This window comes from Dama dama, chromosome X (genome assembly GCF_033118175.1).
Source record: "Dama dama isolate Ldn47 chromosome X, ASM3311817v1, whole genome shotgun sequence".
Taxonomy (NCBI): domain Eukaryota; kingdom Metazoa; phylum Chordata; class Mammalia; order Artiodactyla; family Cervidae; genus Dama; species Dama dama.
The window spans coordinates 32411695-32483783 of record NC_083714.1 but is presented as its reverse complement, the minus strand read 5'-3'; the positions used below and the strand labels follow the sequence as shown (position 1 = coordinate 32483783).

Below are 72089 nucleotides of genomic sequence, written 5' to 3'. Positions count from 1 at the left end.
CTGCCCAGGCCACCCTATTTAAAAGGGCACCTATCTCCAGCTCTCCTTTTCTTTTCTTTACTTTTCTCCAATAGCATTTATCATCAAATGATATGTTATACTTATTCATTTTCTTTATTTTTCTGTTTATCTCTCTAGCACACTGTATGGATCATGAAGGCAGGGAGTTTTAGGCTGTTTTGTTCACTCCTGTAGCCCCAGTACCAAGAACAGTGCCTTGCATAGAGTTGGTGCTCAAGAAGAATGTTGATTGAATGAACTCACTGATTTCTACTATTTTTGAGCATAATGCAAAATATGATGGTGTTTATAGTTTCAAGCATTCTCAGCCATTCCAGAGGGGCAGGCTTGGTATTTGGGAATACAGCCAGTAAAATGGTCAAGGTGAGATCCTAATTTAAAACCAAAAAAAATCTTATAAACATGATTTCCCTGCCAAGATCGGTTACTGCAATCGTCACTCTGAAGGAAGGGCCTCACTGAGGTTTAAAGTTCTTCAATCACATACAAAAGCCATGAGAAAATCCAGGAGTGCTCCGGGCACACACAGGTCTCCTCCAGCAATGTTGTTTATCACGACTACCAGCAGATAGGATCTAAACTGCAGTAGGAGCTGACAGAGAACTTCCTAAGCAACCTAGGTCAACAATGTCCACAACAGAAACAGGGGAACTCCCCGGCTAGTGACTAATAATACCTCATTCATTCTTACTGGCTGGGCCACCTCAGGCAACTTACTTGACCTCTCTGAGCCTCAGTATCTTTGTTTGTAAAAATGGGAATGATAATAGTGCCTCCCTCATAGGGCTGCTGTAGGGCTTAAAATGAATGAATAGATATGAGGTGCTTGGAACATGGTAGGTAATAAACATTATACAAATGTCACTTATTATTTGTATAGTTCTTTCTAGACAATGAATGTATGAGGAGAGAATCTTTGTCTTCTGCCCCACTGCGTTGAGAATGACACATATGAGCAGAATATGTTAGCTATTGATACTGTTATCAATATAACAGTCATGAGGAAGAGAACAAGGAGCAGGAGGGGTACATGTAATGTCACTACTGAAGTGATGGGCCTTCTGTAGGAACTGCAAGCTCCATGAAGGCAGGCAGGGGCCAGGATTGCCTAGATCCCTAGAACACGGTGGGCACTAAGCTTATACACAGCAGGTGCTCAATTGAATCTCACGTGTGACTTTCACCCAGGGCTTTGGGAACTCTCCTGCCATGTTAGGACTCAAATATTCTTATACGTGAGTCAGCCTTGGCCCTTCCTCCCACAGGGGACACAAAGGATAGAGACATCATAGTCTCTTCTACTTTCCCTGGAGAAACTCAGTTCAATAGGTCCAGACCTGAGAAATCTCTTGCAAGCCATTCAGAAGGAAGTAACCAAACAGGTAGGCACAGTGGACTTACCTGGTGGTCCAGTGGTTAAGAATCTACCTGCCAATGCAGGGGACATGGGTTTGATCCCTGGTCCAGGAAGATCCCACATGCCATGGGGCAACTAAGCCTGTGCACCACAACTACTGAGCCCGAGGCTCTGGAGCCTGTGCACCTCAACTAGAGAGAAACCCACATGCCACAAGTGGAGAAGCCCAAGTACCACAACAAAGAGCCTGCACATCCAAATAAGACCTGACACAGCCAAATAAATAAATGGACTAAAATATTTTAAAAACCCAAGTAGGTGGAGAATGTGATCATTGATATAATACCAAAGAAATAAACCTACTGATGATAAAGAGTGTCTATGTGGTGGCTAGGGGACGGTAGGAGACTTTATGGCTTTTTATGGGTAGTCAGACCTCTGTGAGGTGGTCTGAACTTAGACTTGAAAGATGAAAAGGAAGCACACTGCAAAGATCTTGGAGAAGAACATTCCAGGCAGAGGGAACAGTAAACACAGAGGCCCCAGAGCAGCCAAGGGTTTGAAGTCTCTGGAAATAGAATGGAGGCCAGCGAACCTGGGTCTCTAGGCAGAGGGGTGAGGTTGGAGAGGCAGGCATGGGCCTTGTGAGCCTCCAGGAGCGAAACCGTGATCCATACTCTCCTCAAACAACCTGTCAGAACACATTGCTCAAGTATCTAGTCGTTAAGGCAGCTTCCTGAAGACTTGTCCTTGGCAGCGTTTGTTAACTCCCTTGAATGTATATGTGTAGTGGAACATGAGGGCTTCCCAGGTGGCGCTAGGGGTAAAGAACCACCTGCTTACCAATTCAGGAGACACAGGAGGCTCGGGTTTGATCCCTGGGTCAGGAAGATCCCCTGGAAGAGGGCATGGCAACTCACTCCAGTATTCTTGCCTGGAGAATCCCCATGGATAGAGGAGCCTGGCAGTCTACAGTCCATGGGGTCACAGAGAGTCAGACACAACTGAAGTGACTTAGCACGCATGCACGCAGTAGAACATGAATTTATAAAAAATAAGAAACGGAGCTTTGGGAAGGGAAATATGCAATATGTCAGTTTAAAAAAATGGAATCCAAAGCCTATCTCTGCCCAATTCATCTGAATTTCCTGAGTCCCTATTGATATAACTGTGAGGAAACGTTTGTGTCCACATCCTGGGCAGGAGACAGAGTAAAACCTCAAAATATCCCAACCACAGAGACAAGTTTCCTACCTTCCCACCCCCACCCCCAAGAATCCTATTCAGAATTGGGTTCCATGTCTTGGCTCCTCAAACCTGCCTGGAAGGCCATGTCAGGAGTTTGTTTTTTCCCTTATATCTCAGTGCTGCTGCTCTGACTCTCAAAATGTTTCTTTTTCACCTGACCTTATCCAGCAGACCATGTGTGACAAGCATCGTGCTCGCAGATATCCGCTTGCTCCCCTATGCTTCCCAGCCTCCCTTGGAGTTAAGTTTGGTTCACTTGATGAATTCTGACCAAGGGAGAGTCGTTGGAAGCCATGTACATCACTTTGGGAGCTGAGGGGCTTAAGACTTGTTATGAGCTATGACTGAGTTGTGTCTCTGCTTCATATGTTGAGGGCCTCTCAGAGCGGCTATATTTGGGTTCAGGAAGGAATTACGGTTAAATGAGGTCATGAGCAGGGGACCTTAATCTGATGGGACTGTTGCTCTGATAAGAGGAGACACTAGGAAGCTCGCAGTGAGAAGGTGGCCGTCTGCAAGCCAGGAAGAGAGCTTGTTGTTGTTGTTCAGTTGCCAAGTCATGTCCAACTGTGCGTGACCCCATGAACTGCAGCACACCAGGCATCCATGTCCTTCACTGTCTCCCGAAGTCTGCTGAAACTCGTGTCCGTTGAGAGTTTTTACCAGGAATCAAATCAGCCAGCACCTTGATTTTGGCCTTCCCAGCCTCCAGAGCTGTGGGGAGTAGATTTCTGTTGTGTCAGCCACCCAGTCTGTGGTAGTTTGTCGTGGCTGCCCCAGATGACTAAGATTCGAGCTTCCCTGTTGTGGCGCTCTCAGAGGACACATGTTCCAGACAGCCCAGCTACCTGTCACTCAACCTGCATCACACTCTGCGTGAACAAGAAACAAGCCTTTCCTGTGGTAAACCACTGAGATTTCAGGGCTTCTGTGTTACTGCCGCAAATCTGGCCTACCTCAAGCAACGCACAGCGGCAGAGAAAGGACGCGGAGTAGACCATGTTTATCCAAACAAGAGCAGAGGCGGAGGAGCGCCACCAGCGCTTCTCCCTCTGGCCCAGCCTGCCCCTTACGACTGTGTGTGGATCCAGTGAGCCCAGGGTATTCAAACAGACGCAAATCAAATCATGCTTTCTGGGTCCCAGGATTCAGCCAACAATGAAGATGTAAACTGCTCCAGGAATTCATGGAGCTCTCAAGTGAGAAAACAAGAGTTCTTGCTGCTAAAAAGTTGGGAAACCCTGGGAGATAAGGCATTGTCTCCAGACAGCCCCCATTGAAATGCAGACCAGTTCCCTGGAAGGGGTCACTCATTTATCCATTAATGACCAGGAGGCACTTTCTTAGGGATCCATTTCTCAGGGAGGGCTGGAGGGACAGGCAGACCACACAGCTTGGCCCAGGATTACCCCTCCTCTACCCATGGGGAGGTTTGAATTTCATCAGGAGTAGGAAGGTCATTTCAAGACTTCAGTTTCCCTGTGACTTCTCAGTGGTATACCCTTCTTGGGTCAGGCCACCTGTGTGACCATGTCTTCAGGCCATCCATGAGAGAGGATGGAAGTGAAATTTGAGGCCTTGCTTTTACTCATTCATTCATTCATTCAAATGCTTGGCAAGACTTACAAGAATCTTCTTCTATCTTACCTTCCAAATTCATTTCCCCATTTAAAGCCAAGCTTAACCCTAACCTTCCCTAGCAAGCCTTTCCTTACTCCCCCTTCCCTTCTAATTCCTGCTAATCTAAGACCAGTAGCTCTAACCAACATTTACCTCATACCACTACACACCAAGCCCTTCACTAGTTCATACAACCTGAATGCCATCTCATCTGATCCTCTGGATCCTGAGGGGGGAGGGTGTTATCAACCCTACTTTAAATCTGAGGTAATAAGTTCAGAGAGGGCAAGTGACTTATCCAGAGTCACCCAGTAGGGAATTCCCTGGCAGTCCAGTGGTTAGGACTCTGAGCTTTCACTGCCGAGGGCTCAGGATTGATCTCTCTTTGAGGAACTAAGATCCTGCAAGAGTGGCATGGCCATAAAAACAAAACAAATCAAAAAAGCTCAAACAAATAAAGTCACACAGCAGAACCTGCAAGATTCCAGGTGTATCCAATTCTAAGACCCCCCTATTATAACCACTACACTATCTTGCCCTTCAACTTCTGTTATCATCTGTTTTTTTTTTTTTTTTTTTTTTTACAGTTGCAGATTTTATTTTCTTGGGCTCCAAAATCACTGCACACAGGGACTGCAGAAATGAAATTAAAACGTGCCTGCTTCTTGAAAGAAAAACCATGACAAACCTAGACATTGTATTAAAATGCAGAGATGTCACTCTGCCAACAAAAGTCTGTATAGTCAAAGCTATGGTCTTTCTTTTTTTTCCCAATTATTTGTATTAGTTGGAGGCTAATTAGTTTACAATATTGTAGTGGTTTTGCCATACATTGACATGAATCAGCCATGGATTTACATGTGTTCCCCATCCTGATCCCCGCTCCCACCTCCCTCCCCATCCCATCCCTCTGGGTCATCCCAGTGCACCAGCCCCGAGCACTTGTCTCATGCATCCAACCTGGACTGGCAATCTGTTTCACACTTGATAATATACATGTTTCAATGCTGTTCTCTCAGATCATCCCACCCTCGCCTTCTCCCATAGAGTCAAAAAGTCTGTTCTATACATCTGTGTCTCTTTTTCTGTTTTGCATATAGGGTTATCGTTACCATCTTTCTAAATTCCATATATATGTGTTAGTATGCTGTAATGTTCTTTATCTTTCTGGCTTACTTCACTCTGTATAAGGGGCTCCAGCTTCATCCATCTCATTAGGACTGGTTCAAATGAATTCTTTTTAACGGCTGAGTAATATTCCATGGTGTATATGTACCACAGCTTCCTTATCCATTCATCTGCTGATGGGCATCTAGGTTGCTTCCATGTCCTGGCTATTATAAACAGTGCTGCGATGAACATTGGGGTACACGTATCATCTGTTTTGAATTGCGCTCCCCCTACCCAATCCCTGTAAGCTCTTTGAGGAAATGAACAGTTTCCTTTGGGCTTCCGTGGTGGCTCAGTTGGTAAAGAATACGCCTACAATGCAGGAGACCCAGGTTCGATCCCTGGGTGAGGAAGACCCCCTGGAGAAGGGCATGGCAACCCACTCCAGTATTCTTGCTGGAGAATCCTGTGGACAGAGGAGCCCAGTGAGCTATAGTCCATGGGGTCTCAAAAGAATCAGACATGACTGAGCGACTAACACACACATACACACAGCTTCTTCTAATTGGTTAATAATTAGCACTTCTCCTTGGACCAGCACTTCACAGTTCCTATAGGGCTTCTACATACTTGATGTCATTTGTATGGCTGAAGAGCTTCTTCCACTTGGGAATTCTGACATGGGGAGGCCCCCAGACAGTTCCCAGGTTGGGGGTAGTGACTGAAGAAAAAGAAAAGCTTTGTGTGTCTGTACCCCACTGAGTCAAGACTCCACAACAAACCAGTTACATGGTGTGAGGCTCCATCCCCGAAAACCTTCCATCCCTCTGAGCTTTTTTCACAGAGCTCTCGTTTCCCTGTGGCTATGGTTTCCTTGTGGCCCCTCTGGGGTGAGGCTGAGCCAGCAGCTGGAGGAACAGAGGACAGGGTCTGGGGCTGGCATGGCAACCGACCTTGCCTTATGTGGGCAGGCCCAGAATATAGACTTTCCTTCAGGGGGAGCCCGGATGAAGCCTGCAAGGAAGTTGCTGGAGAATAGCGCCCCTTACCTCTAACCCTCGCACCCTCAAAAAAAGTCAAGCAAAGTTTTGTGACTATGAGGGAGGTAAGAGCAGTGGAAAGGAAGGTTGAGACCTGTGTCTGAGGCCCAGCTCTCCCACTGACTAAAGTCGGCTAAAGAAAGACTTCTCTGTGAGTGTCCTCAGGCGGAAGCTGACGGTGGTGCCTTCAGAGGGCTGCAGGAGAAGCCAAGGAGATGCCATTGGCTAAACTGTGGGCCACAGGCCTTCCTCTTTCAGCTCTTGCTGCATAATTTGGAGTAGGTCTCCTAAGCTCCCTGTGATAATCTGTAAGAAACCAAAGAATGTTTTAAACTATCTGAAGTGAAAGTCGCTCAGTCGTGTCCGACTCTTTGCCAGCCCCATGGACTATACAGTCCATGGAATTCTCCAGCGCAGAATACTGGAGGGTGTAGCTGCTCCTTCTCCAGGGGATCTTCCCAACCCAGGGACTGAACCCAGGTCTCCCTCATTGCAGGTGGGTTCTTTACCAGCTGAGCCACCAGGGAAGACCAACTGTCTGAAAGCAGCTATTAAATGGAAATACAATTTTTTTTAAACTATTTGAAAGCAGAGGGCTGGTCTGTATAGTCTCACAAGGTCCCTTCCTGTTCTGTGTTTCCATGATTTCAAAACAAAACAAAACTAAACATAAACAAAAACTTGGAACTGGGAAAGGGAGCTGAATGCCAGGGAGGCAGCTTTCTGTACCACTCCTTCAAGCCAAGCAAAACTGAGGTTATTCTGTCCTCTGGTGGACTGTCCTGCTACTGCAGCCACTGCCGGGGCCTGCTAGGTTTCAGATCTAGAATCGCTTACTGCCATTCACCCATTCATTTAGGCCTCACAGGAATCGAGAGCCCCACTCTGGGTCAAGCTCTGCTGTACACTGTGGGAACAAAGATGAATCATGTTAGGACTCCTCCTTGAAGGGGCCTTGTTATGATATGATTTCCTTTGTGTTGTAATTCCTATTCATATTCTGTGAAACACAGGATTTAAGATATGTTTGTTCAGCCATCCTTATAGCAGAAAGTGAAGAACTAAAGAGCCTCTTGATGAAAGTGAAAGAAGAGAGTGAAAAAGTTGGCTTAAAACTCAAAATTCAGAAAACTAAGATCATGGCATATGGTCCCATCACTTCATGGCAAATAGATGGGGAAATAGTGGAAACAGTGACTGACTTTATTTTTCTGGGCTTCAAAATCACTGTGGATGGTGATCGCAGCCATGAAATTAAAAGACGCTTACTCCTTGGAAGGAAAGTTATGACCAACCTAGACAGCATATTAAAAAGCAGAGACATTACTTTGCCACCAAAGTCCATCTCATAAAAACTATGGTTTTTCCAGTAGTCATGTATGGATGTGAGAGTTGGACTATAAAGAGGGCTGAGCACCGAATAATTGATGCTTTTGAACTGTGGTGTTGGAGAAGACTCTTAAGAGTCTCTTGGACTGCAAGGAGATCCAACCAGTCCATCCTAAAGGAGATCAGTCCTGGGTGTTCATTGGAAGGACTGATGTCGAAGCTGAAACTCCAATACTTTGGCCACCTGATGCGGAGAACTGACTCATTTGAAAAGACTTTGATGCTGGGAAAGATTGAGGGCAGGAAGAGAAGGGGACAACAGAGGATGAGACGGTTGGATGGCATCACCAACACAATGGACATGGATTTGGGTGGACTCCGAGAGTTGGGGATGGACAGGGAAGCCTGGCGTGCTGCTGTTCATAGGGTTGCAAAGAGTCAGACACGACTGAGCGACTGAACTGAACTGAACTGTTCAGCTATCTTAAGCAGTTTAAATGGAGTCACAGTGGCCAATGTGAGCTTCCGTATTAGTGGTTTTAAAGCATGTGGTATAGGACTGCGAGTGTCTTAGAGTGTCTTAAATCAAAGAGTGTTACTTACATAAGAAATTTGTTTGGCAACGTCCACAAAAAGACTTCACTGGAACAAGAGCAACTGATAGAGACAAGACACCCTGGGGCATGACTGTGACACCCTACTGATGGGCTTCTTAAAAAGGGGCCACTGAGCTGAGTGACTTGAAGTTTCCTCATTGGAAGACCGGTCTCTGTGTTGCTGAGAGCTGTTCACAGGGTCGCTGCTGGAGGTACTATGAGAGCAGAGGGTGATCCCTGCTCACGCATGTGAGACCCATGGCCAGACCTATTGCTGAACCTGAGACAGTGGCTCCTGTGGTGATGCCTCATCCCCGGCTCCTCCTTGAAGTGGTTCCTTACTCCCCTTTCTATTTTCCCCACTCTGACCAACCTGTGCAATAAACTGGGTGAGTCGTGAACTGAATATTGGCTACATCGCCTTTTTATCTACAATTCCGTACATCTTCCTTGACTTCATTGCTGGTCCTTGATTAGGGGGCTGCAGTCTTGAGGGACAGACAGACACACAGAGAGATCATTTTGATACAATGAAATAAAGGCTGTTAAAGGTCATTATGTTTGGCTTGTGGGAGGGACAGGGGACATGTCAGGAAGAGCTTGGCAAGAAGAGGTGGTAGTTGAGTTTGATGACTGGCTTTAGGTTCTTAAGGGCCTTCTGGACAGAGATGGGTGTGGGTGTGAAGGCATGGGACATATGTAAGTGATAACAGAATGTTTCATATGCTGGTGCCATAGTGTGGGTTAGGGGGGACAGTGGGAGATGACGTTGAGAGCTGGCTGGTGTTCAAGGGTGGAGGGTCTCGTGTGCCATTTGGATGGCTTAGACTCTATCCCAGGGCAGCTAAAGTCCTTGAAGGGCTCCAAGCAGGGTACTGACAGGTGAATTTCCATGAGTTCATTCTGGCTGCTTTGTAGAGAATGGGCTGTAGGAGTGTAAGACTGGTGAAGCTCTTGGGAGGGTGGCCAGATTAAAAAAAAAAAAAAACAGAAGGAAAAAAAACAAGATGTCCACTAAAATTGACATTTCAGACAGAGAACAATTTTTAGTGTAAGTCTATCTTAAATGTTGTATCTGATATACAAAGAATCATTGTGTATCTGAAATTCAAATTTAGCTGAGCATCTTATATTTTATCTGGAAATCCTATCCTAGAGTCATCAAGGCGAGATGATGGAGGCTTGGACTAGCGTGGAGGCAGTAGAGTTGGGACTGAAGTGGAAAAATTCAAGAAGTGTTCTGGAGACAGAAATGGAAGAACTTGGAGATGCTGTGGATGAGGGAAAATGAGAAGGAAGCATCAGACATCATATCCACTCTCAGTCTGAGCTGCTTGCTCTGTGTCTGGTCCTCTAATTGCACCCCATCCCAAACACCACACACACCGAGGCCAAGGGTTCTTCCTAAAACCTCCTAGAGATCCCTGAACCCAGGAGCCAAGATATCCTGCAGGTCGCCGTACGCCTATGCCCAGCTCCTTGGCTTCCATATCTGCTTGGTTCTGAATTTTGGTCTCACCCTTTGTTTGGTCCAGTTTATCAGCCATGGAGTGTCATCTGGGCCACCTTCAGGCTTCTCTTCTTTGCCTCTCTGTTCCACGCTCCACAACGACTGGCATGGGATGCCCAGCCCAGGCCTCTGTGGTTGATTAGGACACATCTTTCCTGCCAGGGAGGAAAATCCCAAACAATTCCCCAAAGCCACGGGTTTCCTTAGGGCCTTTCTCACCACCAGAAGGCTAGGACTGGAATGGTGGCCGGGCTTCTCAGAGCTTCTTGTGAGCCAACAGCACCTCCCAGTGGTCACACAGCACACTGAAGGCTGAGGTGAGATGACGTGAAATTCGCTCAGTCCTGTCCAACTTTCTGCGACCCCATGGATTGTAGCCCACCAGGCACCTCTGTCCATGGGGATTCTCCAGGCAAGAATACTGGAATGGGTTGCCATGGCCTCCTCCAGGGGATCTTCCCAAACCCAGGGATCAAACCCAGGTCTCCCGCACTGCAGGTGAATTCTTTACCGTCTGAGCCACCAAGGAAGCCTGAGGTGAGATGGGAGACTGGTCTTTGGACTGGTTTACAGGGAGAGGTTAACCATCCTGATCTCTCCCCTGGCAGAGCGCAGAGGTCCTGCCCCTTCCGGTGGCCATCCATCCGGAGTTCTGTTGGCACTCCTTGGCTCTTACGGATCTGAACAACATATCTGTTCAGTGAACCTGCTGGTAGAGAGGTGGCCCAAGGTTACACCTGAAGAATTGAACAACCAGGCCCTGAGGTCTCTGTCCTTGTCAGGACTCAGGGTTGAACTGGTTAGAGTCCCTTAAATTCTCAGTCTTCCATATTTGATAAAAACCAATAAAGGTAGCTGTGTTTGAGGATCCCCTCCCCATACATGCCCGTGGAGGGTTGGCGGCTCTGACAGATGGGTTCCCCACAGTTACCAGCCATGCAGTGGGCCTTGCCACCATCAAGGGCGGCTGTCCAGCTCTCCAGCATGCTGCCACCCTCTCTGGGGTCTCGGCCAGAGAAAGAAAGAAACGAGCAAATGTCCCACCCACTCTCTCTTCCACACCAGAGGCTTTGAGTGTGCAGCCAGAGCCAAGGTTCTGGGCCCCAAGCTGGGGAGCTGAGAGGCCTGGGGCCTCAGATGACCTTGCGGGCAGGAGCAGAAGACTAGTCTGGAGGAATTTAAAAAGGAACTCGGCTCCAGAAATTCAGCTTCCAACCTGACTGCTCTCTGACTCAAGGCACTTGCTGTGGGGGCCTGGGAATACCCCAGGCTGTGGGGGGTGGAGGGTGAGGTGACCACTGACCAAGTGCTATCTGGCTGGAGATGGTGAACTACCCTCCAGGAATAGCACATCCTTTGCTTTCTAGCAGGATTTTGGCCATCAGCATTTGCTATGGCCCCTGGGGGCCCTGGACTCTATTTTCCAGGGCCCAGGACTTTGGACAAATATGCAACTTGTCATGTGCCTCATCTGTAAAATGGGAATAACAATAACATTCACCTCATCACTACATGAGTTAATACCTGCTTTGTTATTGTTGTTAAGGTGAGCACTTCTCAGAGTCTGAGATTGAGTCTCTGCAAGGATTTAGACACCAGCTAGGGTCTAAAGCGCCTCAAGCTCTCTCCCTTTCACTTCATCGCTGGATCTCCAGTTGTCTACTTGAAAAATGAAACAGCCCATCTTTTCTGTGGACTGTGAATCTCTCAGAATAAGGACTTCTTGAGGTTCTGTGTATCTGGGTGGGCTGTGGGTGGAGACCATGGTCATGGTCATTGAGCAGTGCAGCGTCCCAGTTATCTCCCAGTAACTAATGAACAACAGTTTGCCTGACCTCCTGGGCTGAGGGGCTGCAATCTGCTTGTGATGTCAACATATGCTCCAGAATCTTTTACCTTGCATGAGCCACTGGCCTGCTCCATCCTAGATGGTGTTTTAGCCCCACTTCCTGGCCAGTGCTGAGAGATACACAGGTGAAAAGCCCAAGGGGGCCACCTGCTGCAGACCAACTCCATCAACGCAATTGCTTGCCATCACTGGGTTCCACAAGGCATCAGTCATCATTCGTGTCTCCAACCTGACCTCCTCAGGTGGGGAAAGAATTTCTCAGTCTCTGATGAGGGGCATTTATCTTGGTTTATGTGCAAGGTCTGGATCCAGCTCTATGGTGCCCCAACACAGCTTGAAAGTGAGAATGTCAGTCGCTCCGTCGTGTCTGACTCTTTGCGACTTCATGGACTGTAGTCCACCAGGCTCCTCTGTCCATGAGGTTCTCCAGGGAAGAATACTGCAGTGGGTTGCCATGCCCTTCTCCAGGGGATCTTCCTGACCCAGGGAATGATCTCCTGCATTGCCGGTGGATTCTTTACTGTTTGAGCCACCAGGGGGTAGCTTAGCAAAGAGTCAACACTAGAATTGTGCACAGCCCTGGGGGAGTTGCTCATGCAAGGGATGCACATGAGCACTAAGATAGAGGGAACAGCAGAGTCATGATTCCCATGAATCTCATGCTCGGCCGAGCTATCTGCTCGTTGAGTGGTAGAGGGTGAAATTGCTGCCCCAAATAGTGATTTTTATCTCTCTTTCTGTTCTGAGCACTTACATGTGAATTCCTGCAGTTTAAATGCCATGCAATATGTAACTACCACCAGGGCCAACCTCTGGGTTTGCGGGTACCTTGTTAAGGGGACACAGCCTCTAGTGGTGGGCAGCTCAGACCACCCCAGTCTAGAGGAGGGGTCAGCAAAATTTTTTTTTGTGAAGGACCACAGGTACTACATATCTTAGACTTTCTGGGCCATATGGTCTCTCTCGCGACCACTCAGCACTGATTTTGCCACACAGCAGAAGCCATAGACAACACACAAAGAAGTGAGGATGGCTGTGTTCCAATAAAACTTTATTTACAAGAACAGGTGATGGGGCTTCTCTGGCAATCCAGTGGTTAAGAGTCCGCCTTGCATTGCAGGGGACACTGGTTCCGTTCCTGTTCGGGGAAGATCCCACAAGCCTTGGAGCAACTAAGATCCTTGGGGTTAGGACTTAACTCACAAATTTATTGGAAGCGGGGAGACATAAGTCAACCCATAGCCAGCCGTTTGGTCTCCTTTGTTTTCACTTCCTCTCCAATTGGCTGGCCAGAGATCATTCTGTCTCTCCCCATTCACATCTGTGTCTCCCCCACCTCTGACCGCTTCATCACCTCCAGCCCTCTTTCCCAGGTTACCTGTCTCCAGAGAAGATCTAACTCCTCAACTTGCAGTGATAAAGTCACCTCCCCACTGACTGTCCGAGAAAATTTCTAAATAACTTGGAAGAGGGGTGGGGGAGGAGCCAAGGGAGGAAAATGCTATTTAATTCCACCTGGTTTTCAGCAAAAGAGAAGGCTGACACCTCTAGGGACTTTAGATGATTACAATGCAGTCTTGAAAAGATGTTTTTGTGGATTTTTCAGGCCATCAGTAAGAGATTATAAGAATAGTCACACTCCTCCAAATAGAAAGAAATGATCAGAAAATGAGAAGACTCTGCAGCTTTAAATACCAGTTTTACAACTGGGGACAGTCATTCTCTGCCATCTGCTGGCCACAGCTGCAATCGGTAAATGATGTTTGCTCTTTGGAGCCAGGGCCACCATAATTAAAGGTAGTGCAGTGGCCCAAGATCACTGAACGGCCCTTGTAAGTGTCTTTGTCCATGGACACGACTTACAGTGACATGTCCCATGGAGCCCCATGGCCCACAGTCAGGATGGGACCCTGGCCAGCCAGGGAGCCCCGAGGCTGCCTGGTGGTGCTCTGGTCTGAAGTGCCAGAAGCCAGAGGAGAGAAGGCTGCGGATGAGAAGGACAGAGCAGGCCTGGGATGCGAGGAAGCCGCGAGCAGTGCGCCCGGCTTTGTGCCCAGGAGGCCCTCTCCAGCCGCCTACATGCCTGAGCAGGACACTGTGTCTGTTCATTCAACACACAGACATCTCTTTCTTTTATGGAGTAATGTTTTCTTTAATCTTTTCCTGATAAAAAGTAAAGCATGCTCATTGTAAAACATTTAGAAAACCAAACAAATATAAAAGTAGAAAAACATCATTTAGCTTGGCACCAGAGGGTGGCTTGGGGGGCTTTACCACAACCTCCATCAGCACCCCAAAGTCACTCCAAATACACATGCAACTTAAGGGAAACCTCTGCTTGCCTAGCAGAGCAGCTTGCAGTTTGAGGAGAAAGTCTCTAGCCCCTCTTCGAATGGCTTCTAAAGCATCCATTATAGACTTCCTGCAGGGCCCACTGCCCACAGTGCCACCAAACCTGGAGGTGACTACTGTCTGTCATTCTTGTGTCTGTGTGTTATCTTTTCTTAAATTTATTTTTTATTGAGATACAACTAACAGATAACTATATTGGTTTTAGGTGTACAACATAATGATTCAAGGTTTATATATATTATGAAATGATCACAATAAGCCTACTTAGCATCCATTGCTGCACATGGGACTTCCCTGGTAGTCCAGTGGTTAAGACTCTGTGTCTAAGATCATACCTGCCAAGTGGCCAAAAAAAAAAAAAAATTCCACTGCTGCACAGAGTTCCATTTTTTTTCCTGTGATGACAACTTTTAAGACTTAGTCTCTTAGCTACTTTCAAATATACAATACAGTATTGTTCACTATGGTCATCATGCTATACATTATATGTCTTATCTTTATGCACTATCTTTATATCTGATTTTTAAAAATTTAGGACATTAGGTACATACCTGCTTATATTTTATTTTCTACTCAATGGCACATCTTAGCATGTTTCCATGTCACCATTCCTCTGAAACATTATTTGTAAAGGCTACATAGTATTTTATCCATAAAAATCTGCCATCCAAAAAATCTTACAGTTTGGTGGAAAACCTGCTTCCAGGTTTTGCCCTGATGGATAACGCTGGAATGAACTTCCATGAATCTATGTCTGTGTGCTCCTCTAGGATCATTTCTTTTTTAAAATATTTAATTAATTTATGAATTCATTTTTTGAAAAAATTTACTTGGCTTCATTGGGTCTTAGTTGAGGCAGAGGGGGATCTTCATTGCAGTGTACAGACTCTCTAGTTGTGTCTTGCAGGCTTCAGAGCGTGTGGGCTTAGTAGCTGTAGCACACAGGCTTAGTTGCACCTTGGCATGTGGGATCTTCCTGGACCAGGGATCGAACCCATGTCCCCTGCATTGGAAAGTGAATACTTAACCACTGAATCACCAGGATCATTTCTTAAAAGAGGAATTACCATCAATAGTACAGATGCTTCCAGGCTGTTTGATATACACGGCCATATTGCTTCTAGCAAGGTGAGTCTCCTTTACCCTTTGGCAAACAGTAGACGTGTGGATTTTTCTTCGCCTGTGCCTATGCTAGACATACGCTACTGGGTGCCAAACAGTAGGCTATGTGCTGGAGACACCTTAGCAAGAAAATTTAAAAACAAAAAAAAAGAAGGTGGTGTTTGCCTCCCCAGATTTTCTGACTTGGCGGGAGAGAGCAACCCTGATCAATTAATGAATGTAGAATTACAAACTGGGAGGAGTCGTCTGGGAGAGAGGAAAGGGTGTGAGGAGAGTGCAGGGCGTGGTGGGGGTGGGGGAGGCGGGAGCTGGCTTTGGGGTGAGGGAGGCAGAGAGCAGTCAAAGACAGAAGTTCCAAAGTTCCCTGTGGCTGAAGCCCAGAGGATCCGGCTGGCCGAATGTGGGTGGAGGCTGCAGGCGAGCTGCTCAGAACCGCTGGGCCTTTTACTGACAGATCCCAAGAAAAATTCCAGAGAACCACTAAATAGTTTTAAACACCAGGGTGGTGTGGTCAACATTGCCTTTTAAGGATCACTATTTTTAAAACAAAAAATTTAAATAGTGGTTTAAAAAAACAACTAACATAAGATTTACCACTATTGGTTAATTTTATTTTTTTCCCTTTTGAGTGGTTACGGTTCAGTAGTGTGCAACAGATTCCCAAAATTTTTCATCTTGCAAGACTGAAACTCTGTCTCCATTAAATGACAACTTCCCATTTCTCCCTCCCCTCAGTCCCTGGCCACCACCTTTCTACTTTCCATGTCTATAAAGCTGACTAGGCATCTCAGGTAAGTGTGATTATGTAGTGCTTGTCTTTTTGTGGCTGGCTTACTTCACTTGGCACAGTGTCCTCAAGGGTCATTTACATTGTACCATGTGTCAGAAATTCCTTCCTTTTTAAGGCTGAATAATATTCCATTGCATGCATATATCACATTTTGTTTCTCTGTTCATCTGTCAGTGCATACTTGGGTTGCTTCTGTGTGCTGGCTATTGTGAATAATGGGTGTGCAAATATGTGTTTAAGTTCTTATTTTCAATTCTTTTGGATCTATTCCCAGAAGTGGGATTGCTGGATCATATGACTGCCAGGGAAATCCCTCCTATGGTAGCTCTATTTTTAAAATTTTGAGGAACTTTGAGAACTCTTAGGAAGCAAATTCGGCAAGGCTAAATCTCTTGTCTACAAAATAATAGAAAATAGTACTGGATATTGCTGAAAGCTATCATCTTCTTGTATTACATTCCTATACTTTACTAACTACACACACACTTGAGTGTCTCCAAAGTTAAAAGAGCTCAATATGAATAATTAAATGTTTACACATTTCAGGAACACCCATTGTATACAGACTTGTGTCTTTAAGTGCTTTGAGGGACAATAGTTGTTAACCAGATGTTGTTGAGCTCTCGGTCTCTGTGAGGCATCATGGGGAAACCCGAAATATGCCTAGTTTGGGTTTCTGGGAAACCCCCACTCTAACGAAGGTGGCAACACCACCTTTTGTTGTATGGTGTGTTAGAAATAGAGGTACAAAGGGAAGGTTCTAAGAGTTCAAGGGAGGCAGGAGTCATGGGGAAAGGCTTCCAGGAGGAGGTGACAGTGGCTGCGGTGGGGTTTGGGCAGGTGGAGGGGTAGGGGCCAGAAGGTTCTAGGTGGCTGACACAGACATGAGAAGATCAACAGAGGGAGATTCTGTGGGTGAGATGGGCGGAAGAGATCCAGAGCTTTAATGCCAGGCTGAAGAATTGGCACTTCTGTTGCAAGCGGGGGTGAGGGGCCCAGAGGGGTTTAGGGGAATGACATCAAGCTGTGAGGTGATGTGTGCAAAGTAGACTGAAAGGGAGAGGTATGGGCAGCTGAGAAATTAGTTAGAAAGGGATTAGGTAATGAGGGTTTGAGTTTGGTGGTGTGGCACAAGAGGTGGGGAGTGACAAGGAGGGGCCAAATGGAGACTGTGAATGACTTGACCTTAGCTTCTTTTCTGTGGATGTCCCATCCCACCTTTTCTCCCTTCCTCTCTGCTCTCCTCTCCTCCTTCCCTCTTTCCTTTCTCCCTCTCTCCTTTTAAAAAAGTGTTACATATATCTTACCTTATGATAATCAGACTTACTCATCTAGGTTTCCTTCTGAACCATGCGTAGTGGCCTACACTTACCAGAAACCTAATACTTGTTGGATTGCCAGTGGTGACTGATTAGAAGTGGGGCAGGTGCCAAGGCATGGAGTCAAGTCTGAGTGGTGGGAGAGAGCAGGATGCCAAGGAAAGCTGGTCAGGATCAATGTCAGGTTGAATCTGAGCTAATGGCAGGTTATGCAGCTGACTTGAAATCTTGGGATATGCTGGGAAAGATCGAAGACAAAAGGAGAAAAAGGGTAACAGAGGATGAGATGGTTGGATGGCATCACAGACAGGGAAGTCTGGTATGCTGAGTCGGACTGAACAACAACAAGCTAGAAAAGAGAGATTTTAAGGAACATCGCTGCCTTCACTCCCACTCCAGCTGGGGTGATAGTGTCTGTTTCAGAGCACAAATTTTGGTCTGGGGTCATATTCTGGTCTGCCACTATCCAAGTACCAAATTAGGTAGTCTTTCTGAGCCTCTGGTGGCTCAGATGGTAAAGCTTCCGCCTACAATGCGGGAGACCCGGGTTCAATCCCTGGGTCGGGAAGATCTCCTGGAGAAGGAAATGCAACCCACTCCAGTATTCTTGCCTGGAAAATCCCATGGATGGAAGAGCCTGGTAGGCTACAGATCCATGGGGTTGCAGAGTCGGACATGACTGAGCGACTTCACTTTCACTTTTCACTTTCTGAGCCTCAGGTTTTTTTCACCTGTGAAAGTGGGATAAAGTGGCACCCTATAAGGTGGTTGTCAAGGATAAGGTGAGGTTAAATGTATTCATACAGCACTTGGGGCAAAGAATAGCTATAGTTATGAGTTATTACTATTATTAAGGTTTGGAGAGGGAGCATAAATCCCATGACTCCTGAGTAACACCATCACAGCTTCCCGCTGCACGGCGAGTAAGACAGCCTCCTTCCTGGGCTCCGCACTTGGTCAGGTCCCTGCCTGCCTCTTGTCCAACCCCTCAGCTGTGTTCTGCCTGCCTGCCCCCTGAACTCGGCAAGCTCTCTGCTGCCTTAGGACCTTTGCATTTGCTCCTTCCTTTGCTTGGAAGGTTCTTTGTCAGATTTTGTGCAGCTAGCTTTTTTCTGGGACAAGGGAGTGTGTATGCTTTGTAATCCTCATTCAAATCGAGATACGGGATCTTTTGGCTTCCTGAGATTTAGATCTCAGCTCAGACATCATGACTTCAAAGCAAAGGTCCCTGAGCAAGCCCCCTTGCCATGTCCTCTGGCACATCATCCCGCTTTATTCTCTCTAGAGCTCTCATCGTGATCTTGTTACCTTGTGCACGGTTTATTTCTATGTCCACCTACCCTGCTCTGCCTCACCCTCCTGGAGAAAGTACCGCAAGAGCAGCCACTTGACTGTGTTTACTTCTACATCCTCAGCACCTTGAACAGCACCTGGTGCAAGGGAGAGACTCAGCAAACACTTGAATGAATTGCTGGTGTAGAAGATGAGAAAGGAGGGGTGATGGTGACAGGAACAAGGCCAGTGAGGGTGGAGGAGGTGGGGAGGAGGGGTGGCCTGGGCAGGGGAGATCACTTACTTCCAAGACAGGAGGGAAGGGGGAGGGATGAGGGGACCCTGGAGACATTTTGATATGCAGTGCAGGGCTTCAAGTGCGCTGCTTCAGCTGACCGCTTTGACATTTTCACAAAGAAAAGGGTGTAGTCACCTGCTGAGAGCTGAAGGGCAGCAAAAGAGGGGTCTGGGCTCTGAGGCTAGCGGAGGGTTTTGGAATAATTGTACTAGTTGCCATTTATTTAGCACTTATGCACCAGGCACTGTTCCAAGCCTCTCAGACTAGTTGATTTCATCTCATGACAATTCTATGAGGAAAGGGACTATCATTACTTCTATTTTAAGATGTGGAAAGTGAGGTCCAGAAAGGTCAATGCACTTTTTCCCAAGGTCAGACATTTAGGACATGGCAGTCTGGCTGCTGGAGCCTGGTGAAGAACCTCTGCAATTCCCTGCCTCCCTGGTCCCCAAGGCATGGGTACATGAAGGATCAGGAGGAGATGAAGAGGATTGTGGAATAAGTGGCACATGGTAGGTCCAGGGGCAGCCAGCCAGCCAGTATGCTGTGCCAGGAACCTAGGAATGGGAGCACAGAGTGAAGGGGACCATGGGGTGGGGCAGGTGGTGACTCACGGCTAAGCATGGCAAAGATGGAGGCTAGGCTTTCTGAAGTGCATGAGGGAGGGGGTTTCTGGACAGAGAAAACAGCATGTGCAAAGGCCCTGGGGCGGGAAAGAGCTTAGCTCATTGGGAGGAGTGAAAGGACAGTGTCACAGTATAGTGGCAGGGATGGGGGATGGTGACTGGTTGGCATGCAAACAGTCCAAAGTGGAGCCCAGGCATTGGTATTTTTTAAAGTACCCCAGGTTATGCAGTCAGTGTTGAGAACCGCTGATTTAGACTGGTTTCCAGGTATTGGTGGTTGGGGGCCTGCTTGTAGATGGCAGGGATTATATTTATTGAATTCATTTCACAGTGCTCAGCATGGTGGTTTGGGGCCCACTCTTTGAGAAACATGGTCTAGATGATTCTAGAAAGTAGCCAAGATGGGGTCATTGACCAGCACAGAGCCATGGCTTCAAAGTGTGACCTTATTTCCTCCCAGGGAACCAGGACCGAGGTGAGGAAGAAGGCAGCATCAGTTGGGAAAGAATCAACTTAGGTGAGCAGCAAAGGTGGTAACTGGGCAGGGGGGGCACTTTATCCCAGGCACAGGCAGAGGAAGCGGGGCTAGGAACCAGGCACTGAGGGTGGACAGCGCAGGAAGGAGCAAAAGGAAGCCAGCGGGGGGCATGGGCAGAGCCATGGGTAAGGTTCCAAGGTTCAAGGCTCACCGCAATCAGGTGTGACATGCTGGCAATGGCACCTCATTACTCATCCTTTAACTGACACTTCAGCCCCACTCCCAAAAGATGTGTGGTGAAACTGAAATCTGGAAGTATGGAAGAGAACTGGATGGTGTGTCTGTGGTGGGGGGAGGAGGGAAGCAGAGCAGGCTGAGCAGGTGTCAGATTTTAGCGAGCCAAGGTTGTTAACAGCACATGAGTGAGTGCAAAAACCCTGGGTAGGGCAGCAGAGCCAGCATCATACGGTCTGGTGCAGAGCTGGGGGAAGTGGGGATGGCTAACATCCCACAGCACCCACTATGTGCCAGGCACCAGGTCTGCCACTTTGTTTCTTTCTCATTTCATAATGCAAGGTCCGGTGGGCCACAGGAAAGTCTGGCCTTTTTTCTTAAATGCACTGGGAAGTAACTGAAGGGTTTTCAGGAGGGAAGTGATGAAAGTGAAGTAGTTAAGTCATACAAGACTGATACTCTGCCCATTCTATTTGATAGGCCAGGAAACTAGAGGTGAGTTAGTCCAGGACCACGCACAAGGAGGTGGTGGCCAAACCCAGATTGAAACCAGGCCCCTCTGAGATAAAGCAGTTAGGGCAGAATGTTAACAGTTGGTGAGCACAGGTTAGGGGTCTAGGGTGATCATGTTCTCTTCTTTCAGCTTTTCTATATGTTTGAAAAGTTTTGTAAAAAAAAAAAAATTAGAAAAAAGAACTAGGTCTAACTCCAAAGCTGGAGGGAGCTCTTTTTTTCCCCAGTATGCCATGCCCTGTCACTAACCTAAGTGACATTAAGTCACTCACCATCCCCCCTGAGCCTGACTTAGACCATCAGAAAAAACAGGATTGGATTAGACCACCACCAAGTTTCTCTAACTTAGCAGCAATCTTGCCGGGGCAAGATGCAGCTTTAGGTTGCTAGACTACACTAAGAGACAGGGCTTCCACCTGCCCCGCACTCAGGAAGGCCGCCATGGGTCTCCAGTAATAGCAGCTTGCAGGCAGTTTCTAACCTCTGGGAGGGTAGTCACTGAGGCTGCCCTGGCGCACTGCCTGCTGTTCCATCCACTGTGGGGAATCACTTGCAAAAGGAAACACCTTCTTCTGCCAAGGCTTTGGGTGGGGCTACAAAAACTGTTCATGACAACACTGAATCAGCACACGCATTTGGGTCAAGTTCACAGAGCAGACTGGAAGAGGGCCCTGGTTGAAAAGAAGCCTCCAGCTGAGGCCTCTTCAGTCCTGAAGGGAAACAAATCAGAATGCCCAAATCCATACCAGAGACTGGAGGCAGGGGAATAAAGGCACTATGTTCAAATGAGGGGCTTCCTCTTCCAAGTGATGGAGCTCAGATTCAAGTTCAAAAAAGCACAACTAACTTTATGGGCTTTGTCACCCCAAGAGGTACTACAAGTTCAAAACTGATTTTTTTAAGAGTTGCAAATGAACGATGTGAAAACAGGCTCTTTGGGAGGCAAGTCTAAACTACTGAGGTTATGGTGCCAAGGCCAATGCGGTTCTCCAAAAATGCATACGACAAAGCCTGTCAGATTCCTGGGGCTGGCGCAATCATGGATCTGACTCAGTGTGACATTTACGGCCATCAAGAATCAACATCTTTCCTTCTAACGTTGTTTTGTTGCCTGAATCCCCAGGGTCAAAATAAGGCTCCTTGGCTGACTTCCGAAAGCACTGTAACTGCTTTGTTTATTTCTGATAATATGTGGTTTCTTCTCCTCTCCATGGGCAAGTACACTGAGAATTCTGATGCTATTTCCTTTCAAGATAGGAAATGCTACTCCAGGCATAGCTGGGGGGATGGCAGCAGTCATGTGGGACCTGGTGACACAAACCACTCCCTCAGTTCTTCCTAAGATCACACTTTGGTTTTTCACACAACATATATTTATTCAGAAAAAATTTGCAATAAATTATAATAAAAAAGATGACACGAAATACAGAATCCAACTAGCAGCTTTGCTTAGTGACTAAGACATTTTGGGGAAATATAACAAACCATTCATTACAGGATAAAAATTAGGAAACAGTGAAAGGGAGACTAATGCAACATCATCACGAGGGGTTAAACCATTTCTTCCCTAAAACGATAGCTGCAGAGTCTTTCCTTACCAGCTGGATCTAAACTCCTTACTTCAGAGGCGCTAGGAAATAGTACATTAGAGGTACCTAGGGGTTAGAGAGTGGGGTGCTGGAGTAGGCAGGGAAACAGATTTCTTATGTCTGCTCTGTTTCTGATCTCCCGTCCCGAGAGATTGTCTAAAACCCTTGACCCTGTGTACATCCCAGGACCAGAGGTGGACAGAAGGTGGAGGCAGTGAAGCAACCGAGTGCACCTGCCTTACAGAGAGCGAGCCGGACGCTGCCCACAGTCCCCACCAACCACAGCCCTGACCACATGAAGGCCCCAGGTGGTAGCCGACTGGGAAATGTGTCTAGGACAGGCACTTCCCTGTCTTTGTGTGACCACCTTGCCCCAGCATCTATCAATCACCTGCCTCTCCTCAGATCCCTTTCTGATCTGGTGGACATGACAAAAGGGTTGTGCTCAGTCGGCCAGTAACTGAGTTCAGCACCCAGCCCCTGACTTACCAGGTCTGCAGCTATTTGGTACCAACAACTTGACTCCTACTTCTATCATTCCCAGTCAGGAAAGGCTTTAGGCAGAATATCACAGGATACATACCTTTTCTTCCCCCAAAGAACTCAATGCATGGGAGACAGGGGAGTTGAACATCCACTCAATGGCAGTGCTTTCCTGGCTCTCTGCTTCAATGCTCTAGAAGAGTCAGGAGTCAATGCCTAAGACCTTGCACACAGCCTATACACATGGCTCTGGGGTTTCCATGTGAACATGTGACAATGAGTCAATTCAGGGTGGTTTTAATGAAAGAAAACCAGGAGGAAGTCAATTACATCAGGCAGTTTTGCAGTCAGTGGCTGGCTTGCCAACCAACATAGATTAATTTTTTTAAAAAGGGCTGCCCCACAGGAGCTTGGGTAAATGACAAGCTCAGAGGGTTGTCTTGCGAGCGAGAGAAGGTGCTTGCTTTGTCCCACTGCACAGTCTCTTTTACGCAGCACTGGACAGGTGACTGGGAGCTGAGGGCAGCTGGCTGCAGAGCCCCAGTCAGTCCTGATGTGGGAGGGGTGATGGTACATCAGGAGAGCAGAGAGGGGATTCTCGGGGTTATCCTCAATTCCCCTGCTGGGGGAAGGAACAGTTTCTGTAGAGAGGACCACTTGGGGTGCAGCCTCCCTTTTTGACTGTGGTACAAGCGTTGCTCTGGAGGTGGATTTCTAAGTGGGGTATGGGCCCCACAGACACCCAGGGTTGGTTTTTGTGTACAATTTGCATAAGAACCAAAAGGGATGGTAGGAAGCAGGACCTGTTGAACATGAATACTCTCACTCCTGAAACATTCAAGAGTGCTTCCACTCTGTGATTCTCTTACATCAATGAGACGTCATCTCTAATATTCCCTAATGTTCTGCTACTAAGTGTGGTCTGAGACAAGAGAATATGCTTCTACTCATCATAGATCCATAAAAGGCCAATGTTAGGGAGGGGCACAGATACCATTGTGGTAGGAATGCACAGATGCATGTAAAAGCCACATGGAGATGGTTAACTCACTGTTGGAGATACCCAAGGAGTCACAGCCTCACCGACTTTCTCTGACATGGTAGTATTAGCGGAGTAGAACACAAAGGGGTGATACAGGGAGGCGGTAGGGCCAAAGTGCTTTAGACCAAGGACTACGGACAAGTCTGAGCTACGGCAAGTAGTGCTTGTGGGCCTAGAATGGGAACACCTCAGAATCTAGGTCTCAGGTGCTAAGGACAATCATGATGGCTGGGCTGGAGGGCAACACACACATCCCCAGGGAAAGGAGTGTAAATACAGGTCTCTTTGCCTTATGAAGAGAGAACACAAAAACACCAAAATATGGTTAACTTTGGCTTGGCAATATAAGTCTAAAAGTATCTTGCTGTGTAGGATATGGCAAGGGAGGGGTTAGGAGACTCTTTTCCTTTCACACTAGAAACAGAACTTTTTCATGCCAACAGCCTCGAAATTGTGCAACGGACCCTTCCTGTGGCATGACTTTTGAAATCATTCTGAAATACTCGAGGCCCAAGATCTTCTGCCTCTAGAACCTCAGAGAGTAGTAAGAGGAAAAGGCTTATCATTAGTCTTCATCACTCCCAAGTAGAAAAGTCAGAAGGAACTGGGTAGCACGCTGGCGGTCACTTGGAGTCTGTCTTGCCATAAGGTTGGGTGGAGGCCTTAGGAGGAGACTAGTGAAGAGAGTAGCTAGAGGGAGAGAGAAAGAAAAGGGGAAAACCCTCAGTCAGACACAACCTAAGCAAAACCTCAGTGATGGGGGCCAGGGGATGAGGGCAGTGGGAGGAAGTGACTGTTACACACCTGGACACAAAGAAGGGAATACATGTGTCCACCACCCATGGACAGTCCTGACCAATGCTCCCATGTGGCCATTCCTAGGAAGAGTTCTTACCGATCATGTTGGCGTTGACATTGTTGTACTCGGAGAATTTTAAGAGTTCTCGAAGGAATGCCATCAAATAACGAAAAACATTTCTATGGCATCCTGGAAGCTGGGAAATCACCTGTTTTTTTTTGTAAAAAAAAAAGGGGGGGGTGGGCAGTGAGGATAACAGATGGAGGAAGGGAGTAAGAAGAGCTTGCAGCTGCCATGAAAGCAGTTTATAATTCAACCCTTACAGGACCCCTCCCTTATTGACTCATGACTAATGCTACCTGTTGAATGGTAACTCACATGGCAGAATGGTCATCCTGTTTGGCCCCTGTCCACTCAATGAGCAGGCCACGTTAACACATAGTCATATGCAGCCCTGCCTCAGGTGCAGATGGGTATCAGTCTGGTCTCTCCCAACCTCCCCAGGAAGGTGGCGGTGGCATCTGCCAAGCTGAATGGTTTTCTGTGCAATGCCATTTGGCATGGGTGGGAGCACCTCCCGATACTCACTAGTCTGATTCAGAGGTATTCTCAGCTATTGTGCCTCAAAAGCATTTCAAGATTAAAAACAAACACCGAGAAGACAAAAAGAAAGGCTCACGAGTGTCACCCACCCTTCCTGGTCATGTCGGCCAGAATGCTGCATGTGATCAGTTTTACCAATCTTACCCCGGAGAAGAGGTGTGCACCCTACTCAATGGGCTAACTGGAAGAGGGTGGCAAATATAATAGGAAATAACACAGGCTACAGTTGAAGAGTCCCAACTTTCAATGCTGGTGTCCTACTCTGAACAGATTGAGACCCATCCTAGTACACAGCTGGTTGTCCAGCTGGCTTTGTAAAAATGAGTGATTTCTCTGTGGGAGAACTTGCCTCAAACACATTCTCAGAGCAACAAGACTCACCTGTCGGCAGATCCGGGGATCCTGAGCAGAGTCGAGGCATCGCTGATAGAGCTCATAACAGATGACAGGTTCTGGTAGGGCTTCTAGGAAAATGAGCAGTGCCTCAGCCACTGAGTGGTTACTGCCAGCTGGATGGCCTTCTGTCAAGGGAAAGAGGCTCCAGGAAAAAGGCCACACTTAGATGCAATGTGCTCCCTCCCTCAAGTTCCCTCAGGGGTGGTTTTCTTCCTCTTAATTCAGGGCACCCTGATCCTAATTGGGGTTTGATATTTTAGTGGTCCAAGTATGCTGCAGCTGAGTTGTTAGAGAATTGATCGAACACCCTTGGGAGGTTTGGCCTGACTTGAGAGTCAAGGGAACGTGGCCTGCAGAATGACAGTTCACACTGGAAACTCATCACCAAGGTTTCCCATCCTCCTCCCTGTCGTGTGGTGGCAGGAGTGATCACGGGCCTAAAGCAGAGCAGCACCACGGCTGTAGGTCATACGTCCCATGTCAATTACAATTCATGGTTATCTACCCTTTGATTCCTTTTAGTAAGTGTCTCATACAGAGAAAGTGTGAAAGTTCCTAAAGGGAATTGAAAACTGTATAGTCAAAAGACAGTTACAAATAAAATAAATATGGAAAACACAAAAATCACACGCAGGTGGGAAGAAGAGTTTGAGCGAGTGCACATCCAGCTTCCTAAGCCTTTGTTGAAAAGGATACGGATTGTCTTGGGAATGCTGGTGTCCAGACAATCAATGATCTGCTGTAACTCCTCCTGCATTCCAGGGGTTTGGAACAGATCCTCCTACCAAAGAGGTTACAATGAATGGAACAACGCAAAATGACCAGCCCTAAGGTTCTGATGATTACCCAGGGATCAGGAGAGCAGCAGGAAGTGAGGGGAAGGAAGAGGCATCATCCATGATGAGGAACAGAGGTGTGACAATGGCACCTTTTCCCTTTATCATCTCTATAATTCGTGTGAAATTCTCTTTCAACCTAGGAGATTATCGTCAAAGGTTTCAGCCTGCACCTGACAGGGCAGGGGACTGGATGACTTGACGGGGACATCAAGCATTCCCACTTCCAGGCTCCTGACAGGTACAGAAGGTGGAGTCCAAACAGGGGACCATATCCAAATATCGACACACAGACTGCTAGGGCAGGAGTCAAGGGTATGTCCGCACCAAACCTTGCTTTCAAGTTCTGTTACTTTTCAGTAGTAAGACAACATTATCTTTCAATGTAGTCCCAAGAAAATTTTCTTTTTGGGGAGAAGGGTTGGGGATGGTAGGTAGTTTAGATGGAACTGAAAAGTAAGGGCAAATTTTAAAAATGGGATGGAAGTTTGCTTTGGACTTTGAAATCTGTGATGCCAAGGTGACAGCTGAAGCAGGTGCTCCAGATTCAGGTGCTGAGTGGTCCAGGGGAAAGCGTGTGTGGCCAGGGGACAGGGGAGCTCAGTTGGGCCCTACTCTGCCACTACACTTATGCCATGGTCTTAGGTAAATCCCTGAGCCTGCCTGCTTCAGCTCTCACAGCTATACATGGGAATACTTCCACTTGCCCAGGTGCTCTCATGTGACAGTGCTGTTCTGCAGAAGTGGCTTGGGAAAGTTAAAAGCACCATCTATACTGACACAAAGTACTATCATTTCCCAGTGGACTCAGGTGCCTTCCAAAGGTGCCCGGAGGCCTGCCCTCACTCACCTGGTGACAGGCGTATCTGAATAAATGGTCTACCAGGAGCCAGATCTCCTTGGGGACCTTAAGAGGTCTCTCACTGGCACCTTCATCCAAGGGAACCATCTGTAGAAGGGATTTCTCCTAATAGATGAAAAAGAGTGAGAGTCAAAAGGGTCTCAATAAAAGTTCCTGTGTGAAACCATCTCCTCCACCCTGCCCGCCGCCAAGTTCTGCTTATGTGGGTATTATCTGATCTTCAGCTCTTAAGACTGTTTTTTTTCTCACTGGGACGCTCCTGGTCACAAGGCACTCGATATGGATTTCCACAGTTAAATGATCTCTTTTTCTAACAAGATGCTTCACTTAACTGTTAAGCGTTCCTTCTGGGTTTACTAAGTTTCTCATGTCGATGCACTATGCGCTGCAAATCCTTTCAAGGATGACACAGAACCGGCAATACAGTCACGGTAGAGTCCACACACTACTGGAGACTCACGGACCATTAAGTTACAATTGTCAACAGAGCACTTGGAGAGCAGCAGCTACTGAGGTTTTTGTTGACTTTAATTTATTCTTCTTTTAGGTCTTACCACAAGTATCAGAGCTTGCATTGATTTAAATGGCATTCTCTGATCCTCAAGAATGAAAGACAATTCACATTAGACCTACATGCATGAATATTTCAGGCTTGATAGAAGATCTAATCTTAAGACACTAAAACTCAAAGTCCTAAGATCCAAAAACAGTAAACTGAACACAGCATACCAAGAGCCAGAAATACCACAAAAAGTCTAGGCTCTGAGTCCAGAAGTTATTCTTTATAGTAACAGTTCAGCGAAGAGTTCTCAGGCCTTTGACTCCATTCACCTAACTTTCTACTCTCTCTTAGATTCTCCTGAAGGAACCTCAGAGGAAAACCCAGAAGCGACATAAGGTAGATCAGTAACTAAATCTGAACTGGAAAATGGGGAATAAACTCAATGATTTCATGTTTATATAGTCAAACATAAAATATATCACAAAGATTTCTGAAATAGGTTAAAAGGCATCTGAAGACAGCCTTCATACAAAATCTAGTGCAGAAAATGGTGACAAGTTTTTGGCATCTTCCACCTCCTCCTACACCTCTGGCTTAAGGTCACATATTATATATACTCAAACTTAGGAAGTGCTGTAAATTTGATCCACAACCCTTAGCTGTGTCACTTGAAGGGAAAGAAGAGAAGTATTTCACTACTTTCAGAGCGCGCATACACTAGAACAGACAGAGGGCTAAGAAGAGCATTCTGTTCTTCAACATGCACGGGTGACCTTTTAAAGCCGCTGTGCCTTTCTACTGGCATCAGGAAGAGAAGGGTGCATGACAGTTGGTGAGCATTTAAAATCTATCTTCTTCACATTCATTTTGTTTCCTTTCTTTCCCTGGGAATCCATCACTTTATATTCACATCTCCTAGAGCTGCCAGACCTCCAATCATGGCTCATCCATTAACTTCTTTCCACTTGCAAGTATTAAATCCAGGCATCCACACGATACCTGAGCCAAAACACTGTCCATAATGCACTCTGCTCACTTTCTGGACCAAATGCAACACATGTATGGATTCTTCAGCAGAATAAATTATTCAGCACCAATTCATGTAGTTTTTAAAAAATCTGACATCCAATTAGCACTTTGCCTGTACTAAGGCATTAAGGCAACACGAGGCACTGTTCAAGATGAAAAGACACATGGCCTGCTATTAACAGGAAAGGGTTGGGAAGCAGAGCCGTCTCAATCCTTAGTGGTTTAAAAAGGTTAATAAAATGCCACCAGGTTACATACACCATCCACTATCTATTTTCAAATTCATGTGTGCTAATATGAAATGTCATGCTTGTTGTCTCCAAAGTCTAGAGAAAGATTACGCCCAAGAAACAAACTTTAAAAAAAGTCCACAAATGATCCTGAACTCTAATTTTTCAAAGAGAAACCAGGCACGCTGTGTCTTCTTTCAATGGGAGACATTCAGTGCTTGATAAGTCCACACTCTGTAACCTTCATGCTATTAACTGAAGGACAAAAACAGTATGCCTTGCCTACCATCAAAACACAGTAAACTCCACCAAATGGGGAGGTCACATTAGATACTGTGTGAAAGTGTTTTAAGAATGGTTTTCAAGCCCACGTTTCTCTATTAGATGACCCTGTGTGGAGCCGGGCACCCTCCAGCTTGAGGATGGAGAGGTGGCAAAGGACCATAGAAGGAGTGCTCACTTGGTTCCTGCACTGGATATGCAGGAGACCCGGGTTCTAGTCCCCACAGCCTTGATGTCAGGAGCAGGATGACTTCAGCGAGGTTCTCAAACCTTCCTGGGTTGTCTATTAGAATGGAGATGACATCTTATCCTGTCTGAAGGCAGGGAACTCTACCACATTATCCCTATGATCTCATTCAGGTCTAGGATTCTATTCAATGCTCTATTCTTGACCATATCTGTGTATTCTTTCGGTAATTACTCTTATCACTTCCCCCAAATCACTCTTAATGCAACAGAAATTCACTTCTGCTTTTACTATCATTGAAAATGGAGAATGGCTAAGCGGTACCCTCCTCCATCTTATGAGCTTTCATATACATTGAGACAGATCTTCAGTTACTTCTCATTTCAAAAAATAGTAATGTGGAACTTTGGGTCCTATTGCTTTTATGTTCTGGGTCTCAATGGTTTGGCAGGTGTATTAAGTATCTTTCCTGTACTTTAGACACACTTAAACACAGCTGGCAGAATTTGGGGGAATTCTCATGGAGTCAGAGATCTCTGATATGGGAAAGCTGAGGGATAAATTCCAAGGACCATGGTTAAATGTTAACCAAGTACAGGGAAATGCATAATCACCAATGGATTGCATTACCTTTTCTAGGAAGCTGTCTTCTTCCTGAGAGCGGAGCAGGAAAAGAAAGTCATTGACAGATAGAAAATGATTAGAATTAATTTACAGAATTAGAAACAGATCAGTATTATTAGAATGCACTAGCTTACTAGATACATGTATTTTAAACAGCTTTAAATTCTTCAAATAAATTCTGTTGAAAATGGAACACATTCTCACATACAAATTTCTCGATTATGCATATTCAATTTTGGGCAGTTTGTTGAGACTATCGCTTAAGAAACATACGTGTGCAGTCCTAGACTTTGGTGTCCGTTTGCAGATGACAGCTGACCAGCCAAACGCCCACTGGGGTTTCCTCTTCCTGTGCTGCTGGGCGGCATCTCGCTCACCCTAGTGCCACTTCAATGGAAGAATGTGTCTGTGAGCCCGAGAGCAGCCATGCAGAAAGAGACGGTGAGCATCTCTCCTCTCTGCTGCCGTGCCTCTCAGCCTAGCGAGCGGGCTCTCTCACTCCTTTCCCCTGCCTGGTACCCTCTCCCCTCCTCAAGGGCCGTTAGAGTCCCCAAGTATGAAGTCTCTCTGCAATACAAATTCATTTCATTCCAGACCTTTGAGGACCATAAGATCCATCATTATCCCCTAGTGTGTTTTCCTATAGGGCATAACAGAAAAAAAGAGAAGCAAAGAAGAGGGAAGAAGGTATGTTTTTAATCATCTTTGTGTTTCACCATTATTACCATCTAACAAAGACAGCAGCAACAGTAACTACTGCCACCACTTAAGGGGTATCTGCCATGTAGCGGTAACTGCAACGGGCTCATATACAGTGCCATTCAGTCTCTGCACAGATGCAAAGTAGATACTATTCCCATTTTACAGATGAGGAAACTGAGGCTCTGGGAGATTAAATTATTTGCCCACGGCCACACTCTTAGGTATTAAGTGGCAGAATCAGGATTAGAACGCAAGTCTGACTGACTCCACAGTCATGACCACTATGCTCCCTTAGGTAACTCAGAAAAGGATAAACTGACTGCTTCCTAGACAGAGAGGTGGAGGAAATCTTCAAGAATGTAGTCTATTCTCCGGCAGGCTAAAGACAGTTACAAGGCAGCAGGGTTAGTGGAAACAGTACAGGCATGGGTGTCAGGCAGTCCTGGGTATGAATCTTCATTCTACCTCTTATTCATTTTGTATGGACTGCAGGCAAGCTACTGAACTTCACAGAGCCTCAGTTTCTCCATCTCTAACAGAGGCAACAACATTTACCTCACAGGCACACAAAAGTGGCCTAAAACTCAGAGTAGGGGAGGGAGGTAGAGGGCGTGCAGCGGTGGTGCAAAAGGCCGGCAGCAGGCCAGGTCTCTCAAAGCTCCCTGCACCTCCCCAACAATTCCCAACCCTGTCAGGGGCCACCAAGAATCTGAATAGAAATCCCATGTCTCGGTCTGAGAGTGAAAGGAGAAATCCTGATCTCACCATCAGAAATGTGCAGGAGGTTGGCGGTGGGGAAGTATGTGTTCCCTGACACTCCAACTAGTAGTGCTGAGTGCATTTGTCCCACATGACTGTTCCATATGATGGGTAGAGTTTTTAGTATTATTAGCTACATTATGAGTTAAACATCCTTTTGTAGCATAGATACAATGAAATATCATATATAGAATGAAATAAAAGTTATCAGAATAATAGTGCTTTATAAGGTATACAAAATTTATAGTATTGCAATTATAATACTTTGGAAGTTAATTCTGAGGGCCAAACGTCTAAGTTAACTCAATTTTGGAGTACAATCTTTTTTAAAATTTAGAACTACTTATTAACAAACAGAGAATCTTCCTGACAGACTTCTCTATTTTCCCTCCCGTGAATATGTGCCATATGATATGATGAGTAAAACCAGGCAGAGTTTTTATATACTAACCTGCCAAACCATCAAAAAGGTCTTCTTTGAGCACTGACTGTCTACCAGTGCAAGACACTGAGCTAAATGTCTTTGAGGGGTGGTGGTGGGGGGCAGGTATGAAAACTGAGGCTACACAGAGGGGAGAGACATGGTTTTTGACTCGGGTTTGCAACTGAGTTGGGGTAAAGAGGCCCAGAATTTATGGCCTGGCGTTATTGTAATTCACCAATCTGAGTTCTCAGTAAATGGTAAAAATAAATGAACAAAAAATCAGGGGTACAAAGAAAGAAGTCCAACTAGCCCTTAAAAGAGTCACAGGATTTTAAAGGGTAGAGACCAGGTGGGGACATTACAAGTTGCGGGGGGGCGGGGGCAGAAAGAAACAAAGGTGGTGAGATCAGGGAAAAGTTGGTTATATGGTTCCTGGGGGAGGATAAAGGGGGAATGAAAAAACTATCAGGAAATAAATCTAAAAAGGTATGTTGAAGTCAGACTCTGCAGGGCCTTGAATGACAGGTAAAGCAATTTGGATTGTATTCAGCAGGTGTGGGGGAGTCAAAGGTCTGCCTTTAAGCAAGGAAAGGATAGGCCCCATAGCTGTATTGCAAAAAGATCAGTCTGACAGCCCTGAAGAGGGCAAATGCAAGGTTAGGGAAATAGAGGCAGAGGGAATCATTAAAAGGCTAAGAAGGTAGATCAAGTGGGAGAGAGTAGGCACCTCACCTAATAATGGGAACATAATATTTTTTTTTAAAAAATGAATGGATACAAGAGAAAACTCTGAAATCAAAAGGTCTCTGGTACTGGTGGAGGTGCAGCAGACTTAACATTGATAGTTTATTCCTCTGGCTTCAGGCAGAAAGTGGGTGTAACTTATACTTATTCAACTCTAGGTTCAACTCTGAAAATAGAAACACCACTTAGCCCCCACTAAAAAAGAGCATCTCCTAAGGCAGGCCTACCATTGCTGCTAATCACTTAGTTCAACTGACTTGATTATTGGCTGCAAAAGGTTACATGTTGATCATAGTATGATCAATGTTATGTGGCAGCCAAGCCTGGATGGGAGGGGAGTTTGAGGGAGAATGGATACATGTATATGTACAGTTGAGTCCCTTCCCTGTTCAGCTGAAACTATCACAACATTGTCAATGGGCTATACCCCATACAAAATAAAAAGTTCAAAAAAAAAAAAAAAAAGGGAAAAGAGCCCAGGAGTCCCCAGCAGGAACACTGGCTTATCACAAATACACTGCAAATCATTCTTCACCCCAGCATTCAGCCTTAGAGGAAATTTCCCAGTAATAAATGCAATGAAAATCATGTAAAAAAGTCATTTAGAGGCAGATTCAAATTTAAAAATAAAAAGCAGAAAACTGAACAGATATTGAAGTTCTAGAAAGGATTCATTCATGTGAAATCTAAAAAGAAACACAAACCTTAAACTTCACAGGATAAGAAATGGGTCATTAGGTCAGGAAGACAAAACAAACATCTACTGAAGAGATCACTGGAAACAAACTAATCACCAAGTTGTTATTCATGCTATTTCAGATTTCTGATATCGTTCTGTTAATAGACATGTGATGTGCTTAGTCGCTCAGTCGTGTCTGACTCTTTGTGACCTCATGGACTGTAGCCTGTCAGGTTACTCTGTCCATTGGGATTCTCCAGGCAAGAATACTGGAGTGGGTTGCCATGCCCTCCTCCAGGGGATCTTCCCAACACAGGGATCAAACCCAGGTCTCCTGCATTGCAGGTGGATTCTTTACCATCTGAGTGACCAGAAAAGCCCTTAATAGACATGTCCCCAAGCAAATACAGCTGGTTCCCTCATCCCTCAACTTTTTCCATCTCTGTATTTACAAGCCGAACCTTTAGCTAAATCAGATGGGTTCAGGCCTAGTCTCCTTTTCCACTAGTCCGATCTACATGTAAACCAGAATGTCCCTCCAAATGTGTCTGTTTATAACCACCTACTAATGTGACCATTTACAACCACATACTACTCATCAAAGACTTCTGATGGGTCTAGATGCCCTCTGGCTCCAGTATAAACTCATCTGTTGACTTCAAGACTCTCCATCCCCCATTCCCACCCTATCTAGGCAGCTTCACACACCAAAATAGGCTGATTCTGAGACTGACTTTCACAGAAATTAGCTCATCAATCAATAAGCTTTTACAGCATATAAGGGCTTGAGGGAGCAGCACAGGAAAGGAATCTATTTGTTAGTATAAATTACAAGTTCCACATTCTAAATGACTCATTTTAAATAACTTTCTAAAATACTGACTTACCAAACACACTGGACATGGGTCAGTAAAGGAAGTTAAGTTTAGATGATCTCTAACCAAACTTCCTATTAACCTTGGTTTAGAATTTAGCCATATTGTAAATACAAGTAAACTTTCATCACCACTGAATTACAGGAACCCAATAAACTCTCTAATACTTTGTATTCAATATACAATGAATACATATTGACAAGTATATGCTACTTAATAAACCTGAAAAATCTACCTTAATTCTGGAAAAGAATAAAGATAATTACAAAGAGATCATTCTGTTTGTCACCTGTGCTAATCCTAATAGCTCTAGTAGTGGCGAAGTCACTATCACGGAGAATGAAAAGGATTTACACCAGTTACTTTATTCTGCACTTGTGGGGAAGAGCATGTAGCAGAAGGATCTTGGTGAAAACAGCACAGGAAAGTCAACACAGGCACTGAACTCATTTCTGGTTTCACTCAAATTTTAGAGTAAATAATACAAAAAAGGACAATGGGTACCATCTCATGGGATTTGAACTATCATCTTGGGTCTTGGAACAAGCATGAACAAACAAACTGAAGCATTTCAGATGGTCAAAATCAAGCCAAAACAGCATGGGAAGGTAGTACAAATGGGGGTACAATAACAGATTTCTTGTTTGTTTCCCCACACTAATATGGATAATTTCTTCATCAATGTGATCCAGGAATTTAATAATAATTAAATGCAACGGGCTGTGAAAAGAATCGGGACCCTAAATCCTACAAAATTAAAGCTTTAAACAGAGTAAATTGTGACTTCACAAACACAATTTAAGAAAAGCTCAAATGATCAGGGTTTTATTTAAAAAACAAACTCTGAATGATGTGTGCACAAAAAGAAGGAAAAGGCTTTCTACAGAGCCATTAACTCCACTAAAGACTTTGGCTACTTCCTATTCATGGTCAAATGTGGCTGAATTACCTGATAATATCCTAAAGAAACTTTCCTTAATGCTGGTTAAGTTTCCTTCCCATCCCTTTAATTAAGATGGGACAATTAGAGTAAAGGGTAGTATAGTGCCTGAACTAACTCTGAGCAAAAGGTTCCAGTTAGAGGGAGTACAAAAGGATAAGTTTAAAAAATCATTAAGAGGAAACAATCAGACAAATTTTTAAAATGGCAGGCCCTTGACTGGACAGTTGTCCTGGATTCTTAAAAAGCCAACGTCATCAAAAGAAAAAAAGGGAAGAATTGTTCTCTACAAGAGACTGCAGAGACCTCACCAAATGTACTGCATGAATCTGAATTGGATCTTGGCTTTACAAAGCTACGAAAGGAATTATTGGGACAAGTGGAAAAATCTGAATATTGACTGGCTAGTTTTCTCAGGTGTCATAATGGCATTGTGCTGATATAGAAAGTGTCCTTTTTCTCAAGAAGCAGGTCAAAGTGTACACTGGGAAGTGACACATCACCACTTAGTTTTGAACAACATAGCAAAAAAAAGATATATGTCGGTATACGTGTGTAAAGCATGTGGGTGTTGTCTACTGTACCATTCTTTCAATTCTTCTGCACATGTGCCAGTTTCATAATAAAAGTTGGGAACAAGAAAGCTGGGAAATGGCGTTTGGGATGGAGGCAAGGTGGTAGGAAAAAGAAAGGGCAACAACTTCATTTAGAATGTATTCTAAAAGGTGAAATAATAAATCTAAAACACAGGAATATGATGGTAGAAGAAAAAAATAAGTATCATGAAAAATAATACACTCAGTCATGAGGGCTCTAGGGAAACAAGCATAATTCCAAGAAAGAACGCTGCAAATGAGCTCAAGGGTTTTAATCTGCCATCTGAGTCATCGCTACAACAATTCCATGGCAACAGAATGGATCATACTCTGACAAGCCAGCAGCCTGCCCGCCGGTCTAGTCCTCCCTGCCAGATGATACAATCACTGCTCCAGCCAAGCCAAAAGGATCAATGTGAATACTGGTGGTAATGATAACATACGGCTGTCACATCATTTAATTTTCTGTGGTAAAAGACCGAGTGTACTTCCCAAAGAGGTCTGCACACAAATACAATATTTTCATTCAGAAGAAAGGTTCTTTTTTGTTGTTGCTGTTAAGTTCTACCAGTTTATTGCTACCAACCCATCTCCTTCTACCTTCCTCTTGCATGCATGCTCAGTCATGTAACCCCATGGACTACAGCCCGCCAGGCTCCTCTGTCCATGGACTTTTCCAGGCAAGAATACTGGAGTGGGTTGCCATTTCCTTCTCCATAGGAGAAAGGTTCTAATAGTTGTTACTAGATAATTTATGTTCCTGAAAATAATAAACATTTCCTCCATAAGTACATAGCTTGGTGTTGGGAAGCAGAAATCCTCCTCTTCTCTTTTCTCCAGTTGAGTCACATTAAACTTGTATCAAACTTCAGTGCACATTATAACCATCTGGGATGCTGACAAAAACACAGATCCCCAGACCCTGCACCCTGAGATTCTGATTCCACTGCCACAGGTGAGTAGGGGGAGGGGCCTGCACTTGGGTAAGGACCCCCAGGGGCTCTGAGGCAGGTACCCTGAGCTTCATTTTGGTCTCTGCTCCAACAAACAGCCAAGTTTGACTTGGATCAGATATGATACAGTGAGAAGCTCTGGACTGGGAGTGAGAAAATCTGGGTAACAGATTCATCACTAACTTATTCCACTTGGGGCAGGTTATTGTTTCTGTGCCTCAGTTTCCTCGTAAGTTTGATGAGGATAATATTGCCCTACCCCTCACTGGACCTCACGTACATGTTAATTTATACAAAAATGACTTGAAAATATGAAGAGTGTAACAATTAAGCATTGCATCTCTGAAAAGGGAGGCTTTAATCTCACTCAGAGAACTTTGTATTATCTATTATAGTCACGACAAGAGTCAATTACAGATTACTCTCTTCTCTTTCCTTTTAGGCTTAATCCAGTGAAAGGCAGGCTAGAGTAAAGTGACATTCTTATTCATTGCTTGTGGTCCACCCTCCACCTCCTCCCACCAGCCCTGACCGAAGAGAAAGCACAGAGACAAGGAGGACATCACTGAAGCACTGTTAAATTTCCATCTTAGGGAGATTCACGCCTTACGATGCCTCTTACCAAGTCTATGAGTTTGGTAACAGGAACTTCTCGGATTGGTCTTTTCATTCGGCACAAAGCCTCTAAGGATGTACCAAAACAACTTGGAAGGTAATTTCCACTGATGGTCAAGAAGTAATCTTTGCCTCGATCCAGGTGGAGGACGAGAATATCTTCAATTTTATCTTCCCCTGAGTTCAGGATGGTCACAGAGTCCTTGCTGACATACACATCAAGGGAGATGTCCACGGTCTCATCTGAAATGTAAGAGATGATACAAGGTAACAGAAACTTCCAGTGGAAAAGCAGACAGGGGATGAGAACCAACAGAAGAACTGTCCTCTAAAAAAATCATCAAGTGATGAAGGAGAGATGGGACACACAAAAAAGAGAGAAACCCCAATATAATGACAGTGAAGGTGAGAGACGTGTGGTTAGAAAACAAGAAGTTAAACAAAGGGAGGGGACGGGAGTCGGGAGGGGATGGGAGTCACGAGGGGATGGTACATCGTGAGCAGAGACAGTGGTAAAGGGGAAACTCACTTGGCTCCAAGTAGCCCTCACAAGGTTCAGCCCGAAGCCATGGCTTGCAGTACTGGCTGTCATTAAGCTTAGGGATGAAAGAAAAATGGCAGGGAACCTGTCCATTGTTGCTGATCTGGAACTTCTCCTTTTGTAGTTGCCGAAACTTCACATTCTCAAACACAAACTGGGGAATAACAGACAGACACAAACATGCATCACTAGTAGGGGAAGAAAGTCAGTTGGATTATTCCATAGAGAATATGAATAAAGAATAAGGTCATTATTAACCATTATTAACTGCCGATGTACTCGCCAAGCGAGCCAGCTGTCCACCATCCCCTCTCACAATGGCAGAGGAGTGAGGCAGGTCTCACTACTTCTCTAGGTTACTGAGTGTTCCTGGGATCCTGAGAGGATAACCTGACCTCGGATCAGGGCATGTATCCTGTGATCAACTTCTGGTTCCTGAGATATGAATTAACCAGCAAATCTGCAATGTTAAATAAGAGCAGCTAACATCTGAGGGCTTACTTTGTGCCTAGTGCTGTTTTAAGGGCTTCGCATGTATTAACTCAAGTAATCCTCACAATTGTCCCTTTATCCAGAAAAGGAAACTGTGGCTCAGAAAGGGTAGGACAGGTGCCTGTGGTCAGCACAGGGACTGGAACAGAGGCACTTTGCCTTCAGTTCACACAGTATTCACAACTCTGCTAGTTACACAATTTCCCCTGTGCTGACCACTATGGGCAGGAGACAGGTGGCTGGGTATGCTCACCTCCCTCCGGCTGAGCTCTAAGGAAGGAAGGAAATCATTTTCCATTCTGTCCATGATGCGTACAATATCTTCAAACACTTTCCGGTACCTCCGTTCATCCACAACCTTCACCTGAAAGAAAATGAACCCTCTTTTCAGTCTTGCATGCTCGCAGCTCAACTTCCTGTGAGATTACCTAACAGCTTAAAACTGGTCATTACAGCAATCATTTCAAATAAACTGTGGTTCAAACAACCTCCTCCAACACTTTCTGAAATCTCATTTCATTCACACCTTATAATCTGAAAAAAAAAAAAAAAAACCAAACCAGACAGATCCTTATTTAGTTTTCTGTGCTCTCAACTCATATATCTCAAAGAGTCTATCTATCTTTCAAAGGTCAGTAAAACAAACAGAAATTAAATAAATGTTACAGAATCACACACTGCAAGGTAGAGGTAAGGTTAATTGGTTAACTTCTTGGAAAAGTTACACCTCTGTGCTAAGAAGCTTGGCAATAAATATTTAGGAAGAATATTCTTTGCTCCACTGTTAAGTAATTTAGTGGTGGAGAAAATGTGATGACTGTGCTTAAATATTATTTCCACCATTATACAAATTGACAGTGTCAAAACATACCTGTTTCCAACAATGATCATGAAGCACTGAAATAGCAGAAAATAACTACTAAGGCATTTAACTCTATTAGCTGTTATGCACAATGCTAAGAATCATAATATCGGTGCTCAGATTATATGATGATAAAGGTATGTTAGTAAATAGACCCTACGGACATTTTAGAAAACAGCCAATACAAAATGTCCCAGAGTAAAAGCATGACAATAGACAAACAAATCATTCTGACTAACAGATCAAAAAACTCCCATCTGACACAGCATTTTCAGCTTCCTGACACAGCTGCACCTTTTTTTTACTGTTAAAACTTTATACAAATCAGTGCTCCAAATGAACAAAATTAACATAGCCTTTTCACTTATTAAGATCCTGATTTCTTTTTCAGAATAGAAAACTTTACAAATTCAATTAAAAAAAAACAGATTGATGCATACAGTAGAGGCTGTAAGGAAAGCATGAAAAATAAAGCTGAGCCAAATATCTCAAATATCTCAAAGGTTTTTACATATCTGAACCATACTTAGAGAACTGAGGGGTAACCCATCGTTAGGGCAAGAGGAATTTAATACTTCTTAAGTTATTTTTCAACATTTTGCAAGTTTTATTTCAAAAAGTATTCTAAATATGTCATCTTATTTTCACAACAACCTGTGAGGTGACCAAAGCAAGGATTACTGTTCTCACTGTTGAGAATCTCGAGGTACAAAGAAATCAACTGAACCTCTAGCATAAGACCCTTTCCAAAATACCAGGTATGTGACTCGGGTAGGTCTTAAAAACACAGATGCCTCAGCCCATAGATCAAAATCTCCAGAGGACAGGGTCCATGCATTTTGAAGCTCTTAGGCAATTCTGACACCCACCAAAGTCTGAGAACTAATGCAACAGATCCCATTGCCAAGTGCAGGGGTCGGAACCCCATCTCAGCTTAATCTCAGCCAGCCCACAGCAAGTCTTAAGTTAATTGGCCCCTGAGCACTTGGTCCCTTTGTTAACAGTCACTGATGCGAATGGTGGTAAGAAACATAATGTGGTTCTTAAAGTCTCTAATCATAGCATGCCTAAGAGTCCAAAATATGGGGTGGTTACCCAATAAAATCAAAGCTCTTCTCAGAGCATTATCATGATCAAAACCCTTAATGCACATGAAGGGTAATGAAGGGAAAAATGTCACCACAGAATGTCACCACTTGACACACCCATTTTAGAAAAAGAAATTACCAACAAAATTAGAATTAAGTACAATGAGCTAGATCTTTATATAAAGACATGGATAGCATTCTAGAATATACCACTGAATTAAAAAATAGTAAGTTGTATACCAACACATATAGTATAAGACCATTTATGATATATACACAGCAACACACAAATAATACCATATTGGGTATGGGTAAACAGAAAAGCAAATGCAAACACTGAGAACTGTGCCAACCAATATAACAGCCAGTAGCCACATAAGGAAATTTACATTTAAATAACTCCAAATTAAATCAAATCAAAAATTCTGTTCTTTCAGTCATACTTCAAGTGGTCAGTACCACCTGCAACTAGTAGCTACTGGATAGATTTAGACAGGACAGGATAGATTTAGAACATTTCCATCATCACAGAAAATCTATTGGAGAGTGCTGATCTAGAAAGAAAAGAAACTCATAAGGGTAGTTGGCCTTGCTAAGGAGTGGGGGGCTTGGGCAAAAGTGGGAGTGGAGGCTAGAACGGGTGCTGAAGATCTCAGCTTTACCTGTGAATTTTGCTTATTTTTATTTTAAAGAGAAAACATGTTTGCATCTCTGTGTAATTTAAAAAGTATTAAAAACTAGAAAGGTAGACCTTTATTATAGATACACAAATATACACAGAAAGCTTGGAAAAACTGTAAATATCTTGCTGGGAGCTCTGCATTAATATGTATGTGTTAGTCGCTTAGTTGTGTCTGACTCTTTGTGACCACATTGACCATAGCCTGTCAGGCTCTTGTGTCCATGGGATTCTTCAGGCAATAATACTGGAGTGAGTAGCCATTCCCTTCTCCAGGGGATCTTCCCAACCCAGGGATTGAACCCAGGTCGCCTACCTTGCAGGCAGATTCTTTACCATCTAAGCCTAATTTATCAAAGATACACAAAAATACACAGAAAGCATGGAAAACCTGTAAATATCCTTCTGGGAGCTTTGAATTAATATGTATGGAGTATTAGAAACATTCTGAGGTTCTGAAAAAAAATATACACAGAAAAGCTAAGCATAGCTGATGAAACTAAAAAGGTTAGTGTTTGGGAGGAAGATATTCTTCTAAAAATGGATTAAGAGAACTCAAATGAAGAAAACATGGCAGTCTACAAGTCTAAGCTAGAAATGAAGTGGGCAAAAAGTAGTATCTGAAGGTACATGTACTCAGTAAGTTCTCTGGACCTCTGGAGGCCTTGCAGGGGTAGTGGAAAGATCATCTATAAGTTTGGGAATTAGACAGGCTTAAGATTTGAATCTCAGCTCTTCTTCTAGCTAAATGCTTTTTAAGGAAGTTTATTTAAACTCACTGGTTTTTCACTTGCTCATCTGTTAAATGAGAAATATTTAACTCAAAGCATTGTTGTGAGGAGCAAATGAGATGTGTATAGATTGCCTAGCACGGTGTCTGCTACATACTAGTTACTACTTGAGAAACACATACTATTATTACTCATTATTATTTTAAAATATCAAAATAGATGAAAGTCAAGTCATGATTGACTCAATAAAATTTAGAATCTATTCTAAGACCAAGAATTAAATTTATACATAAAGGAAATGCTCCAAAATCATTCCCCTCTAAGACAGGAGCTGGATAAGACATAGTGCTGAGAATCAATCTCAAAAGTCAAAAAAATTTACATATGCACAGAGGAAAGAAATCCATCCTACCGTGCTCTTGGCATGTCTGAACTCATTAATCCTCTTGAGGATATACCATTATCCCCATTTTATAGAGGAAGAAGCAGAAGTACAGGGATGTTGCATAGATTTTCCATGGTTACATTTAGAAAGAGTTTGAGCTGGGATGAGAGTTTAAGCAGCCTAGCTATAAGGTCCATTCTATCAAGCACTGCCCTATATAGATTCTGTCAGATTATATGACCTCAGGTCTGGAAAATCTACAAGGAATAATCTATATGTACTAGCTGTGCTAAATTAAGTCAACAAGATCCCAGAATATAAGCTGTGTACTAATAATACACACCTAGAAAATACAACAGGAAAACAAAAACTTTACTCTGACAACAGAGACAAAACAATTCAAATATTGGCCATTACTTCAGCCCAGGATGCAACAGAATTAAATAGAAATTTAAAACCTGTGCTCCTGAGAGGGGAGGAGAGGGTGAGATGTATGGAAAGAGTAACATGGAAAGTTACATTACCATATGTAAAATAGATAGCCAACTGGAATTTGCTGTCTGGCTCAGGAAACTCAAACAGGGGCTCTGTATCAACCTAGAAGGGTGGGATGGGGAGGGAGATGGGAGGGAGGTTCAAAAGGGAGGGGATACATGTATACCTCTGGCTGATTCATGTTGAGGTTTGACAGAAAACAACAAAATTCTGTAAAGCAATTATCCTTCAATAAAAAAATAAATTTTAAAAACAACAACAAAAACCCATGCTCCAGGATGGGAAGACTTCAGTATCTTAGTTAGCAGGACTGACAGTATGCCTCTTAAGGTTACATACAGATGATGTATTCTGACCAATCTGTGCCTCTTTGCTTCTGCTGTCCCCAGACCTCCACCAGGAACCTCTCTCCCAGTGCTTCCCCTTTTCACTAGCTTTCTGATGTAAAGCTATTCATCATCCTTTAAAACTTGGCTTCAAGCTCTTCTTTATGTATAATAACTTTAGGAGGTGAAGGGTGCTACCCAGACATTATGCAGCATGAGAAACATCTGTGTCATTAAAAGGCCACATGGACAGCATTTAGGAGGGTCAAGGGCTCTCACTTCTCAATGTTGCAAATGATTGTTCGGTTATGAATTGAAAACATTTATGGTTCACCAAATTACTGATCCATTCAGAGTCTAAATAATGCCCTAAGAATAGATACTTAACACACAAACAACTGTGTGAACAAACAAGTGTTTACCCCAATATGGAAGAGGGCGCTAACAGGCTTGTGGTCACTGGTTTTTAGTTCCATGTGACTCCGGTAATGAAGCTGATTAACATTAATGCCTCTCCAGAGAATTCGGTCACACCAGGCTGGCACCCGACATTTCCCACTGCAAAAAAAACAGCAAGGGATTAGAAGGAGAACATACCACACAAGAGTGGAATATCTACCACACTGGTTCAGACCTGAGTTCGGCCCTCTTATTATCTGCTTCTCCTTTCCTAACGACTTCAACTGTTCCCTACTCTATTGCAAGCTCTGTGAAGGGACTGTCTTGTTTGCCACTGAATTCTCAGCCCCTAGCACAAGATCTGATGAAAGCAGGTGCTCAGTGAAGTGAAGTGAAGTGAAAGTCGCTCAGTCGTGTCTGACTCTTTGCAACCCCATGGACTATACAGTCCATGGAATTCTCCAGGCCAGAATACTGAAGTGGGTAGCCTTTCCCTTCTCCAGGGGATCTTTCCAACCCAGGGATCAAACCCAGGTCTCCTGCATTGAAGGCAGATTCTTTACCAGCTGACCACAAGGGAAGCCCAAGAATACTAGAGTGGGTAGCCTATCCCTTCTCCAGGGGATCTTCCCAATCCAGGGATCAAACCCAGGTCTCCTGCATTGAAGGCAGATTCTTTACCAGCTGAGCCACAGGGGAAGCCCAAGAATACTAGAGTGGGTAGCCTATCCCTTCTCCAGGGGATCTTCCCAACCCAGGGATCAAACCCAGGTCTCCTGCATTGAAGGCAGATTCTTTACCAGCTGACCACAAGGGAAGCCCAAGAATACTAGAGTGGGTAGCCTATCCCTTCTCCAGGGGATCTTCCCAACCCAGGGATCAAACCCAGGTCTTCTGCATTGAAGGCAGATTCTTTACCAGCTGAGCCACAGGGGAAGCCCAAGAATACTAGAGTGGGTAGCCTATCCCTTCTCCAGGGGATCTTCCCAACCCAGGGATCAAACCCAGGTCTCCTGCATTGAAGGCAGATTCTTTACCAGCTGACCACAAGGGAAGCCCAAGAATACTAGAGTGGGTAGCCTATCCCTTCTCCAGGGGATCTTCCCAACCCAGGGATCAAACCCAGGTCTTCTGCATTGAAGGCAGATTCTTTACCAGCTGAGCCACAGGGGAAGCCCAAGAATATTGGAGTGGGTAGCCTATCCCTTCTCCAGAAGATCTTCCCAACCCAGGAATCAAACCAAGGTCTCCTGCATTGCAGGCGGATTCTTTACCAACTGAGCTATCAGGGAATGAATAAACAGTGCTCCTAAGGTCAGGATTTACATCTTCAATAATGCTGCCCCAGGGGAAAGCAGAATAGCATCTTCTTAAAATAACCTCAGAAGGGCAGGATTATATTCAGAATACTTCTTCTTTGTTTGCTCTATCAACTGCAATGACACTTCACAACAGATAGACAACAAATGAACTCTAAAAATCCAATTCTATATTTCTAGACTGGGTTGAATCAATGGAGATGGGTAATAGCAGAGATTTCTTTAAACCTAGACTTTTATGGACAAGTTGAGCTTCTTCTAATAAAGATGAACTAAAAAATCTAAGCATGCAAGTTTGAACACGTAACAGCCTATAAGAATACCAAAGAAAGGGAAAAAGCCTATTCATCATTGTATTAAAATAAGCAACACTGTACACCTGATCCAGATGGTGACACAAATAAATTTCATATCAGTAGCTCTTCAGTTGACTCTCAAGTCAGGCGAGTGGAAGAAACAAAGCAACGTGCACAAGATCTGTCAGAGTCACTTTTCACTTGCTGAGCAGCTCCCTCCCTCAGAGGACAGGGAGACAGGCTCCTCCCTCCCCATGCTGGCATTCCAAGCCTAAAGAAGCTGATGATGTCTGGGAATTTTCTTTTTCTTTCAAACTTCTGGGTTCAAACAACTAGGAAACCATAGTGAATGAAGAAACAGTAAGAAGACACACAGCCACCAGGCACATACTGACAGGGGCACTTTACTAGGGGTGATCAGGAAATCAATAGCCCCCCACTAGACAGCATTCTCAGCTTCCTCTGGCAGTCATGCCGGCCAGACTCAGGCACTGGTATTATTAGAAGTCCCCCAAGAGATTCTAGGGTTTCCCTGGTGGCTCAGTGGTAAAGAATCTGCCTGTAACGCAGGGGATGCAGCAGACGCAGGTTTGATCCCTGGGTCAGGAAGATCCCTTGGAGAAGGGAATGGCAAACCACTCCAGTATTCTTGCCTGGAGAATCCATGGACAGAGGAGCCTGGCAGGCTACAGTCCGTGGGGTTGCAAAGAGACAGACACAGCCGTGCATGCACGCGCACACACACACACAAGAATCTAATGTACACTCAGGATCAAGAATCACTGTGCTGGAAGAACCTTTCATGCTGCTTTGTTTTCACCTCTGGTATCCTGAGTTAAAGAGCTGAAAAAGAGTTTGGGCAAAGAAGCAGAACAGGGCACTAGGTAAGGAAATAGGGGCAAGATCAGGAAGGCAAAAATCAAATAAGGAGTCTGCTGAGGTGAGAGAATAAGGCGTTGCAGGCAGCTCATAAAACTTCGAGGAGAGGAAGGTGGGAGGGGGGGATCGGGATGGGGAATACATGTAAATCCATGGCTGATTCATGTCAATGTATGACAAAAACCACTACACTATTGTAAAGTAATTAGCCTCCAACTAATATAAATGAATAAAATAAATGAAATATAAATGAATAAATATAAATGAAAAAAAAAAAAAAACAACTTCAGAGCAGTTCACACCCTCTTAAGGTGAGCTCCCTAGAGGAGGAAACGGCAACCTACTCCAGTATTCTTTCTTATTTATTTATTTTTTTTTTCCATTTTTTTTTATTAGTTGGAGGCTAATTACTTTACAATATTGTAGTGGTTTTTGCCATACATTGACATGAATCAGCCATGGATCTACACGTGTTCCCCATCCCGATCCCCCCTCCCACCTCCCTCCCCACCCCATCCCTCTGGGTCTTCCCAGTGCACCAGCCCTGAGCACTTGTCTCATGCATCCAACCTGGGCTGGTGATCTGTTTCACCCTTGATAATATACATGTTTCGATGCTGTTCTCTCGAAACATCCCACCCTCGCCTTCTCCCACAGAGTCCAAAAGTCTGTTCTGTACATCTGTGTCTCTTTTTCTGTTTTGCATATAGGGTCCAGTATTCTTTCCTGGGAAACCCCATGGACAGAGGAGCCTGGTGGAGTCGCAAAGAATCGGCCACAACTGAGCAACTGAGCAGAAGCACAAGCAAGCAAGGTGAGCTCACATGTGAGTGCACAGGGATTAAAAACTCTTCTCTAAGAGCACTGAGCCACTACGTTTTTATCTCTGCTTCTGGGAAGACCCCAAAACTTCCCAATCCCTCAGCAATTCAGAGGGACAGAAGTAAGATTAGGTCTTAACCTATTCCATAATGAGGTTCTTGTTATTTTACCTGGAATCCCAGCGGTCTGTTTTAGAATCATACTTATATGTGGGGATAAACTTGATTTCCCCTTCCATGAAGTCAGCAAAAGCTTTTTTCTGTGTGCGTTGAATATTTAGCTAGAGATAGAAAAATGTATCATATAAGCAGGGTAACACCATCTTAATAGAAGTGATAATCAGGTTGATCAGCTATTTTTCTATGCATCTAGTTTCTATATCTTTTGCAATTGTCAGAGTACATAGATAATATTTCCGTGCCTTATGAATTAAATTTTGACATTCCCACAGCATCTAAACTCACCCACAGACAGGATGCTCATACAAGCATGTCACTAATTTTTTATTGCTAATGGTGGTCAGGGTACAATGGAAAAATGAAACCTGAATAATCATAAGTTCCCTGAAGTTAGCATGTTTTTCTTAAAATTTATTGAAGCATAGCTGATTTACAATGTTTTCTTAATTTCTGCTGTATAGAAAATGACTCAATTATACATATATTCTTTTTCATATTCTTTTCCATTATGGTTAATAACAGGATATTGAATATAGTTTCCCATGTTATACACTAGGATCTTGTTTATCCTATATATAATAGTTTGAGTACAGCTTTTTTTAAAAAGCACACAAATGTTGACTGGATAACTCCAAAAGCCAAATTCAGTAAAGAGTTAGAGATCATTTCGAAAGTTATCCTCACTCAAGTATTTTACCAGAATTACAAAAGATTCCAATTGTACCCCCTTTGGAGGTAGGACAGAGGAAAAAATGCAAAGAAGTTAGCCAGCCAACCTCAATGTGAAGGTAGACAGGGTGAAGATAGGCTCACTATAAAAACCATTCTACTGCAAAACACCAGAATTCTGACCATATCTGAAGGTTAAAAGCCTCATATTAAGATTTAAAGACATTAAAAAAATAGACATTCAAATCAACTTGAAACATTTTTTCCCCTCAGTAAGCAGCATTCACTTTTAGTAGCAGTATCCATATGCTGAACTAAAAAATTCAAGTCCTGTGCCAGGTTCTGAGGCAAATTGCCAGAAAACTAGGTTCCTCAAAATCGTTTTATATAAATGCTACCATATCAATGCTTCTCTGACAAGTTTTAACATCTATAAAGAAGCTAGTCCCAACTTCTCCATCAGTTCCCATTAGACCGCAGTTTGTGCTATTTGTCCCAGACAAACTTCTCTTCTGTGCTCCCCAATCCCCTCATAGGGCCTCCCTCTTTTACCTCCAAGCTGTTGCTGAGCCTGCCAAGTAATCATAGAGCAGCTTTCCCTGTTCCATCTGCCAAACCACATCAACATAGCTGAAGGCCTGCTTCCTCCAGGAAGTGTTTTCCAATTAACCCCACCCATTCTCCAACTCATTTACACAAATCTCTGAAATCTCTTCTTGATAAAGACTTAATGAATAAATGTTACATTGACTATTTATCACTAATATTATCTCCCCTCCTCCCATCCAAGTACTTTGTAAAAACCTTGTGTGTATTCACTGCTTCACTAGTCACAATGTTTTCCCAAGACAATGAGACCTTTCCATCTACTTCTAGATTAAGACACACTTCCCATGGGGCTTAAAACAATTTTATCTGCTATGTAAGAAAGTACCTATAAGATAAAATTTTACTTACCTGGTCAAATTTCAAGAGTCTCTGAAGGTCATTCTTGTTGATAAGACTCTTCACTTCACTGGCATCAGGCATGCAAAGCCTGTAGTTCAAATCTCCCAACCAGATGACGACACTGAGGATCAAGAAATATATGAGTAAGAGTAGTAGTAATTAGCATGAAAGTCAATGAGAGGAGAATGCAGAGAAGGAAAATGGGTAGATTACTGATAAGCATTCATTTATCATTATCTGACAAGGGGTTTGAGTGCTAACTATCCTTTGGGGATGAGTACTATCAATGCCTGAGAGGGACAAGGGGATGAGAAAAGAGGTAGGAGGACGGACACTGCATGCATGAGGAACAAAGATGGAGAAATATGGGGTGTGTGTGGGACTTGGGAGCCAAGGAGTTAACTGCCTCAGAGAAGCATGTAGTTTATTTGCTGGACTAGCTTCAAAATTTCACCTGGCTGCTTGCCAGGTCTCTAGGGGAAGAGAATCTGAACATTTTCTGCCTCTCCGAGCCCTGATGTTCTACCGGCTCTCCAAGAGGGTCTGCACAGTCTGAATGACATCTCTCTTGGGCAGTGCCCACTAGCAAACAGAGGTCCAGGGCTTTCTGCTGTCGCCAGTCTATCTGTGGTTCCCCTGCCCGGGAACCACAGTCCAAGTCCCAGGAAGGAAGGAGACTGGCAGCCCACAGGGGCCACAGGCTCCCAATCACAGCAACAGACCCCCAGGTATGCTTAGAGCCCCACAGGGGAGACCCTGAAATGACTGCACCAAAACAGGTTATTTCAAATTCTAAATGGGTCTCCTCGCCAATCTTTGATGCAACATGAAATTTAAGGAATCCCAGGTAAATAAATTTATGGAATTTCAGGTCAATTTTATGCCCACTGATGTCAAGGCCTTGCTTTACCACTGTGAAGCAGAATTCCGTACGATCCTAAATGTTGAGACAATATGGAACAGACCAACATCACTATCTTGCCCTACTCTTTCTTCAATTACCCCACTCTCTATTGATTCTAATAACCCTCAAATTATCTTTTGTTTTCCTGCTAATTCCTATCCCAAACCACTTATTCCAAGTCTTATCACCCTCTCAGAATTTCAATTACTAGTGTTAATTTCCTTACAGCTATTTTCTACTAACAATCCATTCCTCAAGTGATTTTTGTGTCTGTTCTTATTAAGTCCCATTATTCACTAACCTTTCATATTAACCATTGGTGTCTTTAAGTCACCACGGCCCCTTTTCTGAATGATTCACAGTCAGTGAAAAGAATAATGTAGATCTATGTTTACTGGCTTGGAAAATAATTCACAAAATGTAGGATAATACAGTCCTATATGAATATGTGTGTGCATGTGCATAGATAAAAGTCTAGAACTGCACTATTCAGAAGAAATAGGACGCACATCACAAATGTAATTTAAAATTTTTTAGTAGCTGAATATAAGAAATGAAAGAAACAAGTGAAAATAACTTTAATAACAAATTACATTCAACTCAATATATCCAAACTTTTGTCATTTCAACATGTAATCAGTATTTTAAAAACTGAGAGAGTTTACATTTTCCCCCATAATTTCAGTGTATAGTCTATGCTCACCACACATCTCAATTTGAACTAGTTACTTTCAAGTGCCCAATAGCCACCTATGGCTACTGGACTGCCATACTGCACAGCAGAGATCTAGAAGGATACACACTGAATTGTCCACAATGGTTTTCTCTGGAGGGAGGGACTGGCTGGGGAAAGCAGAGATAAGAAATGATAGATTTTTTTTCCTTTCACCTTTTATTATATTTATGATAAACATTTCTATTTTATAATAAAAAATAATGAAAACTGATTACAACTGACAGACTCCCTCCACCACTACTCAGATGACCGCTGATAGAACTAACCTTTCCTCTGAGAGCAAATCTAATTTCTCTGACTCATTGCATCTGCTAGTCCTCAAAACCTTCCTCTTCTTTGTGAACCCAATCCCTTAACAGTAATCTCTCACTATGCACATTTCTATAGTTTCTCATCATGGTTAGTCTCTTCTCAGCTCCACTACTCAAAGGCTAAAGAAGACTTAACCACTCACTCATGTTTCATGATGTTCAGTTGTGGGAGGGTCTGATTTGGGACCACAAAACTCATTCGTGCGCAGATGTCCTTATAATCTTGATTCCTTCTCTCAAACTCTTCCACGTGGGCAGCCAGGTGGGAATTGACAATGCAAAAGGTAGTGTTGTGAAATACAAACCTCACAGCTACCCCACCTTTGTTTCCCTGTTAGCAAGAGTAATTATTTACAGTTAGTACAAAAGACACAATGAGCACCTGAACTTCATATGGACATGAAATCATAATCAAGCTCAACTCCAAAGTAACTCACCATCTTTCCCATGACTCCAGTTCCAACTGTTTCTGTAGCAACATCACGGATATATCGCAGCTGATCCTTTCTGGCAAATATCAGGAGCATCATCCCAACAAGGCGGACTAGTTGAACCTTTAAGTTCCAGGGAATTAGAAGAGGTTTGTGCTAATACCACTCTTTGCACAGATCTAACTTCCCACAAGTAATTTTCCACCAAGAAGATATAATCATGCCTCAATTTGAATCTAAATCCTCTAATTTCCCAATGGACCTCACAAAGAGGAAACAAAATTTTTCCAGGAAAGCTCTAATCTGGCTCTGACCAGTAAAAGTCTTCAGGGACAATGAGTACCCTCAGCTCTAGATTCATTATTTTAATCACGTTTTAGCCTACCATGAGTAAGCAGTATTAAAAATTTGAATAATAAAGACAAAGTCTCTATGCCAGCTTGTTCCTTTTGGCTCTCCTTCCTGGTTTCTGATTTACAATATCCTAATAAAATGTATAACAATCCTATTGACTTCTTTGTGAACTAGAAATATGTCTGAAATATATATTAGTCTATATGAGAGGAATAACAACTTCAGGAGTCTTATCACCTATATCAGGTGTAAGAAGATGCAGATGAAAATTACTCAGACAGATGACTCCTTTTGAAGGGCTTGGTATGGTAGCTGCATAACTAAAATAACTCTCTTGGTAGCTTCTACTATGTGCCTTCTAAAGACCAACAAATTGGGTCACCTTGTTAAAGTCAACTCTACTCTTAACTTACAACCAAGTTTTAAACTCATTTAAATTCCACAACACTCCTGTTCTTGCTCCAGTTCCAAAGCTTACCCAATGCACCCACATGCTTCAAACTGCTTTTCTGTAAAGCATCCAGTTCTGACCGTGTAAGCAAACAATTTCAATCTTAAATTCTTATTGCAAAAAATCATTTATATGTCATTTGAGTTAATTGTTATCAGTACAGTAAAATTCTTCCTTTCTCTTAAAACTTAGCCAAGCAATGAAACTATAGAATCAAGAAGCTTAGGGAATTTTTTTTTTAGGAAATAGGAATGAAAAGCATTAGTCTGCCCTATCTGGTATTACACATGGGGGAGAATTCAATTAATCCATTCTTTTGGAACAAGCTATAAACAGAGTAACTTCCAGTGATTGGTATTTAGTCATATACTAAAAAAGATAATTAAATGCGGCTTACTTTCTTATACTTGGCTTTGGAATGCAAACTCCTCTCTACCGCCAAGGACCACTCTTGTTCTTTCACAGATTCAAAGTAGAAAAAGGCTTCTGTGCTCAAGTCCAGCTCTTGGAATCTGAGAAAACAAGAGGATGTGAGATCTACATCCCATAATTATCTCTGACTACTTCCTGTCCCATTTTCCGAGACATTAGGTGAAAAAAGGAATGTGGGAGAGAGGAATTTTAGAGAACTGCTCTACTGATTCAAGTGATCAGTAAGGACAAGTAGTTTTCTTTTCAAAAGACCCCCCCACAAGTATATGCATAGGCCAAGGAAAACAAAAAAACTTCCATAAGGGGTAACAGAGCTTTGCTCATATATCCTAGGAATAGTCACTATAAGAATTAACCTCAGATGTCAGTTTCTATGAAGAATATAGTTTTCTATGCGTTTTGAGAGGACTAGATGCTTCCTCACACTATTTTAGGTATCTGTTCCTTTATGATCTCACAAATTTGACCCACAAGTTAGTTCTCATATATAGTCTACAGTAAGTTTTTACAAACAGTGGGGAAAAAAGGGCAAAATGTCACATAAGGTAACACCAAACATATAGCCAAAATGAAATTCCAGACATGTATTTTACCCAATGCAGTAGATATCAGGTGGATTCAGATCACAGTTCAGCCAAGGTTCTAACCCGCTATCTGGAGACTGGCCATTCACGTTCCACGTTCCAACAAAAAATCTAATACATAATACCAAAAAATAATTTAGAAACAAAGGTAAAGTGTGAACTAAAGAAAGTTCTCTCATTACTTCTATACAAGTGTATATTTACAATAAGCCAGTGTAATTTCTCAAGCTGCTTTGCCACACATACCAAAAACCCCTTCCTGCCTGTAGAACGCAAAGGCAGTGGGCTTATTCTCTCTAAATTTCACATCAGGTAAACCTACAGAAAGGAATCAAGTTTCTATTTAATAAACACAAATTTAATGGCTCTACCACATTTCCTTCCTCTTACATTCCATCCAAACATATTTGAAGGGAGAACTTCTGGACGGGAAAGAGGTATCTTCATGCTGTAAGGATGTCTAATATGGATAACTGTTCCATAAGGAACCGTAGTTAAATCCAAAAACTCACTTCTTGAAGGATTACAAGGACATCTGTGGAGGAAATTCTGTTGAGACAGATATAGTATTAAGGGGGAAAGCAGAAGGGAAAACTCATGACTGTCTTAACTGTTTACATACAAATATAAGCATCCTGGAGAATCTGAAGAACTGGAGGCTTCAGCACGGGGATATAGTCATGACTGAATTAGAATAAATGAGACATAATGGGATAGCAGATGGGACTGGAATCTTGGACTAAAAGGGTACATGCTGTTCGCAAATAACAAAGAAAAGTGTTGCTGCTCTGCACATCGAGATACATGCCACACTACACCACTCCACACGCCACACACAGTGAATCCAAAAAACAGGATATCAACAAGTAAAGATGAAATGAAAAATATAATAGAGGAAAGAATCCAAGATAGGCCTCCCAATCAAGACGACTGGGTGAACTTCCTTTAGTTAACTTACCAAAGTAGGAAAATGAAAATTAAGGTCTAGTGGTAATGGTGGACTTAATTTGCCGATACTGGCAAGAAGAAATTCAGCAGGTCAGATAGATAAACACACCTGCTTATGGAATGTGCTAGGAGACAATTCTCTAGTACATGTGAGCTTGACTTCATTCTCTAAGAGTGGATAGTATTAGTAGATGTGGTGTCATTAGTAATTAGAAAATCAATGCAATTGAAATTAGAAAAATTAGAAATTAGAAAAAAAATTTTCTAATTAAAAATTAGAAAAAAATGCAAATTAGCATTTGCATTATTGTGGATATGTAGGTTACTGACCGCATAAAGACAGGCGCTTGAATCAGCTCACCATTCTTTTTTATTATGCTTTTATTCTGAAATAAGCTAATTACACTAATATCTTAAATACCAAAAGAACATTTTTTGCTATACCAACTAATGTAACTAATGTTTCACCTTCATAAGTAGAAGAGAGACTAACCTGAAAGTCTGAATGTTGACATATTCTTTTTCTCGCTTTGCCAGGATGTGTTTGATGAGACCCTCCCGCTGTCCAGACTGGGTGTTTGGTACAAAGAGCTTCCGCATGGTGTTGGTCACTTTGGGGGGTTCCTTGTTAGAAGCTTCTTTTTCACGTGGAAGCCTAGCAAATAAATGAACAATTCAGAAGTGAAACTGCCTTTACCAGGGAAGTCTCACACATGGGAAATCTGTTTCAACACAGGACTTACATTCTATTCACTGAAGGGGGTGGGGGTGGAGGTTCCCGGTGAACCCCTATAGGCTGATTCTGCAAATTGATTTTCTTGTCCAAATTCATAGATGAAAAATTATCCTCAAATCCAAGAAGCCCTGAAGGATGCAGAACCCAGAGTCAAAGGGAGGGGGGAAGATAACATCCAACTTGTTCAGGATAGATAGGACTTTGCTTTGGTCAGCGGTTTTGGTCTGACCACTATTTGCTCAGCGGCGTTACCAAACAGAAAGGTATATGAACAGTGATAACATAGATGGGGGAAGAAGCACATCTGTCCCTGAACCACTGACATATTAACTAGAATGATAAACATAACTAGTAAGTTACATTAACTTGGAACGTGACTAAAAGAGAGAGTATTTATAGAAGACTTTAGTACAATGCCTGGTTGATAATTAGGGATTATATCACTATCGCATTTAATTGTCACAAAGACCCCATAAGATAGGTGCTATTAAAAAAATCTTCCTAAGTTACAGAAAAGAAACAGAAGCTCAGAGATGTCAAAGTAACTTGACCAAGGTCATACAACTAGAAGTCAGAGAACTGTGATTCAAACCCATGCAGTCTGCCCCTGGAGTCTGCATTTTTTACCCCTCTGCTAACCTGGCTCCGAAAGAGCTAATGTGCCACAGAAAGTACTAGGAGTGAACATGAGGTGGTGAGTACAGACTCCAAAACCACTCCATAGGAGAAGGTATCTGACATTGACATCACTCCACACTATCTTATCTGCCCAGATAAAATCTACTGACTCTGCAATCATCATAGCAACCAGGGGGAAAAAAAAGAATCTTTTCAGTACCTGAAAAAACAGAAGAGTTGTCCTTAGTGTCTAATTTCTGGTACCAGCTGGATGACTCCTTTTGGTCTGGAACAAGAAGCTGTGACTGAGCTGGAGAGATAGGGGTCATAGAATGGAACAACCAGTCCACTGAATGGAACTTATCATAACCAAAAGAGGAGCCTGGCAGGCTACAGTCCATGGGGTTGCAAGGGTCGGACACAACTTAGCAACTAAACCACCACCACCACCAAAGGCCATTCACTTAGCACCATTCCTGAACACAAAGGAAGAGACTAAAAAAATGAGAGCAGCTCTGGGACCATCTGGGGCTGGAGGAGAATTACTGTCTGCAGTATGCTGGCCATGGCAAGAAAATGAAGATTCTAGAAACTGACTCAGGGTCCTTAAAGCTGAATAGACTTACCCTAACCTATCCCTGGGGTCATTCCTGAACGACAAAAAAAATCACCTATCAACGCTCCATGGGCCAGGTACTCTGCTAACGGCCACCTGTCTCTGTATGCATGTCCCATACAAACAGAAAGAAAACTGCTGAGGCCTAAGTTACCTTCCTGAGCAGCAAGGACCTCTGAGACGAACTTCACACAGTGATCCTCATCAGGGATTTCAAAGCGTCGCTCTCTGGTCCAGTCCCCTTGAATCCGAATTTTGCAGCCACCTAAAAAGAACAGAAATCCATATACATATAATGTTTTCTTGCGATCATATTTTCAACTTACCAATTTAATAGAAGAAGGTCCAGATCACAAACATTCTAGACCTCTAATGTATGAAGCATACCTATAAGATTAAGGGATTCATGGTGGCGGTGGTATTGGGGGTGATGCGGAGAAAAATTTAAAGTAGGCTAATGAACTGTGTAAATGAGCAGCCCAATATAGTGACATGATGCATAATAAAATCATAGTTTCCTACATTCTGATATGTTGCTCATATGCCACTGTAGGAACCTTCAAATTCTAGCAAAAGATCAATTCCCCAACCACCCCCCTCACACCTCCTAGCTGGAAATTCCTACCACTTCAAATCCAAATCACATAATACGAATCTCTGAAGTGTGAAGGAAAAAATGGAAATAGGATGGTTTGTTCCTTAGGTACAGACTGTACTCAGGCAACTGAATTTATAAGCTAAGTAAAAAAGAAAAGCATAATGGGATTGGCTTGAATTATTCTGAAAAGAAGCATCCATACCTCATTTATCTCCAGTAAAAAATCTATGTCTTGAAAAAAACTCACAAAAATAATATAATGACCCATGTCCATGAGTGGTCTGGTTCGAATATAGCCAATTAGAAAACAGTGTAATTAGAAGCAAAAAAAAAAAAAAAAAGAAAGAAAAGAAAAGAGTGTAATTAGAAGCAAAGTTACCTGGGATACTTCAGTTTCTTATGTACATAACATACTGTCTCCCCTTTTCTAAAGCCTTACATTTACCATCTGTATCAACTGTCTGGCTATGGTGATCCAGGAAACCCATGTCCTTGTTTATATTCTTATTTTAACTGATTTATTACACATACTGCTTTCTCATAGCCCTGGAAACTATAAGCTCTTTGAGGGCAAGAGACAGGCTGCACATAAGGGTTACCCAACACAACACTCTCAATGGTCTCCCGGGGCTGTCTGGGACAGAGGGGCTTCTTAGGACTCAAGACTTCTAAAGCTAAGACCAGGAAAGCCCCAGCCAAACTGGGCTCATCAATTACTTTATTGATAATAATGACATCAAACTTCACAGACAGAAGGCATTTAATGACTATAGAACTAGACTCTTTCACACTTGTAAATAACAAAGAGATGAGAAAATGAAATGAAAATCGTAGTTTCTTATGGCAAAAATCCACTTCTGAACCTTTGACTCTCTCTTTCTTTGCATTTCTTTATGTTTATATCTATACAGATTTAGTGATGAGAAGAAACAGATAAACATAGAGGATAAAAATGGGGGAAAAAAAAGCACGCAAGAGGACCAGCAATAAGAAAATTAATGAGGCTGCCACTGTAAGGAGAAAAAGAAGGGCATGAATAAGGACTGTCAATTAGAACTGCCTTCAAGATAGAGAGAAAACCTCCTTCAGGACACAAATAGTCCTCTCTTTCTCTGATAATTTATATTAAAAGTAGAAAAAAAACCTTAAAAAGAGCAGCTTGTATCAGATAGAAACTTAGAACAGAACATGTGTTCTCTCTGTCCCAGGATCTTGAAAGATACATTTTAGCAAGTATAAAAAAATAAACTGACCGATTTAACAGAAGATTCCAGAAACTGCTTACAAAACAAAAAACACTAGATGCTCTCTCACCATGTTGCATGGGAAAGAGAACAAATTACCCCCTCCACCCAACCGTCTGCTCTCTTCCCTGCCAGACCTTCTGGCCTCTGAGATCAGCTAACACTCCTCTTTCCTCAACTTCTCTGAATACTCCCTGAATCTTTCAGTAGTTCTCAACTCAGGGAGCATCAGAATTACCAGAGGCACTTTCAGGAAATACTGACACTTGGGCCCCACCCCAGGCCAAGAAAACTGAATTGCTGGGGGTGAAGCCCAGACACTGGCAATTTCTAAAAACACTCCCCCAGGTGATCTAGTGCATCCAGAAAACCAGAGTCACCTGCAAACTGGCTGGCCCCTGAGAGTAGCTCCCCCTGTGGCCCTCCGAAGTAGAGGCTATTTATAGTCTCTCACACACTATGTAATTTAAGACTGGTGTCCTTATTTGTCCTAATGCCGTCTCCAGTCCATTCCCTCTCCTCCTCCCTCAGGAAAAATCCCTTCTCCTTTGAGGCTCACCCACTGGACTATGCCAGTGCCTTCCCTTCCCTCCTCCATGAGACCACGTACCAACCTCCCAGAAACTTCTGAATCCAAGCCTGATTCATAAGACTTCCTCTCCACTCATACTTTTGCTTTAATTTTGCATCCCTTTAAAATTAGCACCGAAAACTCGGTCAACACCTTCAACTTCCTCATCCAATGACCTCGCCCCTCCACCTCAGTCACCCTACTCCCTCAGTCTTACTGGAACTACCTTAGTTACACCCCGGACCTTTTGTCACAGAAACACCATCACCTCATAAATCTTTAATTCAAATACCCACTCTGAACTCCTTGCTGCTTACCTGCTCTTAGAGGAACCTCGGGCACACTGATCCCTTCACTTTCTCAGAATTCATTCACTCTCTCTCTTGCTTTCACTACCCTCTCCCACCTATTTTTGTGAGGGCATTAACCCTGCAACTGTGCTTAAGGAATTTTCCCAGCAAGAATACTGGAGTAGGTTGCCATTTCCTCTTCCAGGGGATTTTCCTCGACCCTAGGATTGAACTCGTGTCTCCTGCAGCTCCTGTATTGGCAGGCAGATTCTTTACTACTGAGCCACCAGGAAGCCCTTCACTTTCCTTTTTGTCAAACAGAAGCCATCATTTCACTCTGTTGCAAAAACCCAGAAATGCCTTACCACTTACTCTGTTCTGGCTATGCCTATCTGGCTAACTCTCAACACTCAGAAATCCAATTAACTGCGTTCTCTGTACTTACATCTGAGGGAGTAAAACCAGATACACAAGCACACACACACCCCATTATAAATTGACTGCTAACCTCAACAGGGCCCTGTAGATAGGAATCAGTCTAAGTTTCCATAGTCAACTTGTCTCCCACTACTATCTGGAAAAACAATTCACAACTTCACATTTATCATCTGTCTTTGAATCCCACTCTTCTCAAGCTCTTTTCTTCTAAGCAGACTGCTTTACCTCATACTTCAAAGGAAATGGAAGCCATCATATAAAACTTACCTGTATCTCTATTCATATTCTCCTTTCCCTTCTGGTACAAGGAAGAAGATCAGAAGAATTACAACCCCTTGGGTTCTCTCAGGAATCTTACCCTTGCAATCATTCCCTAGACACTGCCTCTCAGTATCTTCAACCTCTCCCTCACTTAGTGTCCTTCTTATCAGCATTTAAATAGATTGTGTTCTAAATTCTCCTCGTTTAAAACAAAAAAACCTTCTTGGACCCCATATCCCCCTCCAACTCCAGTTCATCTCTATAGTCCCCTCTGCAGTCAAGCTTTGAAAGACACATAGTTAAGTTACTACTTGCTCACCTTCCATTTCTCTCTTTAATCCACTCCAGTGTGACTTTGGCTCCCACTACTCCTCTGAAATTGCTTTGTTAAGGTCACCAATAATCTCCATATTGCTAAATTCAACGGATATTCTTCAGTCATATTATCAGATCTATCAGCAGAAATCAACAGTTGATCCCTCCTTGAAATAGTCTCTTTAAAAGGCTTCTATGACACCATACTCATCTAGTTTCTCTCTCTCTTTGGTCAAAGGGAAATTTTTAGTGCCCTTTAAAGTATCTTCTCCTCTACCCAAACTTTAAAAAATAGAGTGAGTTCAATCCTAAACCTTTTTCCTCACTCTGTATCAGCACTGTCTAATAGGACTTTCTGTGATGATGGACATGTTGTATAACTACACTGTGCAATATGGTAAACAATGACCCCATGTGGCTAATGAGTACTTGAAATGTGACTAGTGCAACCGAGGAACTGATTTTCTCATTTTGTTCTAATTAATTTAAACAGGCACATATGACTAGTGGCTACTATAACTGACAGCACAGCTCTACAATGCAATCACCTAATCTCTTATGGGTTCAAATACCCTCTTTGTGCGAGTGACCCAGACCTTACTTCTGAGCTTCAGATGCATACATTCAATGGCCAACTTATCATCTACACTCAAATGTCTCAAAGAAATTTCAAAGTAAACATAGCTAAAACCCCAGGAAAACTCATTCCTCTTGCAATGTTCTTATTTCTGCAAATGGTACCCCCAACCACATTCACGCCAGAAATCTAGGATTCATCCTTGACAACTCCTCTTCAGCTTACCCACTACCCCCACACCAACCCCTGTCAATTCACTCTTCAAAAACATTTATCATATCTGTCCACTTCTCTCCATTCTTACTGCCACCATACTCTCTAGCACTCTAGTTTAAACCATTGAAAGAGCTTCCTGGCAACCCAACACGGGCATAAAATCTTTGATATTCTTTCAATTTTTAAACTCTAAAAATCCAGATTCCTCATCATGGCTTACAAGATTCTACTGGATCTGGTCCTAGCCTGGCCTACCTTAGTGCCTGAGACTTATTTCGGGCATCCTGGCATTCTTTCATTTCAAAGAAAGTATCAAGCTACTTCCCAATTTGGGGCCTTTACCCATGAGGTTCCTTTTACCTGGAATCTTCTCTTCCCCATTTTCACCTCTTACTTATCCCCTCTGGTCTCAATTTAAAAGTCACTTCTTCAAAGAGGCCTTCCCTGAGGATCTTGACTAATTTAGTCTTATCAACTCTCCCTGCTAGTATTTATCAAAACTGCAACTATGAGGACTTCCCTAGTGGTCCAGCAGTTAGGACTCCAGGGTTCTGCTGCAGAGGGCCTGGGTTCAATCCGGAGTTGGGGAACTAAGGTCCCACAAGCTGTGGGGGATGAAGCCAAGAACAACAACAAAAAAACCCTGCAACTATGTAACCATACATTATCAGTTTAAAAGCTGTTTCTTGCACTAAGTTTCATGAAGTACCATGCCTATGCTGCTTTTCCCTGTATCCCTAGAGCATAGTGCCTGGCGCATAAGAGGTGTTCATAAGCTTATGGAAAGGATTAACTGATTATAGCCATCAGTGTGACACTAGTACCAAATAGCACAGAAGCAAGAACCAAAGCAGGAGCAGCAACCTTATCTATGTTGTTTTCTACTGATTGCGCAGCACTTAGAATAGTGCCTGGCAAATAGAAGGCACTCTACAAATATTTGTTGAAGAATGAATAAAAGAGGGCTCAATATTAGGGAATTAGTATCATACTGTCCATCAATAGGTCAAATAAGGAAGAATAATGTAATCATCTCTATACATACTAAAAAGACATTTGATAAAATTTAATATATATTCATCATTTTAAAAACACAAAGGACTTCCCTGGTGGTCCAGTTGTTGAGACTCCATGTTTCCACTGCAGGGAGCGTGGGTTCAATCCCTGGTCAGGGATCTAGGATCCCACATGCCCATATGCCATGGTCAAAAAATTAAATAAACTCATACAAACTTGAAATATATGCAGTTTCTTAACATTTTTTTTAATTAAACTATCAAATCAATAAGCAATAATGTCCTCAACAGTGAAGCACCACTTGAGGCATTCTCACTGAAATCAGGAGCTAAACATAAAATGTCATCATCATCATCATCATCATCATTTAGCACTGACCTCCAGATTCTTGTTGGTGTAATGAGATAGGAATCAAAACTAATAGGTATAGCTACTAGAAAGACACAAAACTATTATTTGCAGATGACTAGGACTATCAAAACCAAAAAAGAAAACAAAAGGCTCCCCCAAAATAAAATTCTGTAAAGTGGCTGGATAAAAGATAAATGTCTAAAAGTCAACAGCTGCTCTGTATACTAGTAGTAAGAAATAGAAAAGAAAAAAGTTCCACTGACAATAGCAGCAAAAAAAATCCATCAAAAAAAATCCATCAAAAAATACTTAATCTACAAATATTTGCTATCTATGAAGAAACCACAATATATTACTGAGAGATATAGAGAACCTCGGTAAGTAGAAAGAGATATCCCATGTTCCTTGACAGTGACTTAATTTTACAAAGGAGTTAAATTAGCAAAATTTGATGCATATCTATGGTGAAATGTTAGCCATTAAAAATCATGTTTTTAAACTTTTAAATGATATGGGAAAGGTCACAATACCTGTTAAATGAAAATGCAGGATAAAAACTATATACGAGGATTCCAATTATGTAAAAATATAAATAAAAGACTGGAAAGAGATACATAAAAATGTTAATTACAGTGGTGAACTCTAGGTCACAGGAGTGTAATTTTAATTTGATACTTTAAACTTTCCCGAACTTTACAAATTGTACATAATGAAGGATGTATTATCTCTATAATCAGAAAAAATATTTTAAAATGTTTAATACCAACATCCAGACATGGGAAAACACAAAGTTTCAGTAAAATCAGGCTTGCTTAACAAACCCAAGGTCTCCTCCAGCAACATATTGTGTGCTCTAAAGGTTTATATGTGAAGCCTAAGGATCAAGACAAAATCTAGTTTCAGTACAAATGTTAATAAATAGGCAGAAATGAAGGATTTTATTCAAGTGGTTACTCAACTCCTTCCCATGTAATCTAGTAACTTGAACTCTGGACACAGCAACACATGGTTAATTTCCATGTAGGAGAGGCCAACTAAACGAACGTCATAAATTAGGTGTTTGTAAGAGAAAAGGCACAGCTCAGTTTAACTTTTAAGCTATGGAAATACCTATTTCCATACTAAGAACAGGACATTTAGGTATCTAATTTCAGCAGATTTCAGCAGCAATGTGAGTCACTGCTGAACAAACTTTGCTCACATTTTGCTTTATTAGTATTGCTCTTGCCTTCTCCTTTTTAAGTACAGTAAGACATAGATATTAGGTTACTTGTTATCCTGGATATCTGCAGTAGAAGCTAGAAGTTGGAGGTGCTTAGCCTTTTAGGATCAGCCCTTAAGAGTTCCAAAATTTAGGACCAAAGGAACGAATAATAAAATCCAAATCAGAAGAAGTACCTAAACTGTGTAATACAAAACAATAGTGCCAAGGACGGGGACTATGTCTAAGCAAAATTATGTATTAACTGATAGCCCCAAGCTAAGGGCCAAGTCCCAGGCATCCAAGGACTCAACCAAGAGGTAAAGCACCCCATTTGATTTGGATTCATGTCGTCACATACTCTTTCCCACGGCAACCACAGAGTAGATACAGTAGCATTCAAGTGCCCATTTTTTCCTCCCCATGTTAACAAAGCACAATTTTAGATGATAAATGGAGAACAGCTTGCACAGACAGTCGAAGATGATTTGTTTCAAGCAGATAAAAAATGCAAGAACGGAAACAGTGAGAAGGAAGACTGTGTTCTCTCTGATAAAGAAACGCCTTGAGAAGACAGTCTTAAATAAAAGACCAAAACTATTTTAAGAAAAAAACAAAAGGTATCCCTGGTACAAAAGGGACTCTGTAGCCTCCCAAATAATATAATAAATTAAGGAAAACATTATGATTTAACATGTAAAAATCAAAAGTAGGTAGGGGAAAAAAGCTTAAAATGTAACAACAGTTAAAAAAACCCTCATAAACAAACCTTTTGTGCCTTAAACACTTTACGGCCCTTCCTACAATTTCCTACTCCACAGGAATGACTTAACTGATAGCAACAAAAAACTGGTATCTCAAAGAAGTTCAGCATCAGAAAAGCAGATCACGTTTTCAACTTTTTAAAGACTCTTGCCAGCCACCTGCTTTTTCTTAAGCTTAGGCTAAGTGTTTTGGGGAGGCAATACTAACATGTATGGCTGCCTTATGAAAATAGAGAATACAGGATAAAATGGTAAGATAAAAGTTGTGCAAAAAAGGTGTCTTACATACAGTGGATCTTCAGGTACATATTTGTTGAATGAAAATCAACTCCATTCAGAAAGATACTTACTGTTTGAAGCTATGTCAATTAAAAGAGTTTCTTCCGCTTCTAAAGGAAAAGAAGAAGAATAGGATCAGGGAAGAGAAAACCATTCATTATAACCCAAAGAAGTACACACCTAACTACTTTCAATCACCACTCCTAGGTTTTAGAACACATTAAAAAAAATCCTTTGCTTTTTTGTTTAGCACTTTTAAAAGGGGATTTTAATAGCACTATGTCCTAAAGATTATAAGCAATTCAACTAAAACAAAAATGCATTGAACAAGTAATCACATGGAATTCCTCAAAGCAAATCAAGCAATGACAATAGTAGGGAATATAACATGTTAATTCAAGTGAAGGTGAGTTTAATTCCCCTCAACTATAACACACTAACTTAATATAATCTAACTGTATCATTTAGATAATTCTTATAAAAAGCCAAGAAAGTGACCCCAAAAGCCTAGAGGTAAATTACTTTAACTCAAATCTAGTCTCTGAAAATTTTCCAATGACCTCATTACCACCACCCCTGCCCCATACAGGAGCAGAGAATACTTGAAGTTATCTTCAGGCTACCATTAACTACCAAGGCACACCCAACAAGTATAAAACGGGTCAAGTTCGAAGTTCTATTTTCTCTCCATGGCTCATCTAGACTTCCTCTCTTACCTCTAGTGTCTAGATCCAACTCATCACTTCCTCTTGGATTTGGCCATTGGCACCTGTCAGACCCTCCTGGCTGGTTAAACGCTGGGTACTCCCTCTGGGTACTGACTCTTTCCTGGAGGAGGAAATGGCAACCCACTACAGTATTCCTGCCTGGAAAATTCCATGGACAAAGCCTGGCAGGTTGCAGTCTGGGGTTGTAAAGAGCAACTGAGCACAAAGGCACTGACTCCTTGTGATGAGTCTGGATCCACCTTGGCCAGGAGTAGTCTCAGGCTTTACTAGCTCCCTCACTTGCCTGGACTGTAATTTGGCTCCATTATTCAGGTGCAACAGAAGAACTGATAATGCCCCAAGTTGTCTAATAATAGAGAATAGTCTCAATACTTTTACTAGCATGATGAATGAAGCAAGGGACAACAGTGCTTCAAGACAGAGGTATTAGTTCACAACCGCTCTTTGGTAACTTTAATTCTTTAAAACCCAGGTACTCATAGATTTTTCAAAATAGATGTACAGGTTGGGAAACAGAAAGGATGTGAAAACTCAAGGAGGTATCTGTTCCTTTTGTCATGAGGATTACCGTGTGCATGCACACAAATTTTCCTAGATTCCAACCTAGCAATCTGCCATCTATTTCTTATTAAAGACGATACCAAGAGAAACAGGGTAAAAGAAATTCTAGAAGTAGCACAAAGAAGGTATAGAGTTAATAGGATACTAACATCATTGTCTTTGGCTTTTCTCTTCCTTAAAGGGCTAAGTATGTAACAAAAAGCACTATGCTATCAGAAGTGAGGTGATCACAGTAACTTATTTTGGCACGCAGGTGCCTCCTTCAATGTCTCTCTTACACAGGGCTTCTAAATAAAAGACTTCATTCTACTACACAATATGGATTCTATTCACAATGGGTATTTTTAATTCTTAATACATGCTCTCTTAAAAAGTCATGCCCACTTAGTATTTCTACTTATAGGAATAAATCCTAAGGAAGTAAGAGACATGCAGGAAGATTCATTATTTATACTAACAAAAAACAACTCAAATGTCAAACACAGGGAATAACTACAGTAGAGCTTACTCATAAAATTGAATAGTATACAACTATTGATAGCATGTAAAAGCACTCAAAACATGATAGCAAATGGAACGGACAAAAAAACACATATATATGAGCTCCACCCACCCTAAAAGTTACATGTGTAGAAAAAAGGAAAATGTTAGGTATTTATCTCTGAAGGACGTGAATTTACTTATTTCCTTTATAATTTTCTGTTCTTTCCCAACTTTTTACAGTACATACATTACTTTTGTGATCAAAAAAGTTGCATGTAGTTTAAGAAAGAATTTATGCAAGTCAGGATTCAAGTTTTCCAAGAAGCTGTAACTGACACAGAATGCCTGTCTGATAAGCCAATGGAGCCACCGGAAACATAATGCATTTGTTCTCTAATAATCAATTTCCTTTCTAGGGCAATGTGAAATGACAGAAGCAACACCTCCTACACAAACCTCCCAATTTTTGAGTCTCATTGTAGCAGATGAAACAACAGATTTTCTGTTCTCTTTCCCCAAATTTGAAGGCAGGAAGCCAAGTATTTCCTCCCCAGAGTCGATTTTCTTATGATTCACCAATGTCAAGGTTTGAGAATCAGCACAATTAAGTGTAAGGTACTACAATCTGGCAAGGCGTGTTGCCAAATGTTTTAATTTCAAATAGTGTGGGGAGAAAGTGCTGAATGTATGTGAATTGAAGTGACCTTGATAGTTTACAATGAGCAGTTTATCAGTTAAGCCCAAGAATGTGATTAAAATCTACATATAGGTTCATCAGCATAAAAGACTACCTACATAGATAACAGACCACATCTATCTCTAACCCCAGCCAGGGTGGCAGGTGAGAATATATATATTTCAATATAATCCTTCAGTACTCTTAGACAAAGAATTTATCATCTTCTCAATGGTAGATTATTTACAGAGGGTAATGCATTTCATTTTATGTGCAGTGACAAATCTAAATATGTATGATGTTATACAATGAGATAACGACCAAAGGAAAAAACATTATAAAACTAACTAAGCAATTAAAGCTAGTACCTTGAACACATCTAAAGTGGCTATTTATAGGAATGATATCTTGAACACGCTGTTCCTTCTTGTGCAACCGGATTATTAGCCTAGGAAACAGAAGAATGCATCAATGAATAGATACTGAAAAACTAAAAAAAAAAAATTAACAACAAAATACATTGCTGTACTGTTATACAAATCCAGTCTGTATTTATTAGACTTGTTGGATCTTGTTCCCTGGATCTGAGAATCATGGTAGAAATTGCTTTAGGTCTAAAAGGATATTAATGATGATCAGTACCTGAATACCCACAATTCAGTGCCATGGAGAACACAGTCTACATCCTAAAAACAGTTTACAATTTTAAGAGCATGAGTTATAGTGCACACACCTTCAGATTACGTATACCAGGGTAAAGAACTAACAGTTAGGTGTGAAGACCATGAGGGAAGGGACTATGGCTGTCTTTTCACCACAGTATTTCTAGCACCTAGTACAACACCTGGCATGTAGCAGTCCCTTACATTTGTTGAATAAATGGATTATAAATTTCATCAATTAGCTTTCTGATTTTATTCCCATGGCTTTTATCAAAGAATGATTCTATCTTTTCAAGTATACAGGCTCATGGAGAAGTAAGAGGAGGTGCCCAGCCAGCTGCATCAGTCAAAATAATCCCAGTGACCAATGAGGTAGCAGATATCACAACCAGATTGCTTTTATATCCCTGTGTTTTCATCATGGTTTATGATTTAATGCTAGTATTTCTGGTAAGCATGACTGAACTTGGCCGCTCAGTATGAAACACAAGACTTCCAAATTCCTATGTACTCCTGAAATATTAATTTTCACTTACTACTTAATCTTAGTGGTCCAGAATCAAGGTGCAACCTACTGGTAAAAGGTCATCCTGAACATCTCCTAACTTCCCCCAAAATCACTCTTCAGGTGGTTCTTTGAGCCAGGAGCACTATTCTTTTCTTCCCTGAGACCTAGCTCAAACTATCAACTCCTCTGTGAAACTCCTCCCAAGTAACCTCAGGCAGAACTAGTGGGCTCATGCCTTTGCTTGTCCCTCAAATATAGCACTTAACACACTCCATTATAGTTACATATATAACTATATACATACATACAAAAAACTATATATGAATCCCTCAGATTTGAACTCCATGAAAGCAAAGACCCTATCATATTCAGTTTTGTCTCTTATCTAATAGATGATCAATAACTTTGGTTGAATAAACATTTAATTAAGCTACAAAGAGAGGTGAATTTCTAAACATACTTGGTCAACATTTGACCTTAGAAGTCATTCTTTAGAAGGGCTTGATTTCTATTTTGTTGTCTTTTGGGGGGCTTGTCATTTTAGCTTTTTGAATTTTTTTTTCAAATGTGTTAACTTAAAAGGGGTAACTTGGGGGAAAGAAATGCTTAGATAGAACTAAGGGAAATAAAAGTATTAATGCTGTTTTTCTGCTCTGATTCTACTTGCCTAACTTTCAGGGATTTATAGTTTAAGGTGATTAGAAAGAAGAATTTAGGGGCAGGTCCTTCTCAAACTGCAAAGTTCATGAGTTGAGTAGAGTCCTATAAACCCAGATGTAGGCCAGAAACTAGATAAGACTGACAAAGCAATGGTCAATGAGAAAGAGCTTGCTTTAAGGAAAATGAACACAAACCAATGTAATTCCCAAGTAAATAATATAGAAATGATGTTGAACATTAACAGTAAAGTTTCAACTGGATTGTCTTGTTAAAAACCAATACAAAACAGACAACACGGATGGACCTTGAGAGCATTATGCTAAGTGGAAGAAGTCAGACAGAGAAAGACAAATACCATATGATCTCATGTGTGAAACAGAAAAACAAAAACCAAAAATACTGAACTCAAAGACACGGAGAACAGATTGGTAGTTGTTAGAGGCAGAGGATAGGGGTGGGTGGGTGAAATGGGTGAAGGGGGTCAATAGGTACAAATTACCAGTTATAAAATAGTTAAGTCTTGGGGCTGTAATGTATAGCATGATGACTATAGTTAATAATAGTGTACTGTATATTTGAAAGTTGTTAAGAGGATATGTCTTAAAAGTTCTCATCAAAAGAAATAAAAATGTTGAAGGAACTTCCCTGGCAATTCAGTGGTTTAGACTCTGTGCCTCCAATACAGGGGGTGCAGGTTCAATCCCCAGCCCCGGAACCAAGATCCCACATACCACGTGGCACAAAGATAGAAAAAAAGAAAAAACAAATTGTTAACTATGTGTGGTGATGAATGTTAATAAGACTTATGGTGGTCATCATTTCATAGTATATACAAGTATCAAGTCATTATATTGTACACCTGAAACTAACATAATGTTATAAATATCAATTTAAAAAAGAAATGCGACCCCCCCCCAAAAAAAATAAAAAAACATAAACTGGGAATTCAAGTCAAGTCCACAAATATTTCCCTAGGAAATAGGGATTTGTTTAAGGAAGGTTAAAGATGAAACAACAGGTTGCATCATAATCTATTTACCTTGAAAAAAAGAATGTCAGTGTTTGATTCCTTGTGTGCAATAAAGTCATTTTCAATTGTAATTTTAGTCTCTCAAGTAAATTTCTCCTATGGTTAACAGCAGGAACTACAAAACTAAAGAAGGCACCCAAGAGACAAGGATTATACAGATGGTTTGACAGTATTAGGTGTCTCCAATAAATGATTTCAAAAGAAACTTCTCAGATACAATGTAATTCTGAGATGTTACATGGCTTTAAATCTCAGCTATGCTACTTCCTGACTGTGAACAAATGACTTAACCTCTCTGAAACTCCATATCTACACCAAGAAAAAGGGGATGACGATGATAATATTACAATTTCACAGTAATCCTCACATGAGAGTTAAATGAACTAATTCATGAAAGTGCTTAGAAGAGTACCTGACACACATCTAGCCATTGAGTGTGACTTGTGCTATACTCATAACTTATACAGAACTGTAACATAGAATTTGATTTCTCTAGAGGGGAAGATAAAAATAATCAGGAGAGCTACCACTGCAAGTTTAAAAGTGCTTCCAGTGCATGAGACCAGATAGAAAGAGGTGTTTATCTCAAGGCCATCCACTTGTTCCCTTATCAGCTGAACAGTTCCAAACCTACAGAACCAAGGGACCAGATCCTGGGATGTGGTCATCTCAACAATGTAGCTATTTTTATTTAATTTTCATAATTTAAAGAAGAGGAAACCAAGGCACCAAAAATTTAATGGTTTGCCCAAGGTTCACATCTTCCCATTCTATTCTTGCCTTTGGACGTGGTACTGGTGTTCCACTTTTCTCACTTTTCTGTTGAATTTACTTTCATTAAACTGGTCTTCCAGTTTGATGAAATCTGGGAAAAATAAAATGAACTTATCACAACAACAGAATCGACCAAGCAGAATCTAGGCAAGAGCTACTTCCATAGAACCAGCTGACATCCAGTTTGAATGGCACCAAGAGTTTCAGAACAGGGCAGGCTAGGCCAATGGAAATTTCTTCTCTGTAAACTAGACAGCACAGACAAAGATTGAATCTGGACAATCTAAATGCAGGGACTGAGAAAAATTGTTTTTAAGCAGAATCCATTGTTGGGGGATGGCAGGATTTAAGTGATTGACAATTCTTCACTGATGTGAAGAAACCAGCCAAGAACCAGGGGCAGTGGCTGGGGCATAAAGGGATAGGGACCTACCTATATAGGATAGTCATCAGAGATACTTTAGATGAAGCATTAGTGGCAAGGAAGTGAGATCAGCAGATATGGTTGATGGCTTATCAAAATCTTTTGATCAATCAGTCAACAGTCTTTACTGAGCTCCTATGTCCAAGTCAGAGTGGAAGGTAACACACCCTGATGAAAGGCCAAAAGTCATTTACATTTCTACACATTTCATTACTTTTTCTAACAGTCAAGTCAGTAAGGGAAGCAGTTACTGGCCTACACAAAATCATGACTGAATTAATGAATATGCCTTCAAGCAAATGGAATAAAGGGGTGGGGAGACTGGAGGAACCAGTTGAATGAGGTTAAGAGAAGGTTAACAATGAAGCATTTCTACAGCACTTTTACTTCTTTGTAAACCACTTTCGTATTTATTATTCTCCCAGTTATAACTCCAAAGGCTATAAGGTAAGGCAGTTCACGTTTTTATTAAACTGATGAGGACACTAAGGCCCAGAAAGCTTTATTGACTAGCCCAGGATTACACAACCCATGTCATTTGCAGGGGCAGGAACTAAGAACCCAGGCTTCCTGCTTGCCCGCCCATTGAGCCCTTTCCTGAGCCACAGGCCAGGAACAAACTTGGGGAGAAAGCCGGGTGGTTAGAGCACTGGCACTTCACACCCGGCCGAACCTGTTGCCCACGTGGCCTCAGTGGGTGGAGGGTGGGTGGCTTGTCGCGGTTTGGGGTTGGGAGGTAATGGCAGGCTCCCCTCCTCTGTGGGTATCAGGTGGTTACTTACTCATACTGCCCGTTCCTCTGGACTAGGGTCAGCACGCAGGGCTCCCGGAGAGGACCCTTCATCTCCATACCCTCGATAGTATGCGGGCGCTAGTCAAGGGTCTTCTCTACAAGCGCGGCCCTGGAGGGGACCCGCGGTGCGGGGTGGCGAGAGGTTCCTGCCCCTCTGCCCACCCTTCCTCCCCAGCGTCCGAGACAGCGCCTCCCGCGCCGGCCCCCTTCCCCGGCTCGGCTCGGCTTCGGGGCCCGATTGCCCCCTAGCCGCCCCTCCGCCGCGATCCGCAGTCCCGCGGACCCCCACCCCCGCCCTGCGCGGCCTCCCCTCCCCCTTCTCAGGCGGATACGGTAAGGGGCTGGGCTCCAATCGGGAGCGGCGGCTCCATCCCGGCGGCTTCCAGGCTCGGCGGGGCTGCGGACTGCGGGCTGATCCGACGATACTGCCTCCCGCGTCCTCACACCCCTTAGCCTCGGCTGCGCGTCCTTAGAGAAACGGCTCCGTGCTGGGCGCAGGCAGCCCGCAGCCTGGAGCCCAGAGCCGGGAGCCGGGAGCCTGACCCGAGAGAGAGCGGCGCCTCCCACCCCCGCCAGTTTTCCAGGCCGCCGCAGATTCCGCCCCCTGCGGCCAACCTGCGGAACTGCAGGGAGAGACCCGACGGACTGGGGGCGTCTCCCGCACGTCCAGCAAGGGCTAAGCTTTCAAGGCTGTCTGTGACGCCAGAATTGTTTTGGGGACTTTGAACGTTGCCGTAGAAACAAAATACAGTTATGCCCATGAAGTAACTCAAAGGTGTTGGGGCCACTAGGACCCACATCCTCCTTTAAAAATATCCTTATTATGGTTAACAGAATATACCGTGCTGGTTATCCTACCGCTCAGATGTCCCCCCACCTCACTCCATCCTTCCATCCCCTAAATCGAAAAAAAATCCCCAAAGATCATACCTTTGCTTTCTCTGCCCCCCTTTAAGCTCACTTGTAAGCAGGCAAACACCAAACATATTATCCCTGGCCCAC

At 42.9% G+C, this 72089-nt stretch overlaps 1 protein-coding gene across 3 annotated transcripts; it reads right to left on the bottom strand.

Annotated features, from left to right (window-relative positions):
• Nucleotides 1–22032: 22032 nt before the first annotated feature.
• Nucleotides 22033–71663, bottom strand: OCRL (OCRL inositol polyphosphate-5-phosphatase). Of its 3 annotated transcripts, none has more exons than XM_061137365.1 (24): nucleotides 71420–71663; nucleotides 71077–71147; nucleotides 66605–66684; nucleotides 63860–63898; nucleotides 55821–55931; nucleotides 55271–55360; nucleotides 54440–54560; nucleotides 54190–54351; nucleotides 52758–52859; nucleotides 52130–52244; nucleotides 50934–51050; nucleotides 50640–50827; nucleotides 48555–48666; nucleotides 46920–47029; nucleotides 43457–43592; nucleotides 38722–38832; nucleotides 37965–38130; nucleotides 37443–37678; nucleotides 30155–30178; nucleotides 27283–27399; nucleotides 26293–26377; nucleotides 25582–25709; nucleotides 24694–24805; nucleotides 22033–24488 (listed from the first exon to the last, which is right to left on the bottom strand). In XM_061137365.1, the coding sequence occupies exons 1-24, from the start codon at nucleotides 71456–71458 to the stop codon at nucleotides 24364–24366; spliced, it is 2697 nt and encodes an 898-aa protein (XP_060993348.1). In that variant the 5' UTR covers nucleotides 71459–71663; the 3' UTR covers nucleotides 22033–24363. The 3 variants fall into 3 exon arrangements, with proteins under 3 accessions (XP_060993348.1, XP_060993351.1, XP_060993349.1); XM_061137368.1 differs by having other exon boundaries at nucleotides 55271–55336; XM_061137366.1 differs by lacking the exon at nucleotides 30155–30178.
• Nucleotides 71664–72089: the final 426 nt, after the last annotated feature.

What these genes read in the sequence shown, in the direction of transcription:
- OCRL (XM_061137365.1), bottom strand. Translation starts at nt 71,458, where the DNA reads ATGGAGCCGCCGCTCCCGATTGGAGCCCAGCCCCTTACC. An exon ending in CAACTCTTCTGTTTTTTCAG is followed by an intron (nt 54,561 to 55,270) that starts GTACTGAAAAGA and finishes TGCATCCTTCAG; the next exon opens with GGCTTCTTGGATTTGAGGAT. An exon ending in CCTGATATCTACTGCATTGG is followed by an intron (nt 52,245 to 52,757) that starts GTAAAATACATG and finishes TTGTTTTCTCAG; the next exon opens with ATTCCAAGAGCTGGACTTGA.